Source organism: Lichenostomus cassidix, chromosome 10 (assembly GCF_008360975.1).
Source record: "Lichenostomus cassidix isolate B80296 chromosome 10, HeHo_3.0, whole genome shotgun sequence".
Classification (NCBI taxonomy): Eukaryota; Metazoa; Chordata; class Aves; order Passeriformes; family Meliphagidae; genus Lichenostomus; species Lichenostomus cassidix.
Genome location: NC_139491.1, coordinates 4,341,429 through 4,413,517, shown reverse-complemented (window position 1 = coordinate 4,413,517; position 72,089 = coordinate 4,341,429). Strand labels below are relative to the sequence as shown.

Genomic DNA, 72,089 nt, shown 5'->3' with positions numbered 1-72,089 from the left:
ATTATCAGAGTTCCAGGTAAAAGTACCAAATATTGCTCTCAGGTGGTTCAGAAATGTTGTAGGAAAAGTCAATGCCCTATCAATAAGTAAAAATTGCAATTACTACTTTCAGGAAAAGTTTTTGGTGGAAAATAATTTTCCCCTCCTTTTCTCATGGACAAGTTGCATTCAGTTTGCAGGTGTAGGAATCTGACAAGTAATTTTAGCACCCAGTGGCTTAAAGGAGTTCAAATGACCACTAAAGTCATATTAACTTGTCAAATTGACCAGTATTTTCTGCCACTGAAACAGTAGAATGGATGGCTGGAGACAATAAAATTGTTTCAATTATACTGCATTAAGCATCTTCACGAAGAAGTGAAAATGCAGAAAGCAAATAGGAAAGGATCTAGGAGACGAGCTCAACAATGACAAGAATTTCACTGGGACTCTTGAGTGAATACCCCATTGAAGAGGTATATTGGAAGAAATATCTACTGAAGGTGCAAGCAGCTAATTTGTACTTTGAGCTGTAGAATCATAGATTTGTTTAGGCTGGAAAAGACCTCTAAGATCATCGAGTGCAGCACTAAACCATTCCTTAATGCCATGTCTACACATCTGTTAAATACCTTCAGGGGTGGTGACTCCACCACTGCCCCAGGCAGCCTGTGCCAGTGCTTGACAACTCTTTTGGTGAAGAAATTTTTCCGAATATCTAATCTAAACCTCTCCTGGCACAACTTGTGGTCATTTCCTCTCGTTCTGTCACTTGTTAAGTGGGAGCAGAGCCTGACCCCCACCTGGGCACACCCTCCTTTCAGGGAGTTGTAGGGAATGAAAATATTCTCCCTGACTCTCCTTTTCTCCAGGCTAAGCCCCACCCAGGTGCTCCTCAAAAATACAGAGGCATGAACTTCCTCTTAAATATTAACGCTGGTCTAGAAAAAAAGGTCAATATTCTGAAAGATGCCTTTGGCCTTTAGTATGTGACAAAACAAATCCTTCTGCTGTCTGAGTGTTGCAAGGCTCAGCATTTCCTCAAGTTTCCTACTTGGGAGAGGTGTTTTGCTCCCAATGTGTACAAATAAAAACATCACTGGCCAGAAAATTTGAGAGTCAGTTGTAACTCTCATCTGCATGTAAGGAAAACCCTTATGCTCTCTAAGTGCTTCAGCAAATGAGGTTTTTAGATTTTGTTGTGTGATGTAGAAGTTGTTAGAGTCAATGCTTTCCTGTATGTTCATGTGATGATGAGGGATGAGGAAGACCAACTTCTTGGTTAGCTGAGTAGGGCTGCATTAAATTCACACTGAAAAACACCAGGACTAAAAGTTGTCCAGCTGTAAAGGTGTTGCAGGATGTGATGCAATGCAATTAACAGCACAGCTGATTTAAAAGAAATAAACCAGCTATGGTGCTTCCTTTAAATTAGGAAGAGCTATTGCTGAGGGGTGGGGTGGTTTCAGAGAGTGGGAAGATACAAATAGGGATTAGAACAGACGTCTGGAATAGTTTTGGGGATTTTTTAAAATGAAACTTATGCTAAAGATTTAAGATACAAATAAATAGGTGCAGTGCCTTCCATAATTTCTATGTGCCTATACAAATTGTTCCATGGATTTTGTAGAAAATTTTCTTCAAGGTGGTGAATTTAATCCAAAGCATGAGTAGAAAATATCTAGGATCACATTCTGTCACCCTCCTCACACTGAGGAATAAAAAATAAAAATTTTTATTGTTTGCACCTTATGAGAATAATGTCAACAGGAACAGGCAGGAAGGGTAGAATTGCTGATCACAGAGGTTGTTGAATCTAAGGCTATAAAGGAATGAAGCCACCCTTTATTTTATATTGTGATGGGTGACATTAAAAAACACACACAGGAACTCTGCCTCTTGCAAACTGAATACTCAAAGCCACGGTCCACAGAAAAAATAATATGGAAATCAACTCCTGTACCCAGAAAAACGTTGCTTGAATAAAATCCCCAAATTGGTGTTAGCTCTTGGGTGTTTGTCAGCCCAAAGCTGGAAGTGTTTCCTTTGTGTTGGAGTGCATGTGACTTTTCTTTACTCACTGGAATGCATTAGAAGAACATCCTGGAAAAAAGTTTCAATTGGCAAAAGTGGGAATGAAATATATATTTTTAGAGGATAAAAATGTTACAAGCATCTACAAACAAGTGACAGAGAGTTTGATATAGTAAGAAAATGACCACTGGTGACCTCACTGCAATTCAGTTCGACTTCTCACTTACTTAAAACCACATTTCTTTTTATATGCCAGGTTATATATTTTACTCAGTGAAACGTTTGGTTTATTTAAAAAATATAAAAGTGTAGCCAGTCTCTCCATCCAGTTTTTCTCAGAGCACCCACTCCAGTCAGTGTGCTCCTCTGCAATGAATAAATCCAGCAGTAAAATATGTATGATTCAAACACACACACAGAGATTTATATTTATGCTTACAATGTCAGTATAATTTTACAGTCAAGACACAGTACATATACTCTGCTGTAAGTACTAGCTTGATATAGTAAACTCAAAAGAGCACATTGGGGGTTAGCAGTTAGAGCTGAAAGTGAAAATCAAGAAACAGCAGTAGGACTGCTTTTGTCTTCAGCATGCTCTTCAAGATGTGAGATGCTCCAGTGGGTGGGAGACCTATGCACCACCCCCCCAATTCTGGGGATAACCCCAGCAGATATGCTTTACAATTACCTTTTCTTAAAATGCCAATTAACCCTTTCAGGGTTTTGTGGCATACTGTGAGCAAGCAGGAGAGGGGCACTCATTTATCCCTTATATTGAACATCAAAACCAATTATAAGGGGATTGGGGTGGGAGGAACAGGTCTTATGCTACTGGAGATGTATCTGGAGTGCTTCCTGGGTTTATCCTTGTGGTTTTTTAACACTTAGGAGGGTCTGCAGTTGCAGTTAAAAATACTAAAAGTAAGAAAAAAAAAGACTAGAAAAACCTACAGATAAAGGCACCTCTTCATTAAATGAAATAGAAAAAAGGGTTTAATTCTCTTTGGCAATATTGTTTGTACTTGTTAAATCTTACCAGCTCGCGAGGCAATGACAGTTTTAATTTTATAAAAATGTTCTAGTGTTTATGCTCACAAAAAGTAGCCACCGGTGTAAATTAAGCCTTAACTCTATCAAAGTAATTAATACCAGGCCACTGGGAGATTGAAATTTCGCAATAAAAATAACCCAAAAATATTAAGGTTCTTAGGGGAAATAGAATAGTACTAGGATGAACTAGAATGAAATATTGCTAGAATAAACCTAGAATGGCATTAATTAACCTGAAGATTAACTTAGCCCATTTAAATACGTTTTGCTACTTGGACTCTGATCCTTCAAGTCTCACATGGAGATTGACTTCTCCGTGGGGTCTCATTAGGGTAAGTGTTACTCAGTGGGAGTAAAGGTGAGGGGAAGAGTTGTGTTGGTGAGTAGCTGGACACATGTAGGCAGTGTACACAATGGGGGTTTTTGTGGATGCATTTGGTTTGTAAGTTGTTGGACAACTTTGTGAATTCAAGTTATTTTGTCATCTTCATGAGAATGGTGAGAAGGAAAAGGGGCTAAATTTATAAAGTGAATTTTTGATACACAAATAGGTAATTAATACTTTTAAAATTTCTGGTAGCTCCCATTAAACTGTATCTACAACCTTTCCACATCCCATACCTTCAGGGGTCAGAGGAAAGAGCAAGACCCCAGTGTTTCTGATCACAAAAACTGCTATCTTCTGATTCAGGGCAAAAACACTCCGCAGAAGCTCTGTGATTGCTAATAGCTGAGGTCAGGCTGCCTGTTTGAGTCAGGAAGAGAGGATGCATATGGAACTGGCTGGTTGCAAGCTTCTAAGGAAAAGCTGGACTGTGACAACTTCTGTTGAGCTGGAACAGAAAGAATAAGGGAAGATGTAGACTGTGGGTGTCTACATTGGCAGCCTCACCTCCTGGAAATGATTCCCAGGCTCCCATTAAGACAGGATGAGTATCACCCTTACCAGAGGATGCAGCTGTGCTCTGGTCTGATTTCTCCACACATTCAGCTTGGAGCACAGGGAATTTGGCTGAAGTAGATGAAACTACGCAAGGTATGAATTGGATTTGGACCAGCAAAAGGAAGGTGGCAATTAGGTGAATTTTAAGTAACTTAATTCAGCTCAGTTTCATCCAGAATATTTGTTTGTCTGTGTAGAAGTGCAGTGTTCAGCTTGTCTTTGGTATTGGATCAAGATCTCAAATGAGTTAAGGAAATGTTTTCCTTCCTGTCTTAGAAGACTCAAGGCTGATCAGTACCAAACACATAACATGGAAATAATGCCCTCTTCTACACTGAACATTGTAGCCAGTGTTAAATCTTCAAGACAGATACTTCAATTATTTGTTATGCAAATACAAACTGTTGCTGATGCTCTGAAAGGAGAATTTTCATTATTACATTTTTGCAGTCAGCAATCATCAGGTATTGGACAAAGAATGAGAGCTAACATTTGCTTTGTGAGATGAACATACTGAAAAGGTAAAATACACAAAATACATCAAAAAATAACCATGATGACACCAAAGGCTGTCTTTGTGACACCTGCATTTTAAGAAGTGAGGCACCTACTGAACTGGAGATTTGCAAGAATTTAACCATTTAAAAAAGATTATATGTGTGTCCTTTATGTACAAATACATACCTCTATCTACCTATCTATTTATATCTATGTAGATATATATATATACATATATATGTGGTTGAGCAAGTAGGTTTATATGAACATATATATGTCAATGTTGAACTGCATGTGAGGTTGTTTACCACATACATTAGATATACATCTTTAAAATAAAATATATGTAACCAAGACAAATGTTAAATACCTTTGCTCTATCCAAGTCTCTGCCCTTTACCTGCTGAGCAAGCGAGTGAGGGGAATGATTTCATATGGAATAAAGTGCTGTTAATGTCCTTACAGAAGGAAGGAAGGAGTGTCTCTCCTGTTTTACTGCTTTCTGGATGCCCAGATGTAATGCAGCAGCAGAACTCTGGGTGATCATACACGCTGCCCATGCCGCAGCAGTGAGGTGGAGCAGGATGAAGGAAGTATAGTTTTAGCAGCCCCTGACAGTGTAGGTGGAGAAATAGGGGTCTATTATAATGATTTCCCATGGAGAGAGTGCCAATCAAGAGGGAAAAAAAGAGCCTCTGAAGGTCATCACCAAGGAAAATTACATACTATACTTTTTCTGGCATCCAAGTTTGATCACAATGCTCAAGAAAATAGTAGGAAGATATGTGTACTGGGCACACACACCTATGGGCTTGGGTTTGCTGTGTGCTACATAATAATCCCTGGGGATTTCAGCACCTGGGGTTATAATGGATTCTCTTTGGACAGGCAGAGCAGAGGAAGATGAGATGTTTGGGTCATGTCTTGCAGAGAGAGGGTGAGAGCCTGAAGATGGTGATTCTGCCAGATTGAATAACACAAACATAACTACAGGGTGGGAGGGCTGCTGTAGCACTGTCGAAACATCCCTGATGGGTACTTGCAGGTTAACCAGACAATGAAGAGACTTGGGGAACACATACCATTTTGCCATTAGCAGTGCTACATTGTGTAATTGATACTTTTATATCATTGCTTAGTTTGTGCTTCAAAGTTTTTAGCCAGGTTTCTATCTGCCTTTTTATTTTCTAGTTCCATAAAATACTACTTAATGATACTATGTTTGTATTTTCCACACGATGCTTTGTGCACGGTAGTCAGTCAGTTTCTTTTTTTTTTTAACTTCCAATTTATGTGACTTTTTAATCTGTGTTTGTCTTCATTGCTCTTTAAATGATTGTGCACTGTACAGAGAACTCTGTTTAAAAAAAAGAGCAGGATCATCCTTAACTCCAAAAATATGTAAAGAGCACCAGGCTCTAGCACTCACTATGTCATAAATTCTGTCTCTCTTCAGGCTGTCTATTCTTCCTCTAATGATTCTGATTTATAACCAGTTAGCAAATTACAATTATCTCCTTGTTAAAATAAACAGACTTCAATGGGCTACTGAATTCATACATATTTTAAAAACATAAAATGTGTTAATAAAGGGACTTTAAAGAGAATACATCAACATATTATATAAATTATTTTCTCACTTCTCTGCATCATCTCCCCTCCATCCTGATACAAGTCATAGGTAGCAACTAATCTGGAAAGCAAAGTTGAGGAGAACAGAAGGGAAGGAAAAGGAAAGGTACAGTTTTCCTTCTTGTCTAGAAAAAGCTTTGTACAGTGTTAATGAAAGACAGTTTCTTCTGGGGAAGAAATGCTAATGTGAAATTTTCTCTTTCTCTCAGCACAGTCATACATTAGAGATATTTGTAGCAGTGGAGATGCCGACTGCAATAGGTGGATGGATATTTACCCAAGAAAATTTGAGCCATGCCCTTTCATTTTCAGAGAGCTGCTACCTAATCTCAGTGTAGCATCAAGACAAAGGACACATCATTCCGTTTGCGCCTGCCCTGCAAAAAAAAAAAAAAAAGGGGGGGGGAAGACTTGTGGGGGGAGAAAAAAACCTACAACGCTCTGTGAATGCTATTAGAATAATGGTCTGGGGGAAAAAAAAAAGATAAAGTACAAATTTCACTCCAATCCGGGTTGGATTACTTCCCCATGCCCCTGCCTTTATTGGGCGATTTGGAGTTTCATTAGAATTCAGGATTCCTGCAGAAAGAAAAACCACAGTGGCACGGACTTCTCTTTCAAGGGGATTGCAGGCTGACCCATCAAAATGAAAAGGCTCAATGTTTTGCTGACAGGTCCCTGAGCAGGCCTGAGTGACAGCTTCATTTCAGCACTTCTCAGATGAGATTTGAATTGTGGGGTGGAGGAGGTAGTAGGAGAGAGACTTTGTTCCCTAAAAAGTGTCAGTGTCAAACTCTGCAGTTCAAGTTCTAGTGTCTGAGGTACAAAACCGAGTCAGAAATCATCTTCGACTTGCCTGCTTCCCAATTTATTATTAATGTCTCTCTAATATTAGCACGCATGAAGCTTCATTTAAATCGCGGAGTTCATGTCGAGTGTGCGTTGTTCCTTTTATTGGAAATAAAAAAAGGTAGAAGGAGATGGATTAAAGTACAGTGAACTGTTGTATAATGTCTGCATCAAAGATTACTTAGTGGCATTTTTCTGTTGTGATAATCAAAACATCAGTGAGAGCTTGATCCTACCTCTTGTCTGTGGGAATACCAATTTTTTTTCTTATAAATTTAACTGGGTCTCTCTGCCTGCAAAATAAATTTGGGTAGAAAAATACCTGAAGGCATTCTCAGTTTAAAGTTAAGTAGCAGCTTTGTGTCTACTTCACAATGTTCTAAATGAGCAAGTTTTGATTGTTTATCTCAACAGAAAAAAAAAATGTGAAAAACTTGGCGAACCTATCCTTGCCATCGAGGCAAGGGGAACCAGAGAAGCATCTCAGCCTCTTTGTACAAGGGAAGTAACACTCATTCACTTCCTACTTGTTCCCTTACTAAAGGTTGATTTAATATCTGCAGGGCCATTAACAAATTATTTTTCCTAAAAGTTTAATTAATTTTCCAGGTATCACTTACTGGTGTTCACAGTTTTTATGAATCATCTTCCTTTTCCTCCTGTCTTGTGCATATTGATGTGTACCTGACTGCGAGTACAAAATCCAGTTGGTGGAGTTTGCTTTTAGGAGCCATCCAAAATAAGTTAACCCATCTTTTCAGATAATATTAGAAGATTAGGTTTCAAAATACAGATTTTTCAAAGTAACATTGATCCTTATGCCTTATTCCTATACCTTAGAAGTCATCTCATCAGTAACTGTATCAAAATGAGATATTATTCCATAGCACAACTCTGTTCTTCAGAATCAAACAGAATTTTATGTATTACATTCACTTTGAAAGAAATTCCTCTCTAATTTATATTGATGGAAAGCTGTAGTAACTTCAGCAAAAGTACAGGCTTTACCATCTTGGTAGAAAAAGTTTTGGGCTAAGAGAGAAGCATATTAAGCTTTAGTTCTTATGTGAATATGATGAACAGGGCTGTGTTAGTGTTGTTGGACTGTGTTTCTATTGAATGCAACAGCCAAAAATGGCATCAAATCCATGTAAATGATCAGAATGTATCTTAGGACCATCCCAAGGAAGCTTCATCTTGTAAACTTTTGCTAATTGTTCATGGTTTGCTTTTCTTTAAAGTGTCTGCATTTGGAAAACAGAGAGCAAAGACATTACAATTGCAAAGCCTCCCAAACCAAAATGTAAACATCTTGTCTTGCTTCTATGTTTTAAAAAATCTTGCTATATTTAGGTTCTGTGTTTTATTGAGCATGGAGCAAAAAACTCACTACACTCAAAACAAGCATCTTTTATGGAGAAGGAAATAATACCTCCTTCTGATCTTAGGAAGGTCCTGCATTATATTCCTAATATACTTTCATACTGTATTTTTATAATCAAGTTTTTGTCTCTTGTGAAGCTCACGGGCCAATTTCAGTTCTGAAATCAAAAGGTCTAGCAGCCTCAACACTTCCTTATCCCAGGGAAGAATTTGGTTAAAAGGAGCAACTCAGCAATATCCTAGTTTTGTGATTAAATATGCAATGAAAAAAATGTTCAGCATAGAGGTAAAAATTCTCTTTTTGAAATCAGCATTCAACTGACTTTGTAATAGCAATAGGAGATGGGAATGAAAAAGGGCACTTTAAAAAAATTAAATAAAAATATAAAATTATATATTGCAGTTTGCCAGACTTTAACTTGATACTCCAAGATATTTTTCAAGCACTGGGGGTAGAAACTAAGGCAAATGCATAGAGAAACACAGAGTCAGAAGAGGAATATACAGTCAGAAATTTAAGACAAACAGATCAAATCTGGTTAGGGTAGGGCATGTACTGCTTAATGGAGAAATGTGTTACTTGGATCTTATAAACCCAGAATGGACAAAATATTAGTAAATTGCAGCAGGATAAAATCCTCTGCTGATTGAATTGACCTTCATGTCCTTTGCACAACTTCAGAAAAAGTCTCAATATCACGTCTGAGCAGCCACAGGAACTGCAGTCTGTGCGTGGGGATTTGTCAGCATTCAGCCTCTGGGTCGGTGGCAAGGCTGGGTGAGTTGAACCTGCTGCCAGTTCAGGGTGCTGCCAAAATTGCTGGTTTGTTCGAGCTTTGGACTGAGAAACTTGTGCTCTGGTGACTTTTTCCTGCTGCCTGTGTTGATAAAAGCTGGGAAATGATGCCCGAAGTTGTGTGCTGTGTTTTTTGGAGTACCTGCCTGAGCTATTGAGGGAGGGGAGGGCAGGAGAGGACTTGGCACTGCGTGTCCCACATCTGAACATCCATCCCCCTGTTTCCTTTTCCCCTCTCCCTCCAAATTTGCTCTCCTCTTCACCCGCTCATTGAAACTAGTTTGGGTAAATCTTGTGTGCTAAAGTGGAGTTTGAAGCAGTCAGGTGGGCAAAGTTGAAGGAGAATACCTGCAAGCTGTGCTCCCGACTCATCCTCTTCATTAATGCCAGGTCACAGGGGTGGCTGCAGTGAGACAACAGGTCAGTCCTGTGTTTGAGCTGGGCTGGATGTGTTCTGCTTTATTCCTTTATGTAGCCCCACACCCCCAGGTTCAACAGGGTTGCCCTTCTGAGGAAGGTAAGTCAGAGAGGCTTAAAAATGTGTGTGCTGTAATGCCATTGTACTGTTATTAGCTGGTTTATTTTTAGATCAATCTAGCTGCTCTGTGTTTTTATCAGTGAGACTGTAGATGTGGAATCTGTCAAGGGAAAAGTGGGTCTTTTTTTGGGATTTTTGAGGATTGGAGATACTAAATCAGCTCAGATGTTACAAATATTTCATAAAGAGCTTCCAGAAGAGAGTAGACAGGAGGAGAGAGACTGTTGTAGACGAGTTGCTTAGAGAGAGATACTTTTGTAATTAAGAAAGTTCAAACCAGCAGCATGCTATTAAAAAGCTTGAATAAAAACATTTACCTGGACATTGATTCTTCAAATGAATAAGCTGTGCAGACATTTAGGCCCCAATATCAGCCTGACATATAAGCAGAGGGGTTTCCCTTAAGCATGGGCTTGAGGACTTTGTGAAACACAGCTATTTCCCACAAACCGAACTATTAAAAGTATTGACCTTCGAGTTTCTCCTGATACCATCCTCATCTGCCATCCTGACCCATCTCCTGCTGCCCTGGCAGCACTTTGCAGCAAGGAGCTATCATCTCACATTGGTGTCTCTGGGTGTGACGTAAAGCCAAGAACAAAAATCTCCATCCAGTTTTCCCACGTCATCGATATTGCTGACACTCCATTGTTCATAAAGCACCAAAATGCAACTCTTGCTTTCAAACTCTTTCCCCGAGTTCAACACGATAATGAATGTGAAAGGTTTGCATGGAGGTGGCAAAACTTTTTTTTTTTTATTTTTCTCCCCCCCCCTTTTTTTTTTTTTCTCCAGGTTCACACCAGATAGGCATTTTTTACAGCCTGAAAGGGGATGTTTTCTTTTGTTAATAGCTTACAATCAGATGAAAGGACTCATCACTCTATTTTAGTGCTCCACCACATGGCGTGTATCTTTTATAAATTACAGGCTGGCGTTGTGTGCACTGGGGGAGAGAAAGGTTGGTTTTCTTGCTGTGAGCCATCCTGCCTAATTGTCGTATGCAAATAAAAGCAATTATAAGGCTTTTAGGGTGAAGGGATGACAGCTGAGTTTGGCAGTTGAGGAGGCCTCACCCACCTTGTTGTCATAGCAACAGGGAGGAAAAGGACAAAATGGTGTGTCTACAGTGGAAACATTTATTTTGGTTAAAGAATTAAAAATACATATACCGCTGTTAGCATGCAACATCAATATATGTAATGAATGGGTTTGTTTAAAACATTAGAGAAATTAAACTGTATTTATTCCTTGGCCCTTTAAATGATCCTTGTCATCTAACTACCATTTACAAACCATCACTTGTGATTTTATCTGCTACTTTTAAAGTTATGAACAGATCATAACAATCCAGTCAATAATTAGGAGATTACAAGTTTCTGTGTTTTAGTGCATCTATTTCAATGTTAGCAGACCCAGAGCTGCATGAAGGAGAGGGACATTCAGTGGTGTGTCCGTGAAGGGGAAACAGTGAAAAATAATAACCTATTAGCAGTCCATAAAGTTCAATATAAAATATGTTTGTGCTAAAGTGTTAAACAAGTAGAACAAATAGCGTGCTAGTAGCATACAAAATTAAAACGAGTCACAAATGGATATTTTCTATGGCAATTTATTTCACAATTACTCTTGTGGAAGCTTTCATGAATTAAATATGAGTTCTATCTTGAAATTAGGTGTTATAAGGCTAAATTACAAGAGGCAGCCAGTAATTGAGGTGGCTGAAACACGGGGTCTAGTGAACTAATCTCTTGCTGTGCCACGTGGCTGTCCCCTCGCCAATGGGAAACCTCCCCATGACAAAAACAGAGGCAGCTGAGAAAAATTGATTTCTCATCTGAGCCATATTTGATAGCTTTTGAAATCGAAAATTGAAATTAACTAACCTAAGCCCCATTGTAACAAAAGAGCAAATTAAATATGCAACATGGCTTCCTATTGGCAGCAAGAGGGCCTGCCAAGGTAAATTTGTAAATAGAGTTTAAGATGCAATCCTCCCCCCTCCTCCTTTTCCTTTCTCTCAGTGCAAAAAGTATAAGTCTGCAATAGCTTAATAAATTATTTATAAAAAAAAAATTCATCAGCTGCAAATGGCCACTGTGGTTAAGGTCTTCCATGGAGAAAATCATTGCATTAGAAGAGCTCATTGAATGATGCAGAATTAAAATTATCCACAGTTGTATATGAGCTTGGAATAAACTGTACATGAAGAGAATATGTTTTCTTGTCACGAAAAGTTTTATGAATGGAAGTTTACCAAAAAAAACAAAAAACCCACCCCAAAATCAGACCAGTCATTTGGACTTTACAGATAGCTAGGGCTCAGACACACATTTTTATTCTTTCTTTTCATTAACCCCAAACAATAATGGCATAATGGCTATTTGAGCTTGGTGGAGTATCCACATGCTTGCCTTTTGTCTTGCTTTTACACATCCTAAGACATTACAAAGGATTCTGACAGTGAATGCTAATGATTCAAAAGGTGCTTCTGCAGAGCTGTGGATTTATAGTGGGATTCCCTGAAATGAAGGCAGCCAACAAAATCAGTGATGCCATGCTCTAAATACTGTTTTCTGTCCTTTTCAAAGGAGGAGGGGGGGAGAGAAACAAACACAGCCAAGACATCAGCTCTCAGCATTCCTCTCTTACAGGGTTTCTGCTTTTCTCTGCCCAGATTTGCATGGGAAAACAAATGATTTCATTCCAATACTTGAGCAGAAGCATGTATAAAGATATAGAGCCAGATACCTGTCTGCATAAATCAGGATAGCTTCTTTAACTTCAGAGGATTTATGCTACTCTATATCATCTGAAGATCTATCTCATGAAATTGTTCCACTTTCCTGCCGAGGCTGTTCAGATCTGAACTGTATAAAATCTAGTGACAACTGTAATGGAGGATATTACACTTAGCCTGTCTGTCATCCCAGGGATCTTGTAAAATCATTTTCTGTTCTAATTTATTACTTTTAGTGTCAATCAGCTGCCGACAAGCTGAGTAACATCATTAGGCATTGAGTTCATCTACTCAGCACTTTTTAAATGCAGTTTAAGTAGTTGTCTCATTATGTGTAGTAGGACAGAAAGTCAAGGTTCAAGGAGTTTTCCTTTTTGGCAGAGATATTGTTGAAGCCTCTACTATTATCTTTGAAGGAAAAAAAACCCCACAAGAAAATAGCTCTTTTTTATTTTTAAGGATTTGAAAAAAATGAAAAGAAGGCAGCGAAATGCAGTAAAACTCACTGTAGAAACTTTGGTTCTGATTTCCCACTGCTTTACTTTGTATTTACCTCAGATGCATGTGTTGAAAGGTGTGAGGATGGAGAGAGTCAGTGATGAATCGGGGATTTTGTGTAATGTGGAGCTGATGGCTTCCAGCCATGAACTAATAAGTGGTTGGGGTTCATCTCCTTACTGAGAGCCTGCTATTGCTGTGCCGACAATATAATGGATGGAAATAAACCATGCACCAATCCTGTAATAGAAAACATTGATTTCACCAGCCCCGAGTAGAGCATGATTTTATTAAACACTCTTGCACATCACAGGTATCTCCACAGCACTGACTGTGGCAAGGTAAGAGTGAAACTACTGCAAGTTTGTTCGGAATAATTTTCAGGGCTGTTTTTAAAATCAAATATGAGTATCAAAATGTCAGGGCAGACAGCAAAAGCCCTCTAGCTTCATAGCCTATTAAAAACCTGAGGGTTTGACTCTGGGTTAGAACCCAAAGAGGAGCCTCATGGCAATCCCTCAGAAACTCCCTCATCCCTCAGCTGCTTCCCAGCAGCAGTCCATGTCAGAAGAATGTTCTCATGTCAGTCTCATGTTTCTGCTCCTCTGAATACAGTTCTTCTGACCATGTCCAGATAAGAAACAGTTTGTGTTAAGAAGTCCCAAAGCTGCTGAGATATAGTGATTCAAGGACAGTTAAGAGTGATGGTCCTTTTTGGGAAGCCCCAGTTAATGGGTGTAGCTGTGAAGCTGAAGAGGAGCAATACAGTACTGGGCTGGGTGGTGACCATGTGATTTTTCTCTCTGTAACAGGCAGGACATGGCCATTTTGTGCCTACTTTCGTAGAGTTCTATGTTGTTTGATTTTGGAGACAATAATATTTTTGCAGTGGAATGGAGTTTACAAAAATTTAGGCGAGGCTAAATTCAGCCTGGAACAAGTGGTTAAACTGGTGGAAGGAGGTCAGGAGGGGACAACTTTTCTAGTGTGAATAACTACTTAGGATTCTACTATCTTATTTCCTTACAAGTCAGGGGAAGAAGAGCAAGTTATGTCATGTAGAAATAGAATAGAGAAAGGATGCTGCATGTTTTCTACAAGATGCTGAGAATATGCTGCTTTGATGGAGTAGTGGAAAATTTTTTATAAGTGGTTTATCGTGTTCATGCTGAATTGATGATTTCATCAGGAAAGCTGAGAATTACATTATTGTATCTTAGTGTGGCTGAAGCTTTTTCTAAGTGCATTTTGTTTTATGAATAAAAATAAATTGGAAAGTTTTTTACCAGTCCTATCTAAAACTTCTGGACCACAATCATTCCTAATTAACAATGGTAACAAGTATATGGTATCATGTATTTGTTGTATAATGCTCATGTTAAACAGAAACAAAGAAAGTAATATATGAAACAGCAAATATGTTGATAAGCGTTCCCAGTTCACAGAAAATCATTATTGGTTTAAAGTCCAGGCTCCCTCCCCTTGTTAAACTGCCTTATATGACATTCTGTACATTTTAGATGTAGTTACCAAAGCTAGCAGCTTTCATGGTATCCATCCAACAGGATATTGTAGTCAGAGTGGCAGTAATTCTGGGAAGCATCAAAAAAATGTTTGAGAGGATGTTCAGTCAGAAGAAAATCACAGCAGAGGCAAATATGAACTGTTTGAGCAAAAGGAAAATTTCCTGCTGAACTGTAGAACAAATTCTACAAATAATTGCACCTACTGGACAAGTTAGATAAGGATGCAGAACACATTTTAAAATAGTAATCTTGAAACTGCATATGTAGCTGTGGAGTGCAAATGGGTGCATCTTGCTGTAAGTAGTATATTTGTATTACATGTGAATGGCTGACTTTGAGTTTACCTTTAAAGATAATAAATTTTTAAAATTTTTATTTTATTTGGTCAATCATCAGAATTAGGAGAATATTAATATAGGGCAACAGTTATACTATAGAAGGGTGTCACTTTCTGCATCCAGGAGTGTAATTCTCTCAATAGGCACAAATCCTAGGGGGACCCCAATATTCAGGTTGTATTGTAAACTCCTCAGGTTGTATTGTAAATGTTTGAAGCATTAGGCTTCAAACCAGAATATATTTAAACACACTTAATGTGAATAATTTGGCTTATATGTGTACATCGAGGTAAGCAAACGAGAATGGGGGGGAATCTCGATTTTTCAACTCAGTTGCTTCAAATTGAGTCATAGCTTTGTGCTTTATATAGCAACAAGGCCCTGATTAAGCACTTAAGCATGTGCTTAAGGTTAAGCATGTGATTAAGTGCTTTGCTGACCTAGGGCTTAAGTACCCTGTAAAGCATTGGAAAAATGAATAAATCAAATTTAGGTCAAGTCCAGCCCTGTGCCACACACCTATGGTGAGAGCAGAGCAGGAGGGAGGAAGCTCTGCCTTCAGAGGCTGCAAGCAGCAGGGCAGGATTAGAGGCTGACAGTGCAGGGAGCGCCGGGGAGAAGGAGCAGCCAAGAGTGACATCCCTGGCCCGGGAGGGCTCGGCCAGGTCCCGAGCTGGCTGTCACACACTCGGCTGCAGCCACAGGAGCCCAGGGCCAGCGCTGTGCTTTTCTCAGAGCAGGGTTTATTCGGGTGCTGCAGAGCAGCCGCGTGTCCTGCGCTGACCTGCTGGCTCTGGTCCTGAGAGGATGCTCCATGCTGCTCCTCTCTCCTGCTCTCCTCCTCACCTGACACCCTGTGAAAGAAATGCTGCAGCACTGGGAATTTCCTGCGGGGATAAACAGCAGGGACACCTTGCTTAGGCTCGTGTGGAATTTGGATGTCTGGTTTAGATGTTGGTGCTGGAGGCTCTGCTGTGGGGATCTCTGCCTGTGAGACAATCCCACCTCCCACAAGGATGCACCAACCACCTGTTTGCAAGGCTGATGGTGAGAAATGGAAACAATTTGGGAAACAAGGACTGTATTGATCAGCAATGGACAGGCATTAAAAAAAAGGAAGGGGTTCTCAGTGGATAAACATTCCCAGAAGTGCTGGACGTTGTTCTGATGCTGCCTAGACTTCTCTGATCTGGCATTGAAAATTGTAGCGAAAAAGATATTTTTACTTTGTTATTTTCTTGGTCAAAACAAGCCACTGCAGAATGTGCTTAAAAAAAATTGTGAATTCCCACATAACCTGTTTTGGTAGTTACATCACTCAATGTACTCAAGGAGGGTAAAGCAAAGAGAAATCTATAGAGAGCCTCAAAGATCAGGACAAGGTGAAATTTAAGGGACACAGATCAAGTATGCATCCTTGGAGGAGAAAAAAGAATCTAAACCAATTTATAGTTCCTACTAAGAGTGGTGTTGTGCCACTTAAAATATTTTGATTCACTACTCTTTCTTATCCCTGTCTAAAACCTGCCTTCTCTCTGGAAGGGAAAAATAAAAAAGTCTTTCAAACTCCTTAACTTCCACATAGTGGAAAAGAGGAGCACATCATGTGCTGTCACTGCAGAGTTATCCTCTCCAGTACCACCTACAGTGGAAGTCTAGCTGCAGGCAAGAGTTATACAATATCACAGAGAGAGATTAAGCATTACATTTATTGTGGTTGCTGGAAGGGGATATTATTGCTGTTTCAGTGGAGAGATTTATAGCAATACTTAATGAATGCTACTAGTTTTCTTATCAGTTGGTAACCATACACATGTGCATGTGGAAATATTACATTAAGTCTTTATAGAAACCTTGGAAAAAAGTTGGATATTAGTGTTTGTGGCAAATTTGGCAGCATAATGGAGCTGTGGTAGTATAAAGGTATTGTTGGGTTGGGCATATGATGTTGGATAGAATACAGGCAAAATTAGCCTGATTGGTTTTAGGCATTTTCCAAATGAATAAATTCTTTGTTATTTATCATTGGAAATGTGCAGAGTGTTATAGTTATCAGTCTCAGTCTATTTTTATGAGAATATCATAGGTCAGAAACAGTTCAGAAACTAAATGCAAATTTGAAAAAAACCCAACAAAGATTTTAATGATATTTTCCATTTTAGCTCTATTTAAATCAGAGCTATATGTGAGTCATCAGCAAAATAGCAACTATTAAGATGGATCACAAAGATGTGAAACTTAGGAGTTCCTGGAAAAAAATTATTCAAATTTTATTGTAATCAAGCCAATCTATGGGCACCTATTCCTGTTTTTTATGTAGTAAAGAGCCCTAATAAGAAGCTAAAAAGTAGCAGTGAGTGCAGAGAATTGACTTTTCCCTCTCCAGAACCTTCACTTAGAATCACTAAAGACTGAGCATCCCAGTAAATCTGTGAGAAAAAAAAATCTTATTTAAATTCTTTTAGATATAACATTTATTCTGCCCTCTGACTGGGTGCATTAATATTCTATGATCATGCATAGATAGCTGCATGGTAAATATATATTTGTACATTGAGCTGAAGTGAAGTTTTCATTAAGCTGATCACAGGCAAATTATTAGGCTTAGAAGCAGCTTTTTATGTCTCAGTGCAACATCTCTAAGTTCATGACTGGTATCAAGAGTCATTCACTTGAATGCTTGTAGGTGCAGCTTTTTTTCCTTCAGGAAGAGAGATTTATTACAAGATCCTGCTATTGAAACCTCAGTCAAGATTAGGTGTAAAGACAACACAGAATGGGTAAATAGCATCTCTGGTACTCACCATCAAAGGATGTGATAGAGTATTCTCAGATGGAGCAGACAGGTCTGATATTGCATATTAGTGGAGTTAAAGATATATGAGGTATTGAAAATATTCATGCCTCAGCAGTGATGGAGAGAAGGCAGAAGCTTTTGGCGTGGATGTTTTAGATAATTAAGAGCAACAAAAGATTATGTTGGAAGCAGATTTGCTGCAGATAGATAGTACATTCTTGCTAGAAAAATGGGATATCTCGTATAGTGGTCTGATGGCCCTTTTTCTTCTCTCTTTTAAAAGGAAAGAGCACTTCTATCTTCTAACTGAATTGTAGGATGCATAATCAGACTCATGGCAAGTAATGAAATGACTTTTCCTCCTCTAATAATATTCCTTCCAGAATTTATCAGTATTTTGCAACAGTACTTGCAGTCTGAGATAACTATTACATAGCTATATTCCAAAATTTGGATAAAAGAAATCTACTGTATCATGGAATTATTAAAGAGATTGTGAGTGTATAAATTAATTTGACTAGTGTTGAATAAAAGCACCTCATTTTATTGAACTCCCATCACCTTTTTCTAAATGACAGTGAAGTGGTAATTAAGAAAGGCTAATTATATATTATTGTAAAGTGTACATTTGTTATTAATTTTGTGATGTGCATGCTTTATTTTTTTTCTGCCTGCAGTTTTTTGCATAAACTCTCTGCTCTGACTTACCTTTGGGGATAAAAGGCTGTGACTTGATGCTGGAGGCATCTGCGAATGGGGATTATGAAAACTGCTTCCATAAATTGCAGACTATCCTCTCTCCCTGTGTTATATTCCCTCTCCTGGCAAGTGTTCACAGTTATGTCCCAGAGCAAAGCTTCCTGGCTGTGTTTTGTGGTCCTTTATTGGTCCATGGGGCCACGTTGTGCAGTTGCATCAAGTGTAGAGGTTCCCAGCATCCTGTGGAATAGGAAAAATCCTTTTTTTTTTTTTTTTTTTTTTGCCAAAATCTGCATGGAAAGCTCCAAGAAACGTTGAAGACGGGAAGTTCCCAGTTGGGCAAAACCAACACAAAACAGCGTCAACTCAGAAATGTGTTGACCTTCTGTTTGCTCTAAAAGAAACCAGTGAAATCAAACCAGAATCCCAAGCTAACATCCTGCAGGGTCTCCTGCACCTATAGGTGCAAAGTCTCCTGTGCCAAAGGAGCAAGCAGACTGCTGGAGGAGCAGCTCTCCCAGCTCTGTGCTCAAGGATAGGCTGAGATGTTTCAGAGGTTTGCAGGCAGTCTGAACGATGAAAGTCATGACATTGTTACCTGTTGGTGACTCTCATCCCTCACAGCTGCTTCACCTTGGGCTGTGTTATAGACCTGCCCTTAGAGGAGTTCATGTGAGTGGCCATTGTTGATCTATTAATGCAAGAATTGCCAATGTTTACCTGATGAAATTCTCAGGAAGTGCCATTTCAGACCTAGAATGTACCAAGTAGACAGGAAGATAAGTTAGACACAACTTTTAAGCTGTAGTTAAGAATACACAGCCTAGCTCTTTACATGATTAGTTGTTCAAGCATAGATAGAAAATTTTGACGTAATTTAGAAAGAAATTAGACAATGTACTTTATAACATTTCACACCATCTATACATAGGAAATGCAGACACATCTTTTAGTATTTACTTACTGAAGATGCAAATTGTTTGTCTAAATAATAAAATATTTAAGGTTGGAATTCGTCTTTTTAATTAAAATTTTCCCAAGGCAAGTAAGATTACTGCAGCACGGAGAGATTTGCTGATACTCGTGTAATGTGTTTTTTATAATTCTGATGGTGCCAGACAAAGTCAGTTATGTGCCACTCTTGTTGTCTGTTATTAATATTTTTGTATCAATGATGAGAAGAGCAGCAGTAACGATTGCAGTCGATGAGCCACAATAAATAGCAGCAAATGCATTCTAACCTCTGACTCTGTGACAAACAGCATGGGTACTGTCTGCAGCTCTGGTTTTAATTTCAATGCCATCAAAGGGAAACTCAAGAGCTTCGGAAAATAACTCTGGCACCATGGCTTAGATAAAATAAAATGCTTACCCACAGACATAAATTACCAGGGGAATAAAAAAGACTACACCAAAATGACATAGTTTCATAATGCTCTTAAATCAAGAAATAGAGGACAGTGAGCACAGCTCCCAAATTGCAACAGTCACACTGCTTGATGAGTGGCTTTTTTTTGGCACTAACTAACCTAACAGGTTTCTTCAAGAAGTGGTACTTGATGGCATGCACTCAGATTGTGCGGGGAAATTCAGCAGGATGACACTCCCATTCCATGAGAATTAATTCCCAGCACACATCAGAAAAGGTATTTTCACAGCTCTGACTGCAGCGTTGCTCTGCAGGAACACGTGTTCCTGTGAACAGGATGCTTTGTTGGACTTTCATTGCCACTGAACTCATTGAATTCGAAGCTGCATGTAATTACTTTAAGGCATAGTAAATCCTGCTCACCTTACTAGTGATGGCACTCCAAGAGCTACTCTATTTGCAGTCAAAGCCAAGAGAACATTGCAAAAAGCTGCAAAGTCCTGGGCAAAGCATTTTGCAGGAGGAGGCACAGACATCCCTGTCTGTGTATTGTTGCTGCAGCAGTGATCTTCTTCAGCAAGGCACTAATATTTTCATCTGGAAGTTCCTCATGCCTTATTCTCACCTCACTTCATGGGATTTTTTTTGGTCTAGTCTAGAGGGCTTTACAAGCTGACCTGGGTGCTCCGGGGTTGACAATTTATTGGCATTCAGACCAAGTCCTAATCACCAAGATGGTCCTCACGGTTCAGACCATACTTTCATGTGCATTGAAGAAAAGAGGAAGGAAAACCACTTCTGACTATATTACCCTTTAGAAATCCATAGAAATACGTAATGACTGATGTTAATGAATCTTGTTGGCCTCTAATGGAATCACTTCTTCATTACTGTAGGAGGAATGGGGCCAATTCCACTCTGGCATGGATCCCATTTGTGGTACCTGTAGTGATGGTTCAGTCTGGCTTCCCCTGAGAATCTAAAATTTCAGCGCAGTTCTTTATTATGTTTAAATGCACTGAGACACAAGTAAGCTATTAATATATTGCTGTTGTTACTTGCAAGTCTATTAGTTACCCACTGAAGTTTTCAGCACATCATTTTGTAAACTTCCATGTACAATTCCTCATGTGAAAAAATTTGGAGCCCACTGGTGCCAAAGTCTCAAGTTGATCTCTTCGAGGTTCTAAAAATCCAGTGGCTCAGAAGAGATTTTCATTACTGTAGTGAGAAGTCCCTCGGTATCTCCTATCTCATTTCAGGGGATTTTAAATGTCTGATAGTCATAGCCTACATAGAAATCAGTTTTCTGTCTGAGTCATATAAATAGTGCTGGTTGCCAGACACACTTAAAGGAAGTGATCACTGAACCTGATTTTTCAGTCTTAGGAGGGTTTTTGGCAGGTTTTCAGTGCAGCTTCCAGAGACTCAGTTTTCACGCAGAGGAACAAAAACCTCATGTTTAAGTTCATCTTGTGAACATCTTTCAAGAAGTAAGGGGTTCTGGTACCATTTTTTTTTATCTCAAGGGGGGAAAAAAGTCTTTTGATATTTTTATTCCTTCAAAAAATGAGTTCAAAAGAAGAATAAGAAAGGACAAAAGCAGAAAAAAATAAACCTGGTATTCTTTTCTTCAGTGATAGAGAAGAGTCCTGTTTTGACCACTGTACCTGAAAAAAAGTTCCTCCTCAAAACACTGGGGGAAAAAAGTGGACATTTATTTTGAACTATAGAAAAACTAGTTTTTTTCTAGAAAGTTAAAAGCATTTACCTTTGGAAAAATACTTCTCAAAGTCTGTAGTAGGGAAAAAAAAAAGACAAAAGCCTATATCACTTCAGGTTTTTGACTAGATCCTGAGGTACAGGTGGTTTCTAGAAAGCACAGGTCAGGTGTGGGAGTATAGGAAATCTCACCTTTGCACTCCTGTAATCTTAGTCTCTTGTTCCAAGCTGGAAGATGGCTCTAACTTCTACCAAAATCAAATAGCACCTGGACCATTCTGTCTATGCCTGCTGCTCCCCACAGGCCATCTGTGATCTGCATACCACCCTTTGCAATTATCGATACAGTGAGTAATTACTTCTGATGTTAGATTTAGCTCCAACTTTCCCTTAAAAAGAAGAGACACAGATGAGGTATCCTCTCTGGAATTCTTGGTGCCAGAAGTAGAAGTAACCTGGCAGGTCAAAAGGTGTCCAGGTTGACACATGCTGCATTCAGTCAAGAAACTTGACTTGTCCTCACTTCAGGCTCAGGACACCTTTTGTGAGAGTGCTTTTGATCTAAAAGGCTGATGAAAAGAACCCGAGTGATCCACATCCTCTGGTGCTTGTAACTTCAAGCACAGCTGACTGCTGTGCTAGTCAGCAGAATACAGCCTTCCAACAAACAAGGGAAAATCACAACTTTGTCGCTGAATTCTTATTAATTTTCTCCCACAAACCTGATGCTTGTGTGGAAATGTTTTATGGAAATGTTTTTTATCATATGCTGTTTCCCCTTGATTCTCTATAAGGCTGACTACTTGCTGTATACTGGAACAGGTCTTTAAGCCAATGCTGAGCTTTTCCTTCATTGTGTGAGGCAGTTTAGAGGACCCCAGACAATATATCCTTCTAAATATGTGATCCACAATGTCCAGAGATTTCAAACTTTATGAATAATTTGTTTTAAGAACAAGCTAGTGCCACAGGGGAGAATCACTCCCAAATCCCACTGGGGAAGGTGATGCCCAGAGGCTGCATTTGCAGTGCTCTGCAACACCAACCTGTAGATAAGAGGAAGAAAGGCACATCCATAATTGTTAGTTTTTGGAGTTTCCTCAGAGCTGTTCTGGCTCTTTAGGGCTGCACCAGCAGTTTCCTTCTAATTTGTGTGTCCTGCTACGATGTTATGATCAACAAAACCCACAAGGCCACTGCTGTAAAGTTTCCCAACACAGCCATCCACAAATATATATGGAATTACAGGCACCCAGAAATCCAGCTGGGGTTTCAGGAAGTAAAACCTTGCCTGAAAAAGAAACTAAACATGAGGTGATAGATCATATCCACCTTCCCTTGTGAGGTTCACCAGCTCAGGTTACAGAACATATTGTCAGAAAGACCAAGAGATTCACAGGTCACACAGAACTGAAGTCTGGCAGAAGAAAGCAATTCCCAAGATTCAGACTAGCACAATAATATTTATATCTAAGAAAACAAGGTTGAATCCCGTGGATTCAATATGAACAGCATAACAAACAAACAAGTAAGGCATTTCACGAAGTCCCAACCTAGTGTGGTTTTTAAATGGTTGCAGATTGTAAAGGTTCTAAAAAAATATATGTCTATAGAGCTTCAGATAGAAAAGAAGGTGTTTCTCTTTTGGTCAGGATATTTGCTTAGATTTTAGCATGAAATTCATCTTAAGAAATGACCATATTTATGTTATGATAAATTTTTAAGGAAGGAGAGGCTGGAATTGCTGTTGAGTGTCGCTGGGAGAGGATGGTTTGATGTTTGCTAAATGATTGGGTAAAACAGGCTCTGCTCCAGTAACCTTGGCTCTCCCAAGACCAAACTGGGCCAGTTCCTTAGCACCCAGAACTGTGAGGTGGGAGGGGTTTTCATATAAGTTTGGTTTTTACTCCTTTCATTAGTGATACAATTCATGCTGCAGACTGACCTGGGGGTATTGCATGTAATAAATGAGCACATACAATGGTGATTTAATTACACATAGCCCTTTCTACTCAGCTACACACCTCATTCCTTGGTCTTATGCTGACTCCAAAGGCAGAATTCATTATTTGATTGGTCAAAGTGCTGCTCTGGGCCCATTGCTTACTTAGCAGAATAGATGTGAGTTAAAAGGAGGATGAGGGGCTATTTCTATGTGGGCTGGGTTTTTATTATTTTAAAATTTAAATAAGAGTCTGAATCACCATAATATAAAGAGACCAAAATCAAACAACCGTGGTTCATTCCTGTGCTTTGATTTTTATACCCATGCATGTTTAAAAAAAAAGAAAAAAAAAGAAAACTAAACATGTGTGCTGCCTTTTAATAAAGATCATATTAAAAATTCAATAAATAGCAATATCTCTGATCTCTTAACAAAAGCGTCTGGTGTACAGGAAATTAAATGAAAAAAAAACTTGTTAATCCTTTTTGATTTCTGTACATGGTAGCTGGAAGCAGAATTCTTTAACTCGCAGGATTCTCTTTTTGTCCTCCCTCTTTTACATTTCTTCTCCTTTTTTTTTTTTCCTCTTTTTTTTTTTTTAATCTTCTCCAGCACAAACGTTGTCTGGGTAACCTCAGCGTAAATGCAGTCTGTTTCTCTGATACATTTAAAAAATAAATAATAAAAGAATAATAATAATAGTAAAAAAAAAAAAAAAGAAAAAAAAAAAAGAAAAAGCCGTCGTGTCATTGTCTCATCCCTGTGGCCTTGCTGTGAGGGATCTGTCTCGAACCAGGTGATAACCTGATAGACTTTATCTTGTCTTTTCTGGGCCTCCCTGAAGCCTGCCAACACTTCGGCTGGCTGTTAGGCATTTTAAATATCCCCCATGAGCCCTAACCTTACCCCTTTTCTCTTCTTGTCATCTGGAATGTCTCAGAGCTGTCAGAGGCTTGTTGCTTATTGATGTTTCCGTGTGTTTTATGTCTTTTCTGAGATATGACAGCCCCTGACACAGTGCTGATTTCAATCAGCCGGCTTCTGGAGAGGCCTAAGATTTTGTCCTCGCGCGGTCCCAGCCGCCAGCGCACTTCAGAGGCCTCCATCTAATGAAAATGTTTCAGCAGGCGGAATAAAGGCCCGCTGCTCAACAAACAGCAGCTGATGAATTCACAAGACCAAAAAAAAAAAAAAAGAAATAAAAAAAAAAGAAGAAGAGGAGGAAACCCTCCCCCCCCCCAACCCTCTGCCTTTGTTATAAGAAAAGCAAGAGGAGAGAGTGACCTCCCGAGCCAAAGGTTTTGACACTGAATCAAATCCCTTTAGGCCTGAACTGGCAGGCTGGGCCCGGCGTTGGATTACTTTATCACATCTTAGAGTGACGCTTGTATGTACCTCAGGACACCCTACGTGTAAGGAGTGGATATTTTACCCCCCTTGCTTATTAAGTCAAGTCTCGGTGTCTGGTGGAAAGGGAAGGTCTATCTGACGGAGCACCAGGAAGGGAAGGAAGCACATCCTTGCTGAAAGCAGGGAGGGAGATGATGTACATGGAGAAACCTCTTTGAAAGAAAGCGGGTTGAGGGCTTGGCTCGAAGTCGCTGAGGGGGAACAGATTTTTTTGTTCACAATCAGCTGAAAAAGAGAACAAGCTTTGAGACAATGTAGAGCATTTGCTTTGTGCATTTTGGTCAGGTGTTTTGGGCAGCATGGAGCCACCTGGGCTGCTCCCATCTGCCTCTTGTGCTGCCTTGGGTGCCAAAGCTGCTCCTCATGGCTCCTCTCAGCACCTCTGATGGGAGAGCAGCGAAGCCAACAGCCATCCTCCATCTCCACCTGGAGAAGCCTCTTGTAGGCTTTCCCTGCATCGTCCCAGGCAGCCCCATCCCTCTCGAGGCATTATCTGAAGCCACATGGATTCCCTAATCCCCCGACTTCAGCTGAAATGACGCTCCTGTGAGGCACCATTGTTATCCAGGCTCTGGTGTGTGTGTCAGGAGTCGACTCCTGCCGCGCAAGGTGCTGCACAGGCGTAGCAGGAAAGCACAGCAGCTGCAGTAACACCCTGAATCGCTAATGCCGATGCTGTGGTCATTTCCTTCAGGATGTACAGCCCATGTTATGCACTTTAGCTATGTGATGAAGCCCAGTGATTTTTTTTTTTTTTTTTTTAAAAGAGGGATTTTACCTATCTGAGCCTGGGCTGTGGGATTAAGTTTATCAGCGGGTGAGATGTGTCGAGGTTCATGTTTACTTCCTTATTTACGTGAGTTTGGTTGGGTTTTTTGCTGTTTGTTTTTGCACGGAGGAAAAACAATCTCTCCCTGTTCTCTAACTAACCAAATAAACACAGCCCACCCCACTTTTGAAAAACATCAGTGAAATTCATATCTGCAGTGACTCAGATGGTTTTGTTAATAACAGAGAGAGCTCTCAGTGTAGCCTGATTCTGTCCTTCAGATGGGAGGCTTTAATCCTGGGTCTTATTTTTCACAGCATTCAGCTACTGGTTTTTTGAGCAACAAATTACATCCATGCCTCCAAGCCAAACTAGGAGTGAAAATTTCTATTTAAAAAAAAATGTGGAAATAATACTGTCTATCTACCTACAGTACAATTCCATTTTTAAAGTGCTTTGATATTTTTAACAATATTAATATAATAACAGCAGCATGTGCCTATTGGATTAGTCTGTATTTTATAACTTGGTATCCAATTTCTCCCTTGTTTCCTGCAGGACTGTCACTATTAATTTCTGCTCCCATTTTTTCCGTCAGTGTGAACATTGTCATTGGACTATTGTTTGTAAGTGATAAGCAGCCCCTAGTATTATTATTATTTCACTCCTGCTTGTTGAGCATCAACAAATCTACCAAAAATATTAAAAATTTGGTGGAAGTTTAACCCTCTCTTTGCCAGATGTTCCCCTTTTCTTCAGCTCAAAGGAGCATACTTGCTACTGTATTCTCCAAGAATGAAAAAATAGGAAACTAGTAGAAAGGCAATCTGTCACAGGGAAAAAAAAAATACCTCAGGGGGTAAAGAATGCCTTCACAGTATGGCTTTAAGGTTTTAATTTATATTGGTCCTGACTCATGACACAGCCAGAGCAAGCCCGGGCCTGGGAGTCAGGTCTCCCACTGACCCTTGCATAGACTGGTGGGGAGAGAGATGTCAGCTGAAAACTCCCAGGGATCACAGGGCTGCCAAGCGCTTTGGAAATGACTGCCAATTTGGCCTAGTCTCAGTTGAACACATGCCCAAGAGGGAGGGAATGCCAGTAATAAAGCAGTTTAGAGGGGAAAGATATTTCTTCTGAGCTCCCAAGCCTTTCCAGCCTTTTTCTGTGACAATACGGTTTGCCTACATGCATGCTCTCTTGCACATACCTGCATGCACATGTGTACACTGACTTTCAAAAACAGACACAGTCTGTAAAGTAATCCATGAGGTTAATGTCCTTCCTGCATTCACTATGCAGTCAACCAACCCTTCTTTAATTTGAGAAGATAATAACAGTAAATGTGAATGAATTCCAAAACACATTAAAAAACCCAAACTCAACTCCCTGTAGGCATTTATGGTGCAGAACAGGTGAGTACCAAAGACACCAGCAGGCCCCATCTTCTTAAGATAAAAAACATTCTGATTTTTCAGTGGTGGGAGACAACGTAAAACTGCAAAGATACAACTTTGTTATTAAGTTTTATCTTTGTGGACAATTTTTTCCAAATTCAGGTAATAAGAGTAAGTTAAGATTTCCAGGGTTTTTTCCCCCCATTCTTGCCTATAGGATCTAAAAGTATGAAGCAGATGCTGTGCTCATGTTAATGTGAGCTATTGCAAAAGAAACACAGTTTTAAACTTGGTTGTCCTGAAATCAGTTTTTCTTCTGTTTTATTATGTTCTGTCATGATGTTTCAAGGTTAAGAAAGGAGAAAAAAAGAAGCTCTATTATATTGACTTAAATGTGACTTACTGTGCAGTTGATCCAAGCTTTTTGCTGTTTATTTTATTCAGGTTAGTGCCACTGGAGTAAATGGTTTTGCCCATTTGAGTAAAGGCAAGATGAGGCTCAACCTGATGATGTGTGAAAGAGAATAGGGAGAAGATTGTGAGGGGGGAAAAACACCAGCTGTATTATTCATGTCCCAGAGCAGTGTGTGGAGTGTGCCAGAGGTAAGAACTATTTGGTGCATGTAACATGACAGTTAAGAATACCTAGATGAAAAAAAACAAACCACAACAAACAAAGCACTGCTTGGCAAGCACATTCATCTGCTGCAGCATCTGCCTCCAATATGCTTTATCCTTGCATAGATACGTTTGGGAACTGAAAGGTAACAAGAATTTATCAAAGGATTAGCAAGCACTGATGCTGCCATTCGCAACTGTTACAAATATAAATTGTCATAATCATATTACCCATTCCTCAGTTTAATTTTGGCCAGGATGTCTTTTGTCTGAAATGCCAAAATGTAATCTGGAATTGGATGGATGCTGACACAGCTGAAATATTTTGCATTAGTCACTATGTAAAATGCTTCCAGAAGCATGGGGTGGTTTTTTTGTATATGTGACTGTACTGGAATAGAAACTTAACAAAATGGTATCTCCATCACTTCTTTCATTCCAGTAAAAAGTTAGAGTTTCTCTTTGGAGGTTTTTTCATAAACACTGGTAAGGAGGATGGTGTGGATGGTGCCAGTTTAAGGGACTCACAACCCACACAACAGTCCCACAGTTACAGTTTGTAAATACAGATAGAGCACAGTTTCAAAGGTGTATTCAGACTGGCATAGAGCAGAGAGTGCTGTCCAGTGAGAAACAAATCCGTGCTTCTTTCAGTGACACATGAAAGAAAAAATGCAACTCTGAAAAGACATGGAAATTTTGGGAATGGTATTTAAGACAATGGTTATTGTCTGGTTTGCTTTGTGAGTTTAGCACAACCCTAACCCAATTCTAAAAAAAACCCACAAAAGATAAAACTGATTGATATTTTACTTCCATTAAAGTGAAATACTGTGCTTGAAATCAACACAGCCCCTGATCTGGCATTAGTTTTTCCTCTTTAGCACAGATCAGGACAACAGAAATGTTACACAATTGTGGCTTTTCCATCTCAGGAACACACATAAATTCCTTTATATTCCTTTATTTTGAATACAAAGTTTTCTGAATTATTTAATCTCTTAGGTTTGGGCCTTCATCCAAGAGACTTTGGGTCAAATCTGTCTTTGCTATGGCTTGATTTACTTCATTTTGCATGCACTAGAGAAAGTTTAAACCTCAGGTGGCAAAGTACTAAAGTATGAAACTCTGAAACAGAATCTGGTATGAGGAAAATGAATGGATGTTCTGCTGCCCTTTGCTCACTGGGACTTTCTAGTGGAGGTAAGAAGCCATAGTTTAGCTCAATCTGCATGATGAATTATGTGTGTTTGAAGAACATGCTACTTTTAATTGTATGTCTTACAATGTTAGTAACTTATCTTACACAGCTAGTGCCTGCCAAGTGGAGTTGGTTTCTTGGAAGAAGAACAAAAGACGAGTAAGGAGAAAAGAAAACAAAGTTTACCTGCTTTCTGTTTTCTCAGTAACACTAATGTGCTGGATATTTTCCAAACATAAAGAAAGCACAGTTGTGTCCACATGAGTTCACAACACCCAGACAGTGAGCTGGAGAGAGTGCTACAATAACATTAAAGGAACAGTGTGACAGCCAGAAGACTGAGATGGGGAATTTTAGACATATTAGTGAGCAGGGAAAAGATGTCCATTGAGTGAGCAGTAGTGTTTTATTGTCATAGTAAATAGAAGGAAGAGAAAGGAAAAGGGATATTAAGGGATATAAGCTGATATATATGCTTATATTCTTGCATTTACACATTACTTACATAGTCTGTGTTCAGGTGATACAACAGATAGGGTTCTGAAGTAATGCAGACTTGAACAAAGACTTCAGATAAGGGTATATGAAAAGATGGAAAGCCATAAGGCAGGACCTTATTCTCCAGACCTCATCTGGTGTCTCATTTGCCACTTCTGACACCATTTAAAGACCTCTGGGCACTCTGATGCTGTTATTAATAATAGCTGTATCATGGTTTCTGCTCAGCAGTAACAGCCTTAGGCAGTGCCTGCTCAGTGATCTGTGTGCAGTCACTCTCCACCTCCCGGGATGCCAACAACAGGACGTTCTCAGCTCCTCTTGTAGTATTCTTGTTTCATTTGTTCCCTTGTCCACACCTCTGATCAGTCACTGCAAAGTCTTCTCTTATCCTGATACAGAAGTTCTTGAATTTATTTTCACGCTGTTGCCTTTCTCCCTGGGCTCTTTTCCAGTAGGACCAGTGTATGTTGTGGGCAGACAGCAAACTTCATAAGGAGACATCAAAACTACTCCACAATCTTTGCAGCAGGAAAGACGTGGTTGTGGTTAGGCAAAAATGTGCAGTGGCAGGTCTTGGGCAGGGATGAGATAAATGAACCCCCTGTGTGCCCAGCAAAACCTGTGGCTTGCCCTGTGACTCAGAGGACTCATTTCTAGTGAAAAATTAAGTTTTCAGAAACAGAATTTCTTTGTATAGTGTAACGTGCAATGTTATGAATAAAACAAGAAAGACAAAGACTTTGAAAAAATAATCTGTAGGAATTTACAGAAACTTCTCCTAACTGCTGCAGTGATTTATTTTATTGAAGAGGAATGTGAACTTTTGCATGATCAAAGCTAACTTTCAACAATACCAAACAAGGATGGAAAGGTGGGTATCAGTCAGTAATTACTAGCAACATTTACTGGTTTCCTGAGAAAAATTCAGTGTTTTTCTTCAGTGTTTGGTTGTTAGGTGGTGCATCGATGAGCAGTGGAATGAAGCACTTCTCATTGCCTTTTTGTCAGTTAGGTACAGCAGCTGCAGAAGAGAATATTCACTTCTTTTACCATATTCATCACCTTAGTATCCAAGTACCCTCCAGTAGTACATTAAGCATGACTAACATCTGTTCTGTGTTTGTTTTCTCACCTCCTCTCCAAGGGGAATGTATATAAAGTGAACTGTTCTGGTTTGTTTTGATATATATGTTACACTGCTAAATGTTTATGTCAGAAGACTGAGTCAAAGAAATCCTTTCTGAACTTAGAGCACTGGCTCTCTATAAAGCTACCTCTAAGTCATGGAGACCTGGTGGTTTTTTTCTGTTCTCTATGCACTCAGAGTGGCCAAAGGAACTTATACTGGCTATTCAGTTGGATTTTTTACAGAGGAAAGAGCGGTAAAGAGAAAATATTTTTCTTATTTCAAAAATACAGTGTGATAGCTTGATCAAAACCACATTTTGCACCACTGACATCATGTCTTTGCATCTTAAATGATATAGGTCAGCAGTGACCCAAATGATCTATTAAAATGATGTACCTAAGAAAGATATTTGAAAGCCAAATGTATCAGTGGCAATGTGCAACCAATCTGTCAGTGCAGTGGTGATGTAACTTGGCATTATCCCCTATCAATGAGCTGCAGAAACATATCTGGTACTTGAGTCTTTGGGGAAAGATCAATATGGTCAGCCCACATATCAGCCAGGAACATTTAGAAGAAGCAATAAAGAGAGTAATAGAAAGATATTTTGTGCATATGATGAGAAAGGTGGTGCCATTTATCCCTTGGAGAGTGTAAAAATGGTCATTGTAGAAATGAGATGCTGAATCAGCCCAAAAGAGCTATCACTTACATTAATATTGAGTTGTTTTAGGATGGGAGTTTTGAATAGTAGTAAAAGGACAGGACACTTGAATGTTTGTCTTTCAGCAGAAGACGTTGATCAATTAGTAGGATCAATTGTTAGACTTGTTTGACAATTGTATTTATTTGTTCAAGATTTGTGACAGTTTTTCATTGCAGACTGGGTGCAGACAGTGTGAGTATGGCTTCATTTCTCCAGTTATCCTTCCCAAATTTATCTAGCATCAAGCAGCTCCCAAAGCAACCAGAGCATTGCCTATGGTCCCTCACTGTCCTGCTTCCATAGTTAAAATTTCCTAAAAAGGTTTTCAGTGTTCCTTGTTCTCAGCACGTATCTTTGCCTACGTTGTACAGCAGTTTTGTTGTGTCAGATTCTAGCTGACTACCCACACTAAATCTTGGAGTTAGTAATTTTTGTACCATTGGTGGTTCTGTGTCTCTGTAATTCTAGAGAACAACCTTTTCAGTACGAAGAATGTAAACTTATTGAACACGAACACCTCTGTGTTCAGTCTTCAGCTTGGCAGAGCAGTAAATATTGATCAGCACAGCCACATGTCAGCCAGTGCAGAAATGTCCATCCAGCCTCTACAGATTTGGACAGACCTGTCAGTTCCTACCTACAGACCATGGATTGGCAGCATCTTAGCTGTAAAGCACACAGTGGGAATCAACATTTGGAAAAGTGCTCACCTTCTTTGCGTGACAGTAAAAATTTTGCAACCTAGCATTCACACTTAATAAAAGATAATCTCTTCCAACACGACATAGTAGGAGGAATGCAAATCCTCTCTGGTGTCATATAGCTACAAGGAGCAGAGTTTCCCCAGGACTCAGAGAGAAGCCTGACATATCAATGTCTGCCTAGCAACTGAAAGGTGACACGTGGAGCCTCCTTTTCAACTCATTTCCTCTTGATGAGAGGAAGGGATCCTCCTGCGAGTTATTACCTGAAATAATACCATATGGTAAAATGTAAACAACATCTGCATATTCATGTAATAATTTCATCTGTTTAATTAGTTCCAGCAAAGCAGTTTACCCTCTGAGGCCCTTGCTGTCAGCTCCACGCTCATACATCCATGCCCTGCTGTCGAGCCTGACAGCCATCTATTGTTCATTCACTGCTTCCACCTCGCCACTTAATGTAAGTGAATCTTCTGAGGGGTGGAAAGCCTGTCCCCATTGATCCAGATGTAAGGGCTGGGGGGAGGAGAGTAAATATCTGTCAGCCTGGAATATGGATACTAAGAGCAAACTTGACAGATCAGGTGGCTTTGTGGGTTTTTTGGGGGGAGAGGGAGGGCGGATTGGCTCTTGGTTTAAGTGCTCATCTGGACTGCAGACTTTGTAGAGTTATCCAGCCTTTGCTCTCAGGACAAGGCACCTCCAAACGTGGTGAATTCAGCAGTGGAATAGCAGCTTTTACAGTCAGCTGTGTTTCAGTGCCAAAGCAATGACAGCATGCCTACTGGTGCAGCAAAACACAGGGCCCTAGAGGGCTGTATGGATTGGCCAAACAGGTTTTCGGAAATGCACATCAACAAACACTGCTCAGGACAAACTGAGAATGTAAAAGTGTTAAGTCTGACTGGAAAGGTCCCTGGAATGTATTTCTAGAGTCTCCTGGCTCATGTAAATAAATTATATTGTGGGTCACATGTAACAATAAGCTGTTCAACTCACCTTCAAAAGGAAACATTTACATTATGGGAATATAAACACTTCATGGTAATATTACGCCTGAGTAGAGGAAAGTGCTGCAGTTTGATGTGGTAAAGTCAATATCATAATAAGGTACTAATAATAATACTTGCTACTTATATGGCCTTTTACAGATTTGAGCAAACATTAACTGATTAGTCCTCTGAACACCCCGAGGGAAATAGGTAACTAAGAATTATTGCCTTGTTGTAAAAATAATCCGTGTCTTATCAGATGTCCATCACCATGGTATCTACACAAACAACTGTCTGGCAGACAGCATTCTTTCCATTGCCTTGTGATGCACAGAGGTGAGATTGCAAGGTGTAAACTCACCTAGAGAGATTTATCTTCTGCTTTGCTGAATGACAATTGCATCTATATTAATAACATTATCTTTTATGGAAGATTTCCAGTGCTTGTGGCCAGTGATCAGGAAGGAGAAGTGTCCCACTGCATTTGTGATCTTTCCTCCTAAAAATGGCCCTGTCTGCATGTCAGGGAAGGGAGAGGTTTCTCAAATATTCAGGGTCCAAATACTAAAAAGCAGAGAAAAATTGCAGTGTACCTGGACATATACACTGCACTGGAATAGTTTATCTTCCTTGTCCTGTGCTCATAAGGGATTCTGCATGTGCATCTTGGTTCTTTGGATTTCTTTTATAGAATGCAGTGAACACATTTAGGCATTTGGGTTAATTAAGAGGTACTAATATGTTCATCTGTATTATACTGTTACCTGAAAGAGGCAAAGAGGTCTTTTCCTTCTTACAAAAGAAAACTGGAAACACCAGAAACCATCTGCATGCTGTCTGTTGGAGTGCTTCAGGCTTCCCTCTCAGCTCAGAACAGTGTTAGAATTATTCTTTTAATGCTTTTAATCTAACCCATAAAATAACAGTTTGCAACAGGCAGAAAAACAAGCCATCTACAGGTAAATTTTGTTGCCAAAATCTCCATGACCAGACAATGTCAGAAAAGCATCATAAACAACCCCCATGCATAATTATCCATAAGATAATTCTAACTTTTACATCACATTACCTTTGTTGTGGGCACACAGTACAGAAACTGTAGTTTCCTCCTTATGACTATTTTGTGCAGTCAGAGCAATAAAATGAAATAACCTTCAGATCACGGAAGTTAGAGCAGAATACCTTTCTGAGGCTAATGAGTAACTGTTCTAATTGTTACCTTGCACACAGTTTTAGAATGTTTTCATACACACTGCGGTATAAAAAATTAATCTCTGGAAGCTCTTTGAAAAGCTAATTTTTCATAAATTAAAATAATAGTAATTTAATAACAACAATAAAATGACACTGAATTAATAATGAACTTTAGAAAATAATATTGAATACAAGAAGAAATTAATAATGTGTTCATGATAGGTTCATCAGTCTAATAAAACCTCTAAATAAGGATCTTTTTCCCAGGAAAGAATGGATGCCTGTTATCCAGGAAATGGGTACATTGTGCTTCCCCATCAATACGAATCCAAATCTATATGAAAAAACTTTCAGGTTTGAGAGGTTCTTCTTGTGTAGGTGTTCATTTTATAACGCTGTGTGCTGAAACAGACAGGAATTATGCAATGGGAAGTGGATATGATATCACTTTAATTTGGGCAGTGTTGACAAGCATTGGACTATTCACAGTGTTTCAAATGCCATTATTTATCAGTTTATAAGAAAATAATTTTAAATTATAAGAAACAAAGTAATCTGAGTTTGAGTTTTAGACTTGCAGATTTTCCTGTGTGACATTATTTAAGTCAATTGTTCTGGATTTTTTTTGTTCTCCGAGTAATGTTTTTTCTTTATCTCATTGTCACACTGAAATTATATCTATTCTAGGCAAGTCTATAAAGGAATAAAGACCTGTACTGAATTTGAAATGATGATCTATAAGTAATATATTTCTTAATGTAAAGTACTATATAGTCCAGTCATGTATGGGTATTACCTATGGTATTATAAGAGTTCAATTACAATGGGACTCTAACATTATCCTACACACCTCAAAGATAGTTGTATTACTTCAGTACTAATCTAATGGTCTCTCAGCCAAAATTATAGCACAGGTTGTATATTCTTGCACATTTCAGCAAAGCTATGTTTCATTAATATTCTGGAAAGAAACACTAAAACTAATGGATTCCTTCCTCCTTTCTGCTCTTTTAAGTGCAATAAAATTGTTCTTTGCCATTTTTTCTCCATTAAATAACTTACATGAAGCAATTTCAGGCGGGCCTTGAAATGCTTCCTAAATTAGATGAAAGAAAAGTCCATTATATTTTAAGTCCATAATTGTTATGGTGTTTTTATGCACAGATCCAGAACAGTTTCTAATGGACGTTTTAGGGTAGGAAAGATAATGGTGTTTTAGTTAGGTAATACTGCTGGCCACAGCAGGGTTAATTTATCAAAATAATTTTAAATGTAGTTGCTTAAAGAGTGTAACTTCACAAATTTTGCCTAGCCAGAAGTTTTTTTAACAGTTTCATGGCAAAACTAAGTGCATCCAGAACGCTTTGGTATTTTAATTTTTAATACGGAAGTTAAGATATCTGGGTTATGTTCCCAAACCAGAAGCCTTAATGACCTTTATTCTATATTTCTTTCCATAGATTATTGCGATAAGGAAACCCTCGTGTCGCGACCCACTGGCGTCTGGCTAATCCGATGGTATTCGTCGCCGCATTGTCCGTGATCAATAACTAATTATCAAAGTGGCATTTCTTTTCAAGAGCTCCTTGTTAAAAAATGGCTTTTGGCTGAGAGTGAAGGAAAAAGGTCGCCACTTTGACATCGTTGCGAGTCTTTCAAAATCCAGTGGGCCGTCCGATTGAATTACTGTCCCAAACTAATTGATATAAATTTGAACAGAAGAATGCTTGTTACTACAGAATGTCATAATGATATCCTTGGCAAGAGCATGTCAGTGGGAAAAAAAGGAGAAAAGACCAGCACTAGTCACAAAGCATCTAGACAAGTTGCAGCACAAGACTATTAACAAAATTAACAGGAACAAAATTGTACACCAGTTCCTTCTTCCCAGCCAGTCTGGTCCGACATCCAAGAAAGAAAAGCATTAACATTTCCTTTTGAACCTCATCCTTTATTTGAAAACTGGCTTTAAAAAAATCTACTGGGAAAAATGTTTGCATTGTACAAAGGACTGGAACTTCATGATGAGTTGCAGCAGTGCCATTGGCTCTACGGGGACCATGAGTGAGTATACACTGGAATTCAGCTTTAGTCAGAAAGCAGAATTTGGTAGATAGTTTCCTTCAGAAAAGCTTCTAAGCACTCCTTTAAAATGTGGTAGCCTTCTCTAGAGAAAGTTGGATTGTATGAGCCATGTGCCTTTGAACTGGGAAAAAATCTCCAAACATTTAGGATACAGTAGGAGAAATCCTAAAAAATGTGGTGAGAATGGGAAAATGTTCTTGTACTATTCATGTCTGAAATTGAATGCATTTTCTTGAATGTTATTTGGAGACTGTCTGCTGTGGAAAGCTGAGGAACCTAAGTTTTCATTACAAGGCAACTGGACTTGTGGAAGTTCTGGCTTTTGGGGTTTCTTTTCAGATCTGACTTCTGTTCCATGTCCTACATTCTTTCCTGAGCTGGGAATTGCTAGGGAGTGCAGGAAAATGTTACCCTTTGAAAGGTATAGCATGTTCTAGAACAGGGGTGTTGTCAAAGCCTTTTTGGGGGTATAACTGGGGTTAACTCATGACAGAAATTGACAAACTGAATCTGTTAATTATGTGATCAGAAATATTGAAAGGCTCCAGCTGGACCTAGTGGTGAATATCTTTCCCGCAAACTTAGTGTTTTACATTTCCTAATGATAAAGCAAAGATGACTAATGAATCGACACAAGGACTTTCATCTCTGGGTAGATTTGGAGATTCCTTTCAGACTGTTTTGATCACTGAACTAAAGTTTGTGATATCTCATGATATCTCATGATGTCTGTAGCAGTGGTGGTGTGAAATGATGAGTCTCCACACAAGCCTTATGGTCAAACCCCAGTGCCACCCCTGTGCAGTATTTTTGGCACAGATTCAGCATAGAGACTCAGGAACAAATTAGTTGGAGACACCAAACAAATTTTGCTGGTGGAAGTCTTCTCATTGGGAGTTGGTTGTGGCAGATAACTGTTTTGAAACCAGGCTGGTAACGCCTAACTCAGATTTCATAAAGGCCTGACAGGTTGTTGCTTGAGATGGACTTATTGTTTGGATAAGACAACCATCAAGCCACATTTTCCTGGTATGTCAAAGCCACAGAACAAAGTGGGAAACCACAGGGGTCTGGAGATTCAGATTCACTTGGTTCTGGTTACAAAGAGGGAAGTCTACTTTTGCTGACAAAGGATCTAAGGTAGCAGGGTTCACCACGTTCAGTTCCCACTCTGCCTTCCATATATGACTTTATGACTGTCCTCTTATGCCTGGGGCAGGAAATGCCTTGTGATGGCAAATAGCTGAGCCATCTCTGACAGACTTACATCATCACAGAGTCACTGGGGAACCGTCTACTTGTCTTCCATGGCTGCTTTAAAGACACTTTGTGAGGCTTTCTTCTTTAGCAGACCAGAGAATTCAGTCTGAAAGCCTGTTGGGCGGGTCAACCACTGTCTAGGTCAACCAGTCTTGCCCCTTAATTATTCCCTCTGGCACTACATTCACAGGGTGATGGAAGTAGAGGCTAAATATAGGCCCTCTATATATAGGCTCTCTATATGCTTGGCATATCTAAAACCATGTCTCTACTGTTATTATTGGAATATACGTTTGCATCGTTGAGTAATCTGGAGGAGGAGTTGCAATGTGTGTGATAGAACTGAAAAAAGACTCTATAATTTGGGAACTAGTTTCAGGTTCAACTGAAAACATTACACTATCAGAATTGACTTATTATGTCATTAAAGAGTTTAGAATTTTTACCAAAAGTAATTGCTCTGAAAGAATTAAAATTTGTGAGTGATTTGATGCTGAATTGCTTCCTTACAAAAATTGGCATAGTACAAAAATAAATGTAGTCCCTACCAATCAGATTTCAAATTGGGTAACAGTTCTAAAAAATCTGTGTCTAAATGAGATTCTTGGATGTAAAAGAAAGGGAACACTGAAAAAGGGTAAGGTCACTTAAAAACCAAAACACAATGAAAACATTTAAGAGGATTCTGAGAAGAGAGACATAAATTATTTGAGATCTTGAAAATACTTCTCCTGTTGAGAAACTTGGAGAGTTTACTTAACTTTTCTGACACAAGCCTAGAAGCTTATTCACTCCTGGTCTGCAAGACATTTCAAACAGCTGACAGAAAGGTTTTCCTGTAGCTTAAACCCCAACATGATTAGAGCTAATAGGAGTTAAAACAGAAAAAATCAAATTTGAAATAAGGTGATACTTTCAATATTTCATTACTTACTGCAATATTATTAAAAGAAATGTGGAAAATATTCATACAACATTTGAAATTTCCTCTATCCCTAGATGGGAATCAGAGATCTGACCTTCACTCTTCCTAACATCACTGGTAATGTCCTTGGTAGGTGACTGACATTCTTTATTCATTTTGTAATCTCTTCCACAAAAGTAAAAACTTACCTGAATTTTCACTATATAGTAAACCATATAACTTCAAATCCGACTAATTGTCCCGAAGTAGTGAATATATAAATAGCTCTGAATATCTCACATTTACTGCTTCCATTTAACACTTACTTCCTGTGTTTCTCCTTTTGCTGTTTTGACACAGAACCAGAGCAAAGGGCCATATGTAGCTAGATCAAAGCAGGAGTCTGTCCAGAAAGGAGTTGTGACTCATGAATCATAACTAATCCCTTGATTACCCTCAGATGTACATTTTATTTCCTTTCTTGTATCTGGCCAGCTGTTGCTCCTACTGCTGATCCTGCTGGTGTTTTACTGCTTTTATTGGCACTGCTGATGTCTTTCGGTAGTCGTGTAAGAATTGAAATAGGGATCCAGGAGAGCAGTTGTGCTCCACCCAGAGCATTCACAGCTGAGAAGCTGCAGTGGAATTGGCAGGAGAGTCTCCTCTCTTCCTCTAACAACACTTAAATAGGTCTTGAAGTTTTATTGTGGCAGTTATCACCTTAATATCTGAACAGCTCCCAGGTTAGCTGAGGGATGAGCAGGAATCTTATGGTTCCTGGATGTTGGCTCCTCTGTTAGGAATCTCTGCTGGTAAATGTAGAGGGGAAAAAGCTCAGAAGTCCTTGTCTTCATTAGCATTATGATGGGAAAGACTTCACAGTGCTTCCAAATTAATGTTCACATTTGCTTAAAATTATTTACAAACAATTAATTTGTCTGTGTACATGTTTACTACTTATTTGCAGCAGTAATTTTCCTTTCATTTGCAATCCGTTGCTGCAGTATCATGAGTAGTAAGCCTGGCTTAAATTTTTAATTTGAAGTTTTAATGCAGCATTTGAAGGAAAAACTGGCAACAAAACAGACCTAGCAAAATAGTTTAAAATAGTTATACATGCAGACACACAGCTATAGTTGTCTGAATCTGAAAATCTGTGAGAAAAGCAACTATGAAAGTTGCTAATCTTATGCACTCAAAAAAAAGAATAGAGCTAACTAACCAACTCTGTAAAACATGGAACAATAATCTTGCAGCTATTTCTGTACTACCCACAGGCACAAGCACCTAGGTAGGTTTTCCATTTTATTTTTTCTTCTTAGCAAGCAGCAAATCAGCTAAGAAAACCCAGCACTTCATTTATGGACATTATTGATCTAAAACTTGTTTTTCCACCTAAGCCAAAGTGACAAAAACTTCTCTAAAGTGAAACAAGTTCAAGCACTCTCAGCCTGGTTCCCATTAAACATCACAAGAACATTGCGGTTTGACATTTATCTGGCAGCCTTAAATGTGAAAGACCAGTGTAGCTGGTACACAGAGAATGGAAAGGCCTCTTTGGCATCACTGGGGATGCTTTTACCAGGTTAGGGTCAGGTGGGATGACAGCAGAGTGGAAGGAGGTAGTCTCACTTCCCTGCAGAACTGAACTATGTTTGACCTGCAGGGTACCAGTGACTTACTTGGAAATCGCAGGAACGCAGAGCTGCCCTTTATAGAATTATAATTCCTTGCCATTCAAACAAAAAAAAAAGCTAATTAAGTATCCCTTATCTGATGTAACCCTCATCCAAACAGAACCAGGGATCATCCTGTTGCCGTTCCAGGAAAATGTAACTGTCGGAAACAATGGTGTTGGTGGCTGCAATTTGAATGTAGACCTTAAAGAATCATGATTCCAAACTTCTTGGTGCCCTTTCCCTATCAATCAAAAAGAATAGTATGAAATAATTATTAGGCTACATAATTATTTTACAAAATAGAAGGTGTTTTTACTGCACAGTTCCATTTTAGTACCAATCATTACTTCCCTGAATACTAATAACAGCGTTAAGCATTAATAGCATGTTTTAAGGTAAAGGGTCAATAGTCTAAGACCTATGAAAGAACTCTGAGCATTTGCAATGTAAAAGAAACCTTTCACAGAAAAGTGTTAAATAATAAATGTATTTCTGGGGGAAATATTATATTGTGATCCATTTGGAGAGAAATGACAATTTATAGGACATCACTCAGCTGCCTCAGTATAAAATATCTTTAATAATGATGTGGCTTCACACTTAATACCGAGGTTCACAGAAAGCTTCCAGCTCTCTGCAGAGGTCAGTAGTACTATACTCAATGAGGGGACACTGAGGCACATAATCACTCTGTGCACCAGTAAAAGGAAAGGGATCTGAACTGGTGACTCAGTCCTCTGAGTGCAAGAGAATGGTGCCTTTTCTTTATTTCCAACTAGTAAGCCATCTTCTAATAGTTCTTTTACAAGTATAATACGCACACAGGGGATGGTGAACTTATTCAGAAAAGGTAAAGGTATTTGAAAATTATTTTTTCAAGCTGGTTTAAGCTGCACAATTTGAGGAAGGGTGGGGAGGAACAGGTAGAAATATGGCATATCAGTTTGAAATTCTTTTTTCTGCCTTCATATGTGTATTGACAGAAGGACCAGAGGAACTGAAGCCCCAAGAAAGGCAGCTCAAGTCCAAAATTTCCTTGTCCTGTTGAAGTCAAGGAACTGACTCTTCATCAAGAAATCATCTTCTTTCCATGGCCTTATAAGTGCCCCAGTTTATTCCTTTTCAGGTTTACTCCAACTGTTTTTAAGGACTAAATGGGATATGAATATTTAAGATTCCAATAAGGTAACATTTTTCTGCATTAAACTTTTCTCTCCTCATCCTGTAGACATTTCTATCTTCTCAAACCTGTGGCCACTTTGAATTCATAGTCCTGAGCCATTTTTTAAACCTAAATACACTTGCAAACACCAGTAAGGATTCACTCATATGCACACGCTGGAGAAAGAACCACAGCTTCTTTTTTATTATTATTAATATTATCATTAACATTCTTATTTATTCTTATATTATTCTTATTCTTATTTACTGATATGTGAATATTTGCTGAGGAAAAGGGTGATGTGAGTTGAGTTGTAGTGGGTCCAGGTGAGTCAGAGAGGTAATTACAGAGGTGGTTGTCATCTGCCTATCCAATACTTAAGACATTCCCTCCAAAAAGGGAAAATATCTTCAGCTTATATTCCACTTGAAAAAATGATTTTTTATTTGATGAAAGCTTTATGTAAAATGTAGCCTATCTAAATCTCCTTTAATCTGTTCCGAAATCTGAGTTTCCAAGTTTTTATTTCTTTTTAATGCCTAACCAATCACAACATATGCTTGCAGAACACATGAAACCAATGAATTACCATTCCAGCGGAGCAGATTCTTTTCCCAGAACCCACAATGAATCAACAGGTTTCAAGTGAGACTGAGACTACTTGGGATTTTTTCTGATTCAGGTCAGTCCTACAGGTCTGCTCATGTTTCCTTGAGCACCACAACTCCCACATGAGTCAAATATTCCCCTTCACCAGCTGTCAGCAGATTGCTGGAAGATACTCTCTCTCACTGTGGAAGGGAGTGGAGTTTCTTTCTTTCTGGGAGGAAGTTCCAAGAGCAAATACAACACAGAGCCTGAGTGGAAGGTTGTCTCCATCAGAGTTGTTCCATGTTCCCCTGTCATGGAGCTTTTCTGTGCATCCATAACAAGAAACAGTGTTAGCAAGACAATAGAGCTTGTGCCTGCTCTTCTGGTCATTAACAATTATTTTCTAATGCTATAGAATACATATCTGACTGTTAAAGAGTTAAAGAAAAAAATGAATCCTGTAAAAAATCAGGCCATCGTATAATGCCTCCTCATTGCTATAATGATATCAGTTGCAACAAGTCCAATGGCTGACCTCATTACAAGGGTTTAATTGCATTGTTACACAGTTTCACTTCTTCTCTCTGGCCTCTTTCTCTTTATGACAGCTTTAGAAAGGAATTTCAGCTTGAGGTCAAAGGAAATTAATTACTGCTTTCTTAATCTGTGCTCATCTACATTTAGAAAACTTGGGGCTTTTCACTAACATATTTGTGTCTCATTTCTGTGTAGACCCAAAGTTATAAGACTTTTGTCCTTTGTGAAAGTGCATAAATAGCCTTTTTCATATCTGAGACCAGATTTTTTTCATGTCATTTACAGTTGTGCATATATGGATGGATGCCAATGGAACCAATGGAATGTTTTTGGATACACATTCAGTGTGGCTGAGGTAAAGAACTTGCAATGTATCTCTGATTCAGACTAAAGATTCATGGCAGATGCCAGGTGTTAAAACCCCTAGTAACAACACAACCAACCCAAGAATAAAGGAAAACTCAACCCAACGAGAAGTTAGACTTAGGAGAAAAGTCAGAAAGAGGATCTTCAGAATTAAGTAGCTACTTCTGTAGTGAGAAGGGTGAAAAAATGTGTCTTGATGACAGCAGATTTTGCCTGCAATCTACCTTGTGTTTTTACTAAATACCTCTTTGCTTACTTAAGGAATATCCAATCTATGTCTCAAAGAACTTGTCATCCAAATAACGCATGTTGCAGTGTGTCAGAAAGGGACAAAGATAGAGACACCATAACAATGGTCCTTGGTTGGAAAGCAAAGACGTGCAAAATGTGGGTAAGTGCTGTTGTAGCATGGAATATAAAAATAAGAACTCACATACTTGGGCCCCAATTATATCCTATAATTAGGTCATTTGAATTGATCTTTGCCTCTTCCGTGAACTCTGACTGGTTTTGAGAATAACTGAACTTCTACCAAAGAAGAAAACAATGTTGTTAGTTTGCTTCTTGAGGGAAAAACTTTGGGAGAGAAATTACAATCGGAAATGTCTCTGGGATGATTTGACAGATGAATATGAGAGGATGTGCTATGCACTGAAGATAATCTGAACAACTATTACCACCCTGCAAGCATGATCTGGTGTTTAAATGTGTGAAAAATTGTTCTGTAGGATGCATGTGTAAAACTATAAGACAAGAAATACAGTTGTCTGCAGAACATAAGTATTTTTTACATGTACCTTGTGGTTCTGATTAAGTCATGGAAATGTTGACAAAGATGAAAAATTGGTAAGTTTTGAGTCCTTTGACATAGCACATTTAAAGTTTCACAAATCTATTCACTATCTTTTGATCAGCTTTGCCACCCACTGAAATTCCTGCTGCCAGAGCTGTGTACTCTTTTTAGTTTATTAGTTACTGCCTCATTCTTCCCTTTCAAGTAGTAAGATTGGCAATAATAAAACTGCAGCTGCAAAGCAAAGTAAACTCACTGAATATTTTACTCTTCATCTACCTTGACTTAAATTCAACCAGGTAAAAATGCATGCACAAGGACCAAGGTTTCAGCTAAATCACTGGTAAACCTTAACAGGAGACTTACTTGCATTAGAGTTTCATTCTTGTGATTTCCCAGTTTGTGAAACAGTCTGTGGATACCTTTTTCTTAATAGGTGTGCTTATAAGGCAAGCTCAGATTTAAGCATAAGTTCTGTCCTAAACAGAAGAATCCATCTAGAGACAAAAAGTTCACCTAGACCTGGAATCCATAGTGAAAAGAGGTCTTGAACTTTTCTGCAGCCTTGAAGAGGTGTGATACTACAGGTGGATATTTCTGAATTAAATCAAGTGCCTTGGATAACAACACTAGTGGAGGAACAGCTGCATGAACTCCAATATGCAATTGTCACTCAGGTGAGCAGCCAAAGTTTCATTGGCCCATAGTCAGTTGAGAATGCACTGGGACTGATACTTAAGGAACTTAGATCAAAGTTAGCTCCAATCATGCTCTAATCACACTTTTAATTTTGTGAGAGATATCCCCTTGGAGGGCCTGGACCAAGTCACTCCTCAGCAGCAGTCTCTGAACTATTTCACTCATTGGCACTAAGAGTTTTAGTGGATTGATTGTCTAAGATGAATCATAGAACTGTTTAGATTGGAAAAGAGCTTTAAAATCATCGAGTCCAACTGTTGACACAACACTGGCAAGTCCATTACATCTTCATGCCCACTGGAACCTCCCCAGTGAGCCAGGACTGCTGGGAAATGATGGAAAGCGGCCCAGTGACCACTTGCACCACCTTCCTTGGTACCCTTGGGTGGATCCCACCCAGGCTTCAGTGTGTCTAAGAGGTGCAGCAGGTCACTGATCATTTCTCCTTGGGTTATGAGTGCTTCATTTTGCTCCCTGTCCTCCAGCTCAAGAGATTGGGCACCTACAGAAAACTGGTTTTACTATTAAAGAATAAGGCAAAGAAATACTTCAGTCTTTTCCTAATCCTTTGCCACTTTGTTTTTCCCCCTTCATCCACTAAAGGATGGGGATTCTCTTTAGTCCTCCTTTTGTTGCCAGTATATTTATAGAAACATTTTTTATTGTCTTTTACAGCAGCAGCGAGATTAATTCAGCATTGGGCTTTGGCCCTTCTAATTTTCTCCCTGCATAACCTCCCAACATCCTTGTGTGTCACACTGAGGTGTGAAGGGATTAAGTTGAAAGGCCTGGTTAACACAGACATGGCACTGGTGACAGAATTAGGTGCTAATGATATATAACAAAATACTATTACATGAAATAGGATCTTTTTCACCCAGTTTTTCGATTCTGTCTGATGGAACTAGTAGAAGAAAATGAAAAACTATCCATCAATCAGAGGTCTGGCTGGGTCAGACACTTTGGTCAAGGAATGTGAGCAATTCCACCTACCTGCACTATAATTTATTGCAAAATTAATGCTGTGACATGCAAAGCCATTGTTTGATAAAGGTAATGCTTAACCTCAGGGAAAAAAAAGCAAAATTTGGTTTTTTATCTACCTTTTTTTAATTTTTGGGTTATCCTGACAAGATGAAACCTTTATAATAATTGGGGGTTTGAGGATGAGGCACCTCTAATGATTGAAAAAAGGACCTCGAGCATGGTTTGATAGACTTTCTCAATCATTGATAAACCAGGATACACTAAGAAGGGGAGCAAGAAAGAGAACAAGGTATTAATTTTTGTTAAGTTTGCCTGCTTCATGGCAGCAGAATGAAATCAAATGTTACTGGGAAGAAAGTTTTGGTATACACTACTTTCTGTGAGAGTTTTCAGGACAGCTTATTCTTAACCAGGATAAAATACAATAATTCACCAATTCACAGTCTTAATTGCACTGTTACAAGGTAGGGATACTAATGGCATACTCTTATTTTTAAAATGTTTAAAATTATAGTTTGTTATAAAACAGGTCACTTATGTCTGGTGTTTGATTGGCCTTGATTGCTTCGGAAAATTAAATTGTTACATTAGCTGTGAAGTAATTTGTAGTTTCTAAGGGTGTTCTAAGGTTTTCATTAAGTATCATACAGACCTACAGCTTCATCAGGAACTGAGTGGAAATTTAAAAATTACCCAATGTGTCTAGATCTCATAGCAAACCCTCACAACACTCTCCATTCTTCAGTGGGAGAAGCTGAGGTGCGCAGAAAGAATCTTTCTTTTCCTAGAGACTTGTAGCTATTCCTCCAGCTGCACCTTTTATTTATTCCTTGCTCTGCTGTTCTGATGCATGGTGTGTTCTGCTGTGCAACGTGAAGAGGAGCAAAATCTCATAAAACTCTAGGGAGCAAGAAAAGGAAAGAGCATCTCTCACCTATCCATTGCTCTTTCTCTTGGTGTGCCTCATGAATAGTTTGAAAGATGTTGAAACAGATGAGATTATTTACCTGCTCTCTATTCCACCACTTCATTCCTCCATCTCTTTTCATATATATAGTGAAACTGATACCAGCAGTTGAAGGTGGGATAACAGGGGGAGGTAGAGTTGTTCCTTGCAGAGGATTTACCCATGTTGTGTGCTGTTTCTTTGGGATTGCCTGAATGAGAATAGATTTAGGAGATGGAGGCTCTGACTGGAATGAATCTGAATAGGAAACAAAGGAATAGAGAGCAAGTGCTGCAACTGTAAAGCAGCTCCAGATGGGTTGCTGCAATACAAGATTTCAGATTTTTTTCCTTATGGAATTCCCTTATTTCTATTTACTCTGCAAGGTATTCAAACACTGTGGTGAAATGGAACTCTTATTTAAATTTTGTCATTTATGTAAACTGATTTTAGGAGAAAAAGAGGTACACTGAAGACCAGGAGCTAAATCAGGAACGTTACTGTAATTGCCAGATGACTTTCCAGGATAAAAGGCCAAAAATACAGATAACAACATTCAACTAATCAATTAGAAAACAATTTGTGATAGTTTTGCATTTTAATGCAGGTGAGGCAACCATATACAGGAGTAATGTGGTTTATATTTCAAATAATAGCTCAAAAAATAAAATGGATAAAAATATGGCAAAGATATTGTCATCAGCAAGCCTTTCTTTCCTGTATTGTTTCTTTTGAAACTTACACTCAGGGGTTGCAGACTGCAATATCTGGTGACCTGCATAAACTTGTATAGCAGCTACTGTAATGGTGTGATTCTATTATCCAGACTTCACAACTTACCTGCTGGGAACTTCCAAGAAATGATGTTATAGCACAAGTAATCCAGTTTTGCTTTTTGTTTTGGCTTTCCTATAAATATTATTGTAGGGACCTTCAAGCATGCAATCTCCACCTGTGCGTGTGCATACATGGAATTGCACCTGAAATTGGTTACCTGCAAACACCTGCAGAACTAAGAATAGTTTTTATTTTCTCTAACTAAGCCTTTCTGTCATCTAACATCCACATGCTGGCTGCCCTAAAAGTTTGCTGCTGCAAAACTCGTCTGGAACTGCTTAAGAAGACATGAGCACAAGATTTTGATTTGCATTCCTAAACTGTGCAGAGTCTGGACAGAACTTTCAGCAACTGTATCTTAATAGCCTCCCATGGTTATTACATTTCAGTGATTTGAAGGGCACGTGTGGCTCTCACCAATTTTTTGTTAGTCTAATATCTTGGTCAAGACCTGCATTTTTTTTGGATAGCATCATGGTGCAGGTATTGTGCAGTTACCAAGTGAAGTACCAGTTGAAAGTCCTTCCCAAAATTCCCTGGGTAGTTTAGGAAAGGTGGGAAATACACCCAGCAGGCAGGTATAACTACAGGCTTTGGAAACCCCTCTTAGAGGTGCCACACTGCCATTTTCAGGGCTCAAAAGAAGTTTTGTCTTTCACAAGAGCTTTCACCCACGCAGTCCCCATTGCAGAGTAAGCTTCTTGCTTTTAGGTAATGCCTATTTCATCTGCTGTAAAGGCACACATGAAAAAAGAGCTGGCATTAGCCACATATCCATAAAAGCCTAGCAACCAAGAGTATTATCTTTATTCAGAAGAAGTATAGCACTTTTAAGGTTCAGAAACATATATAAAAATTGGGTTCTGAAATGGTCATTTTTCCCCTGTGCTATGCCATTATAGCGATCAGCCAAGCTTCTGCAAGGTAAATACTTTTGGAAAATAAGTGGAAATTTGCTGCAAATCAGTCCCTTTTGTGCATGGCCACAGGAGCATGTTGAAATGTTTGGACACTAATACCCATTCATTTTCTTGGCTCCATAAATAAAAGCCGCCAGCTATGTGGCGGCCGTGAAATGGTATTCTTCAGGACCCAGCAGGAAGCCCCATCCTTATTACCACTGCAGGGGGCAGGACAGGCCCAAAATAGCAAGACAACTAAATCAAGACATTTTCAATGTCTAACAAAATGACTGTGGTTTAGAGAGAAGCAAAAGGTTGGAAAAAATTGGACAGCTTTTATACTTAGCATAATACCTTTGTTAAAAGAGTTCAGATAAGAAAATCAGATCTCCAGGAGGAAAAAAAAAAAAGCAGAAAAAAAGCATAAATATATTTCTGAATGTCGTTTAAAATATGCAAAGACCTGATGGAACCAGAGACGGAGCACAGTGCTATCTGAAAGGACATCTTGCTCAAGTCATATTTTCCAAATGGTAGCCCATGGTTCTTGGTAGATAATGTCTTATGGCAATTTTGTCGGTTTTTTTGGGTTTTGATGGAGCCAAAAGGTTTGAAAAGAGACATTGGAAATCTGTCAGTAAAATTTGAAATTTTTTTTGGTCCACAAATATTACAAAAAAACCCCAATACTTACAAGGAGGAAAGGTTCTGGACTAAATCCTTCAATTTTTCTACAGGTTTACATAATTTTTATGGGTTTCCTACACCAGGCAATGTGATCCTAGACTTTGGCATAAAAACACACTGAAGGGCTTCAGTCAAAATAAATATGCTGGTGTAACTTGCTGTTTTACACAGCTGAACTGTGCTGATTTGGGAAAATATTAAATAGTTTTAAAAACTGGGCTTCACGTAAATTGGGTATTATAAGTGTACAGAAGATCAGTTCAGGGGAAATCTTGTGTAAGACAATAAAAGATTAGCCTGTTGAGGTTTTAATGAATTTACAGTGCATTCCTGTACTCCAAAACCAGTGTGTCATTCTCTACAACCACACCACTAAAATAGATACGGGAGAGATGTTATTTTTATTTTAATTTTATTCAGTTGTGGTTCTGATTATAAATTTCCTTAAACAAAGTTGAAGGAAGGATATGCCTGACACATTCACATTTCAGTGAGATATATATGTGTATATACCTATAAACTTATATTTATACATACAAGTTTCCACACATTTTGGGGAATTAAAACAGTTACTTGGAATGTCTCATTATAGAAGGAAATATTCAGCTTTAGTTCAAGAGAAAATAACCATTTTACCTGAACATTAAATTTACTTGCATGGCAGAGGAGAAATTACTAGGATACACAATGTCAGAGAAAAAATAATTCAGTGTATTACTGAGTATTGTCTTGTAGACTAACAAGGGTTTTTGATAATAAAAATAAAGCCTGGAAATGGGACTTGAGACTTCCATCAGGCTGAAACTCTCTGACCATTCCAACTTTTTAATGTTGTCTTTCCTAGCTCCACTTTGGAGTAAGCCAGATTGTCCAGGGAAGTTTGTAGACATGAAAGGAGTGGCTCATATTAAATTTTTTCCTTACAGACATAAGAGAGAGAACTGATTGGCTCCATTTGGCTCAAGAAACTCCAGGCTGAAGAGTAAAGCCATGATCCACGGAAAGAAAAGCCAAAAAACCCTTCATGGTCATGTGCAAGGGATTCAGACCACATATCCTTGTGGTTAGACACATATGTCCTGAGGTGGCTTGTAAATTCAGAACTCTGTTACAAGAAAGGACCCCAGAAATTAGGGAAAATGAAATTTCTTTGTCATTTGTCTTTTCTAGATAAATCAAAAGAAGCATTAAGGGGACAATCCTGGTGGTAGCTGGTAAAACACAAAGAGGCTCCAAAGGTGTCATTATGTGTCTGGAACCCTCTGTGCTCCACCTCCATCCTGTAAGATCTCAGCATCATTTGGTTTCACCTCCTGCCTGAGTGGCACAGATCTTACAGAAAGGGCAAACTGTGCATCCAGAGTGGTGGTGACCATAAATTCAATCCTCATGCCCAGGTGGCCTTGGCTTCCTGTCACACCAATGACTCCAGGCACACCTTTGGGGCACTGAAGTGACCCAGATACAGAAGGCTGCTGGCTGCCCAGCTGTACCGCTCACCTTCCTGACCTCCCAGGCTGAAAAAGCAAAGGATCAACCAGTCTACAAAAGAAACTGCAGCAAAGGATACACTGGTGTCAGGACTATCATTATCATAATTGACACTACTGAAATAATTCGGACATTAAGCCTGTAATCGCTGCCGCTGTTTGTCTCTGCTTCATTTAAAAGTTACAAGGCCAAAATTCATTGAAACCAGTGGAGGTAAGGGCTAGGAAGGGGAAAACCACCCTCTTTATTTTCTCTTATTTCCATTTTGGCCTGCTGAGTGCCTGAAAAAACCTTGCCAAATTCTTTGAAAGCTTGCATTTGTAAAATGAATTCCAAAATAATTAACATTGGAAGTACAATTTAACAAACTTACATTTGGTACGCGGTAGGAATAATACCTGAAACATCTTTCTTATGCTCAGCCTTTTGTGACTCAGACTTTAATGATCCCAATAAACATTAGCTTACCTAATAAAAACTCTAGTATTTTGGAGCTGGTGCACAGTATGTTAACTGCATCTGGTGTCAACTGGAGCTAATTAATATTTTTATAGGTGTCTTCCCTCCACTGTAGTTTAAACGGAAATATTGTGGGGTGCTTACATCAAAGCTGGAGGCAATTGAGAGCTGTGCTCGCTTCCCAGGCTGAGCTGATAGCAAGTAGACCAATTTTTATAGGATTGTAAAAGCTGACTGTGGCTGGGGTTCATGCAGAGAAGCACTTTTCCCTGGAGCTCTCACAATTCAGCATTAATGCTCGTGGCTTGTTTGCAGCGAGGTGGCTGGTGAGATGGATGGAGGGACAGCGGACAGATAAACTGGCAAATAGTTCTGCCTAGACTTAGACAAAGCACACAGTGACCCAGACAAACCACACTCTTTTTCCTCCCCCTCCTTCTAAAGGCTTTAAAAATGTGCTCTATCAAGCATTTACTTGTGGCGCAGATAAGATTTATCTAACAAGACTGGGCTAAAATTAAAAAGAAAGATGAAATAGCACAAGCGGTGCTAATATGTGTTTTGAAGCGTACCAATCGGCCAGTGCAATGTCACAGCCCTGGGCTACATTTGCAAGTGGTCGAGCATCTCCTTTTTAAAAGGTTAACCTACAAAGAGCACACAAGCCCCTCTCTATGAATATGGGCAAACACCCAGGGAGCTCCACAACAATAAGAAAATAATGACATCAACCTGACCATGCTTAAGTACATAACATGCTGAAGGTTCACGGTTGTGTGGCCTGGAACAATAAAGGAAAAATAAAGAAGCCTGCTTGGTAGGCCCCAGCTGTTATTAGCCATGCTGTGAGATCAAGGGAAGGTATGATATGGGCTGCCATTTCAATTGAGACCAGGTTAATCTCTCAATTTGTGGAAAAGAAAAACTAAAAAAAAAAAAGAAAAAAACCAGGCAGGGAGAGAAAGCAGTCTTCACTCCACAGTGCTACATATGGGAGAAATAACAATATCCCTATTTACATAATCTGTCTTTAACCCTTTCCTAATAGAGACTTAATTTCCTAAGAGTCACAAACTGCAGATTTAATTTTCCTGCCCCCCAAAATGAAATATCAAACCTTTGTTAATCATTTCCCATTGGTGCTGCCATCGTTTGTGGCTGACATCCAATGCTGCTGAGGCTTACCCAGGGGGGACCTCTGGTTGCTGCTGGAGGATCAGAAATGGGTGTAAAGACCTATGGATGCCACTGGTTTTCTGTCACTAATCTGTCTCTAGCACTGGATAAGCAATTTAAAATTTGCCCTATCATTTACAGGCATGAAATATGGCAAATCATACCAAGCTCTTTCACCAACGCTCTCAAATAATACCATGCAGTTTTCAAGGGAAGTGCTCTGTAGGTTCAGAATAGCCCTTTTTGTGTGGCAGGGGTGTGTGGAGGCAATGGGTGGCCTTGCTTTTATCGATGGTATTTTTGTGTAAGAGCCTGGACTGAAGGAAGCAGTGAGGAGAGCCCAGACTCCTTCTCCAAAGTCACCCTTCAGCCTCCCTTGGGATCCAGGTCAAGGCAGGGTTCCCTTGAGGAAAGCTGCTGTCCTGCAGACTTGGAAAACTGACATGGGATTGCTTTCAGATTATAATTTATGAAATAACATCCCAGAGATAGTGCACATTATTATTTGCAGTTTATGATGGCTAAGCCAGCATGTGTGCACAGCCCATGAGGTTGCTTTAGATAGATGTTTAACTTCTCCTGACTGCTGTCCTCTCCACCAGCCCTCTGGAGCCAGGGGAGGTTGCTCCTTCCTCCAGAGCATCTGAGCATCATCACCGCAGACGAGTTAGGGGAAAAGAGACCCTGGAGTGAGGGCTGAGGCCACGGTGCTGCTGGAGCCAGGGAGCAGGCAGGGCTCTGGCTGGGAATGCCCAGTGCTTCTGATGGAGCCAGGGGACTGTGCACAGCTTGTCAACGTTTAGAAAGTCACTGAGCTGCTGATCCAAGAGCAAGCCTGAGGGAAAGGACCCACTTTGTTAGGACACAAGGGAATTTTGCCCAGTTTTTCATTCCGTTTTCTGTGTTTAATTTTTCTGAGTTGGTTTTCTTTTGAAAGAGTTCGTTGGTCTTGTGCCTGGTTTAAGCAAAACTCTCCCTGGCATTTAAAAAGAAAGCAGTGGGTTCTTGGGTTCTTTGAAGAAAAAGATGCAGCAGAGTCATCTGAAAGCCCTGCTGACTCAGCAGGCTCAGTACTAAGACTGATCAAAAACTGATGCTTTCTTTTCCAGGTATCCCAAGGACTTGAATGAGCTGCAATAGCTGAATAAATCTGAACAAGGGCAGGGGGCAAATAGAAAGGAATTGGCAAGACAGAAAAGATGTCCCTAAAAATCCAGGTGAGCAGAATAGCTACTATGCAGTCACTTTTCAGTGAGTTACTATATTGTCTACCATCCTCAAAAGGTTGATGCAGCTGCAGTAGCTGTGTTTATTATTTTCCCTCAGATGTGCATGTCTCAGGTTCTTATGACTTTGCATTACAACATTTCACTGCTAATTCATTACTTAATCACACTTTTAACTGTTTAAACAAAAAATATTTTGCATGAGGATCCAAATTACACTAATTTCGTTTAAAAGCCCTAATAAAGGAAGGAATATTAAAATTTGTTCCTTAAAGATACTTGGATGGGGTTAGTTTTATTTTGTTAGTGTAACTATCATATTTGATTGTTTCTATTTTGAAGACTATGTCTTTAAAAAAAATCCTATTGGTGTTATAAAATATAAATGATTGCAGAGAAGGATCTATATTGAAAGACTTGTAAAGTTATCTGCATTTTCTAACTGCCATAATACATATTTCTTTTTATGAATGGTCTTCTGTTACAAAGTGGAGATGGGCAGCACTTGCTTAAAATATTAGTGGTGACCAATGCCTCTGCATTAAAGTTTTTGGTGGAGATTCTTTAGCATTTTCATTTTGCCTGAGATCAGGGGCTATGTTAGAACCTAAAAAGCTATGTATTCATAGAGAAGTTCCCCTTTGTGTATTTTTTCTGCCATATTAATTTTTTTCTTGTCACTAAATACTGAAGTTCAAAGGACTTGAGACCACCTCTTTGCTTCCATTTCTTTTTCAGTATTAGATTAATTCATTAAAAATATATTCCTGAAATTGTAAGGCCAAAGTGCTCAAAGAGTGGTTAAAACCAAAATCCTCTCCTTAAGCTCCTGTGTACTTATTTTTCAGAACTATTCAGCCTGTGTTTTAGATATTCCTTCTCCAGTAAATATTCTTCCCTTCCCTATGGGTTCAGTAGCTCACTTTTTACTGAATTGACAGAGCCAACTTCATCTTTGGCAGATTTATGCAGCACCTTGAGGAAAGGCTGTGCTTAAATCCATTGAGCTCTATGTGGGCTGTGGCTACATCCTCTCCAGTGCCCATTGTGTCTGTTCCTCAGTACTTTAAATTCAACACTTTCAGATTATAATGAAAAACTTCCAGATGTAGAGTTTGAATTTCCATTGCCTATGTTATCAGCAGGGAACATCACAGAGTTCTGGTGCCTGAATGAGTTCTGTGTGTTACCTGTAATGTAAAAAACCTCAGCAGTAGCAGGGATATCACATCCTAATTAACCATGATATCCTTGCACAGATAAAAATAAATCTATAACCCGCTTCTTTCCTACTGACAAACTCTTGCAGCAAGTAGAGGATGTGGTCCCAAACACTGTGCCTGGATGTGGAACCATTTGGCATGGCTTCTTTCACCTTTGTAATGTAAAGAGTTGCTTCTGGGTCTCTGTTACAAATTTATGTGCAGAGAATCATTAGGAAACATTTCTTCTGTTTTGTTGGCAGAGAGTTGCTAGCACGCACTAAATCATATTTTATTCACACTGCACTTCACAGCAGTGCAGCCAGGTGTTAAATAATAATAGAGTTACATCAAATGGCTGGGCAGTTCAATTGGGAGAAGCATCCAAAAGTTCCAGATACTTATCTGGAACCTTCCCAAAGAATGTTGGTCTGGAAACTGAGCTTAAAAAATATCATTAAAAAAGCTGGTTTGTAGAGCAGTCATCTTTTTGTGTTTTGTAAAGTACCTTAATATATAGAGGTTTGAGTACCTCAAAATAACTACATAATCTTTAATCAAAGGTACATGTAAAGCCAAGGATTCCGGAGTTTCTGACTTTTAATATTAAGTTGCTTTGTGTTTCTTTTTCCCATTACAGAATTAATCAGCAATCAGAAGTACTGAGGGGCAAATCATCAGTAAAGTAGCCTTTAAACAGACATATGAGAAACAAGTCATCTTGTTTCTTTTAAACAGTTTATGAAATTTGTTCCAACATTAACACATAATTTACAATTTTATGATTCTGAGCTTCTCATGTATGCACATACATGATTTGAAAGGACAGGAAACTGAAAGGAGAAGAAAATAAATCAAATTTTGGCAAGCACAGTGTTTTACTGACAGCAGCAAACAGGCTTTTATCCATCATTTCTGTACTTATGAGACTTTTGGCTGCATTCAAAGTCAAAAGTTCTGTCTTCTCTGGACTTAGGAAAATTGAGGTTCAGTTAGCAGAACACCCCAAATAAGTCCTTGCTTTTGAAATCCATCTCAATTTTCCAGTAGGTGAGTTCAGAACAGAACCCAGATTTACTGAGTATTTTTGGAGGTCTCCAGCCTAAATTTTCGTTTCATAAAGTTTTGTTCATGAGCAACAGGGCTACCACCTTAAAATCTTCAGCCTATGGCTTTTAGGGGCAATTTTTTCTGGTGAGAGATTTTAGTCTAAAACACCCTGTTTATATATGTAATATCTTTGATAATGCTCCCAGAATAAATGATATATTTCACATTTCCCTGTGGGAAAGATGTTTACTGTAGTGGTGAAAACAGGGTGATTGTTCCCTGCTCTCCCTTCCCACATTTTCTCTTTGGGCTTCATGTAAAAATAAGATACCATTGGTGCTGTGTACAAGTGTGAGACCACCAGCTAATTTTGCATAGCCCACTGAACAGTTAGATGGGAATTGCTCTTCAGGGTGTTCTCTTTGACAATAAACAGAAGCCTCAAGTCTGTGTTTGGCTGCAGTTCAAAAAAATTACTAAGGAATCATACACACTTATGTATATGAATACAAGCAATTGCACATTCCCATACAGTAAGCTTTGCAAGCACAGTTATTAACATTTTAAAATGAGTAAATGCAAATAAAATGACTGAGTAATACATGTTATGTTAAGATCAGCTATATGAAAAGCAAAAGGATTAAAAGTTAATTTCATCTTTTTTAATTCAAGGGACATATAAATGGCATTCTGGGTAGAGTCAACTCCTCTTTTATCAATCCTTTGATGCTGCTTTCTCACTGATTCAGTTGTTCAAATGCTACCTACATAATAAAATCCTGAGTTAATTTACCAAGATTTTACACCAGTGCAAATGAAAGAAGGGAAAGTGCTAAACAAGGCAATTAGCACTCTGTTTAGTGCACTCCCAAAATAAATGTAGGCAATTTACAATTTGGCAAATGGTACTCTATCCGGATCCAAGTCATTTCAGCCTAAGGGGCTGGGGAAGTTCATTAGGGGTGAAGGGAAGGGTCTTTGTTTTGCTTTGCTTTTTAACTATATGGATATATGTACACACATACAAATACACATGTTGCTGTTAAGGTTCCCCCCATTTCACCATGCAGCAACAGATGTGACCCCTCCTGGGGTTAGGAGGATTGCTGGTAAAAAAAATGTCAAGCTCTGTGCTCACACTGTCCACATAAATTACCTCATTTATGGTGATAATGCTCTTTCCAAAGTGAGGGATTCCAAAATTGGCAACTCACTGATAACCTCCTTTGTGGCTTTCTTGCCGTGATGGTTTTTTGTGTACTTACATGTTTATTATCACTGGAGCTGTTCAGATCAGATCTGTGAACCTGGGAATGTCCTGAGTGAAATGATAAGATAAAGCACTCTGCAACTACAACTGACTCTCTTTTTAATTGACAGGAAGGCTGCACTATGACTTCCATGTTTATTCTTGTAAGCTCCTTATTAATGCAAAAATAATAGCTGTTATTAATGCAGGATCACAGCCAGCATTAATATTTAAGATGTAAGAATGAAGGAGGTTAAATACGTGTTTATATTAGTTTTAAACAAAGAGCTTTGCAAAACAGTTAAGGCGAGTAATGATGACCAAATTCACAGCAAGTGTGTGCAGTGTGAAATAACTGCTACATTCTGGGGTTTAAATACATATTCTTGGTGGGACAAAGGTCTTTGATGACTCTCCTGCCTTGTCATGCCATTGTCTCTCTGAATTGCTACTGCTTCTTGCAAAAGAGAATAGAGATGAAGATCCTAAACAAAACGTGTAATATGCTATGATATTAGCACTGATTTATTTTTTTTTGTTTATTCTGTCTGTAGAGCTCTTTTATATGATAGATCATAAGGTAAAAGCATTCTTTTGTGCCCTCTAGCTGCTGGTTGCACAAATGAAAGGAAAAGGGAGAAAACAACCCTGTGATTATTAAATTCTCCTCATCTTTAGGGTTAAGTACCCTGGCTAATAAAGATCTCTCATGAGGATAAAGTTTCTTTCTTGGCAATGTCACATCCATTTAAGTAAAAATCATCTGGATGCTTTCAGGGATTCAAGCTGTTACCTTTACATAAAGCATCTACACCAATTCTTTGTATTGTTTTTATCCTCTGAGAAAGCCTGACATTGCATTTCTTGGTTAAGCAAACCTCCCACTGAGGGCAAGCTGTGGGATTGGGCCCTTTTGTGCTATAGAAATCTGTTTCACAATAAGCAAAAGAATTGTTTATGTGTTCTTGTAAAAATTTAATATCATTAAGCACACTATTTCAGACAGTGACAATTCAGCCTCATCTTGTACTGAGCTATCTTTATGACCTTTGATTTTAGACTTGTTTATTTTAGCATCACATTTGCTGCTGATCTTTGCACCCTCATATCCCAAACTGTTTCGTTCTCTTTGGCAGGTTGTTCTAATAATATCTTTATTAAGACAAACAGATAAAGTTTCTGCATTGTTACAGCTTATAAAAGAATAGCTGTATTTTTAAAAAATTGTTCTCTGAACAAACTCATCACCCAATACCTTTTGTGTATGCTTAAGGTGTTTGAAAAACATTCTGGGCCAAAACAGCACTGATCTTTTCTCTGCATTCCATTTGGGTAGGTGCAAATTTGGGTTTATGCAGGCTTACTTCCTAGCAAAAAGGATCTGCTTTAGACAGTCACAAGAACTCGATAACTTGTTAAGCACTGGCCTGGATCACCAAGGGAGGAGTCAAGCCTCTGCTGCTGCAGCTTTTCAACAAGAGGTCGGACAGATGTGTCAGGAGGAGTTCAGGTGTCTGCTCCTGCCTTGAGGCAGGTGTGCAGGTCGGGTGAGCTCTCTGCATGCTTCCCAGCTGGGTGTTTTTATGATTCAGTGCTGCTGCACTTGGCAGGTGAAGCTGTGTGAGTGTTTGGATTGCAGCGCCATGGGCAGAGCTGCTCCTTCCCCTAAAGGCTGTGCCTGCTCTGGAGGCAGTGAGCGATGCTGATGCCCATCCCCTCCGGCTCTGGGGAAGAGGAGGAGGCTGATCAGCCTCCAGGCAGTCTGACAGCAGGCTGTCCTCTTAATCCACAAGTTTGGTGTGCCTTTTCACCCTTGCTCATGATCTATTTAGGTGAGCATTTTCCTTCTCAGAGCTGGACCTTACATAATGCAGAGTGCAGCAGCACTGAAAACACATCTGAATCTTATTCACATTTCAGAAATGAAAAGGGAAAAGCCCTTTCTCTTGGCATCAAATATTAGATCCTATTTTTTGTTACAGCCTTGCAGTTTCATCAAAGTTGGGATTGCAGAGGAATACCTGTGATCTCTCTTTGTCCCTGCGATACATATGCATTTTTTTTGTTCCTTCCTGCAGACTAAATAACACTAAAAAAGAACCATGCAAGATAAAAAGGAGGAGCATAACTTCTGAAGAAACTCTGCTTCAGATTTTTCCAATATTGTCAATTCTTTGTTTTGAATCCATTTTTTCACTGTTAAGGGAAGAAGAAATATACCCCAGCCAGTCTTGTGTTCCAACTTCTTTACCTTTGTCTGCCTAACTCAGCTGGTATTTAATTGGTCAGCAATAGGAGGGAAGTTTCCTTTGAGGTAATGAATATTGACTGTTTATGTTGAAATGTCACTGTGAAAAGAAAGCCCAGCACCAAAGAGGCGGAACTCAGTGTGAGAGTTTCAGACACAAAGGAGACACCAGCAAAGCACAGGCATTGAAAAGCAAAGCAGCTGAAATTCAAAGAAAAGATGAAACAGAAATGGGCTACATGTGTGGGAATTTTAAGCTGTCAGTTGACAGGTGAAAAAGTCATTATTCCACCTGTTAGAACTAAGTGTAATTGCTTGTTTTTCCTAAAATAACACAGAGGCCGTGACTCATAATTTTTTTTAATTGAAAATTTGTTTAAACTTATTTGCAAATACTTCACTTTTTCTTTTGAGGTAAGTGGATTAAACTCATTAGCCAATTTTTCTACCTCAGACATGCGAGAGGGAAAGTACCACATTTTCCTTGTTGTGTTGGGTATTAGATAATCAAATCTTGCATTCAGCCACTCACTTTCTGTCGTAAAGCAGCTTGAATAGCAACTTTAGAGTTCGACATGCAAGTTTATCATCCATTCTATAGCACTCATTGATTTGGGATGAATAAAGGCTGTTCTCCAGCATCAACCCACTGCATGATGTATGGCCTGAAAGTTTTTGCTGCTGCATAAAAGCTGTTCTTTGTTCCCAGTTGCGTAATAAGGAATTGGATGAGGTTCTGATGTATTTTAAGCCATTCCTTATCTCGATGGCATGGCCATAGCAGCAGATTTCTGGGCTCCATAATTGAGTTTTGATTGTTGAACCCACTGTTCTTTCTCCTCTGTCATACTCCTTTGTGGTGACCTTTAGAGAACTCTGCTGAATAGTTTTTGCAAAGTTGACCCACTGCTATGGAGTATAACCTCCAGTTGTTCCATTTTGTTCATCTGAGTCATTTAGTATTAAGCTTTGATACACAATGAATTTTTTATTTTTAATGTAAACACTGACTTCGTTGTTTTGGGTAAAATTTACTGTGATATAGTTTAATTTATGTACATTCTTCTGGCTAAGGATCTTCATGGATATCAGTCAGGGGCTGAGCTCACAACATTTAGTCATAGATATTGTTTCTACAAACAATCAGTCTTCTTTTTACATCCCCTCTCATTTGATTTTATATTTCACAGTAGGATATTCCATTAAATGTCTTTGGGAAAGTAAGAGTAAATGAGGAAAAGCTCTTTTAAGTCAGTGTCTCTTAAACAAAATATATTGCAAACACATTCTGTTTTTTTCTGGGAAAAGCGTGCTAAAAAAATTTAATCAGATCATTTAAAATATACCTTCATATTAAAACCAGTATTTTTTATTCCAAGTAGACAGGAAGATTGAATTAATGGTGCAAATATTCCTTCAAAAATCAGAGCCTTTATTTTCAAATCTCCAGTTTAGTTTTGGCACTTGAAATATTCATGTGGTGTTTTTAAAATGTTCCCTGAATCAGACAAGTGTTTGAATCCAGTAGGCTTTTGTTTTTTATTTTCTCTTGGTGAATCATTGAACAATTTCTGCTTTAGCTTCAATCTGGGCCCATTCACACAATGTGTCCATCTGAAATATCCTGCAATCCTGCAAACAGTGGGCTCCTTTAAATAGAAAAGTATCACCAGGATCTGGACTGTAAACAAAACATTAAATGAATTAAACATGTAGGAAATATCTGCAAAGAAGGGAGCTAAATTTTGCTGCCTCTACCATTTCTCTACAGTCAGCAAAAGCTTTGAAAGTTAATGCTTTCTGCAGCCAGTCAGAATTCCCAATGGGAGGGCTGTGATCTCCCACAAAAGTTGGGATGAGCAGGCAGTGTGGGGAGGCAAAGTCAGCAAAGGTGATCTCTGCGTGTTTGGCTCTTGCCTGTGGTTGGGGGTTTGATTTTTTTTTCCCCCAGAAGCTTCCAAAGGCTTTAAGGAACTTTCTGAATGCCCAAAGGACAAGCTGCTTTCCCCTTGGATGGAAAAATAGCCCAGGCATTACCTGAATCTCCTAATTTGCTCTGCTGTGCATTAAAAAAATATATATGTCATACAAGCTAGCTAGAAATGAATCTGTTTTTACCATCTGAATTGCTGAAGCTAAACATACAAATCCAATAGTTTTGCATTAATTTTCCAGCTTGGAGAAAGGAATGGGCTGCATTAGCCTCCAATACCTCCCTTTGCTGTTTATTCCTTCACTTTAAAAAAACCCCCAGGCACATATTCTTACATTTTTATTGTCTTATTTTTAAAAATACCTGAGCTCTTCACGAGTGAGGTCCTCAAAATGCTGATCTCTCCAGCAAAGAATCATTTCATATCTCACGGTGTCATTCCAAAATACTTAGACTTACACTTGCATTACTTTGTTTTGATTTTGTGCGTCTACACAAATGGGAGATAACATCTTTAGTCACAATTCTGTGTTATGCCTGAACTCTAACCTGTGACATTCACCTAGCTCGATCTAACAAGCTTTGTGCTCCCTGTCCAGATGAAGAGTGATACTTCTTCATTAGCAAGATCAGTTTCACCTTTAAAAACCCTTTGCTTCCCGTTTGCATTAAGCCAGATTGAGATGTCTTGGGTCATGATGACATTTCAGGAGTATTCAGAAGCAAAAGAGGAAGTCATTACATCTGCAGTTCACCTGCAAAGAAGATGTCATTAAAAGAGGAAGCAAAATGAACCCCTGTCAACTTGTTAGGGCCCAAAAGGTAATTCTGCCATCATATATGGAGCAGGAGAGGATACAGAATCCTATTATTGCTGACACCAGATAACTTGCTGGTGTAAAAGGTTCTCTTTTCCAGAAAAGTTCAGGTGATACTAAATTTATTAATGTGTCAGTCTGGGGAGACGTGATGTCATTTCTGTTGTCTGCAGGGATGAAAACTGGAGTGTCCTTGCTCCTGTCAACACACTATCATCTTAATTTCTTCCACTGTGCACCTCGTTGCCATCTGTGGAGGGGAGAGCAAGGGATGAGCGTGAAGTGTCAGGGGAGATGCCTTTTTCAAAAGAACTACTAGTATTTGACATTTATCATTTTAACCTGCCTTTTTCCAAAACACAAATTTATTACATCAACATTTCGGGTGAATTGTTGGCCTGATCCTGCCAGGATCCAGTTCCTGTGAGGTGGAGCATTACCTGATGGTGTAGCTTTACAGAATCAGGATTTTGTTCTTCTCTAATAATCATCAATGCAGAAAATAGAAATATTATTGTGTTTTCTACCTGATGCAAAATCTAGCAATGACATTCTACTCCAGTGTAATTGGAAAAACAGTTGGCTTTTCAGACTGTAAAAGTACTTGATACAGTTCTGCAGAAATACTGATAGAATCATAGCTCATGTTAATGATTTAGAGTGGGTAAAAGTCTGAATCATGTACATTATTTCAAATAATATGGCTTTGTTTTTTTTTTTTTTCTAAACTAAAACTGCTATCTTCTTGAAAGATCCTGGTTGTAGAAATAAGGCCAAATCTTTGTTTTTAAGACATAGATGAATCATTTTTCAGCTATGCTGCATAAAAATACTTTCATCTTGAAGCGTTTTCTCCACCTTCTGTAGCTGGAGATACAGAATAGCTGAAGCAACTAAGCTGAACCCTTTTAATGAAGATGCTGTTCCTAAAAGGGAACATTTTCCAGGTGCAAAACATTTTATCTTGGCCTCTGAATGCAATCTAGAGTTTTTGTATGAACATTGTAGTAACAGGAAATATTTTCTTTCAGTTCCAAGGTGTCACATGCTGATTCTGTGCAACACATTTCAATATGGGTATTATAACAACTCGTCTGATACTGATCTTAATGGATTTTTGAACTGCTAATATTTCAGATTTGAACTGCTTGTACTTCAATTGATGATCTGAGCATTCCACAAATACCAGAACTAGCATGTTTACTGCCCTGCTGTTGATTGATATCTCCTAATGAAAAAAGCACCTGCAAAAATGATAAAGGAAAGTTACTAATTGGTTTAACTTAGGCCAGCCACTTCATATTTTATAAATGAGGAAACTTTTAAGGAATTGCTGCTGGAAGCCATCTGCTAACTAAATAAAAATGAATGATAATCATCAGGTTCCACATGCCACTTTGAGAAAGTGTCATCAGAAAAAAAAAAATACAGCTGCTTACTTCGAGGTAAAAACAATGCAGGAACTCAAATTCAAAGCCCCTAATAATCATATTTTATATTCTCAAGTGTTGATCAGTTTGGCATACACAAACCTGTCAGCAGGTCTGGACCCCTTCTCTAAATATCAGAGAGAATACTTGTGGTCATTTTTAAGAGCTGCCAGTAGAATTTACAATAGCAAATTACGATTTATTATTCCTTCCAGGACATCTCATGTTTCTGTTCCCAGTTCTGCTTCCCTCCTCATCATCCTTTTTTCAGCTAAAACTGTGTCAGGCTGGGAAATGTTCAGGATGTGTGTTTTCCACTTGTATTGTGCATAATTTTGCAAGTCATTAAACCTTTGTTTCTTGTCTTTTCTAACCTTCTCAGTAACCTATCTAAACAACTCTCAAAGGAAAATGAGTCAATCAGGAAAGAAACAGCCCTAATGCCAAAGCAGAAAAAAAAACCCCAAACCAAACAGAAATAGAAATAAAAAGGGAAAAGCTTTCACTTAAAGAATGCAAGTACAACCAACTTTGGGCTCCTTTAAAGACATGGACTATGTTTTAATTTATTTCTACTGCCTGTGAAGTTCTGTTGAATCTGAAAGGTTACTCATGTGTGTAAAATTAAGAACACTGAAGAATGTGGGAACACTTCAAGCTACATTTTCATATGAAGGATTCTACATAAGCACAAAATATGAGATTCTTCTTATAAATTCAGAATACAGACCTGCAGAGTATGCTGTTTTGTACAAGTAAATGCCAGAAACTACATCATTCCATAACAAGGGCCAATCCTGTTTATCATACTGGCATGGCAGTCCTGAGAAAATTAAATTTCCTTCATTATAAAGGCATATTTTCTTCCCCATGCTCTCAGTACTTTGGTTGTGTTATGTGCAGCAGGACCGTTTAGAACAACTGGGTTTCAGCAGTGCTGGGTGTTTTGTCAGGGTGACAAAAGGGAATTACATTGCACCCATATATGGCACACAATGCTTGGACAACATGTCATATTCTCTGTGGGTAAAGTTCACTTCTGGGCAGAAAGCCAACAAAAGGCTCATGCACCACTTAAGTCCCACTTAAACCCTATTTTGAAGGCTTAATAGTACACAGGCCATGTGCTGGCCTCTTGCCCAGGAGTGAATTTTACCATGTTGGCATCTCCTCTCTCTGCATGCAAGGGGGGCAAAAGGGCAAAAAGCCTTTGTGCTGGGCAGGGAACTGATTTCTGGAAGAAAACACCAATCTGCTCTCCTCAAAGAAAGCAGCAAATCCATGGAACAACATCTCTCCTGGTTTATGCCTAATCCACCTTCCCTGATGCAGTGAGAGGTCATGTGGAGCCAATAGTTGTGTCCTGCAAAACCAGGAATCCACCTAATGACTCCCACGTGGACATTTCCCTCCTGAGCTCTTCAAGATCTTCAGCTTTCCTTTCCCGAGCCTGGATTAATTTAACCTCTGTGGTGACCATTAGGAAAATGTTGTCTCTGTCATTTCAAAGATTTCTGAGCTCACTGTGCTGCTGCAGGCTGAAATCTAGAGGGGAATTGATAATTCTTTTTTGAACAATGTCTGCAAAGGTGTTTTCCATTTTAAGAGCTTGTGATATGCACCAGTGTCCAAATGACTGTTCTACCATCACTGAACAGGATGAGATGATCTATTGCAGCAACATCCTGCATGAATAATTTTATCTGTTTTCACTGTTATTTCACATTTAAATGTGTGGTGTTACAGTAATAAAAACGGTATTAAACTATTCCTAGAAAATAATTATGCCCAATTATAATTAGCTTAGAGTACTTAGTATTTTGACCTGACCTACTGTAGAGTTCTCTGCAAGGTTGGGGGCTAAAGGTACTATTTACTTGCAGGCAGTCATAAAAACAACACTCAAAGTGCAAGATTTCATATTAAAGATGAACATCATCAGTCTGTCTTATAGCTTAGACTTTCTGTATGTTATTCGTATTTTAATTAATGAAAACTCAACAAGCAGAAGTATTTTGAGATACAGCTTTCTGTGAATGGATTCCAATCCATACTGATTAAGTAGATTGGAAATATTGTTTCCCGATCAGATATTTTTGAAAGTGTATTTCCTTCCTAATTGGCAAGCAGAATACAGATCACAGTAAGTATACTGTTCACTTTAATAATTATTTTAACTTTATTTTTCAAGCAGAATAATGATGTACTTAGAATATCTTCGAGAGATCATTTAAAAGACAGAAGCTTATGCCCATTAAAGCACAACTCCTCTCTGAAAACTGACTTTGTGTCACCAAAATACTCACGAGGTTCAAAAAATATTTTGACACATTTTACTTCTCAATCGTTATAAAAGGATTTTTCCCCTTACATATTCTTATTGTGTCTTCATTTCCAGAATTGTTTTTTAATTAAAAAAAGACTGTTTTGTTACAATGGATGATTTCAACCCACAAAATATCCTATTGTGCTTGCTATCAAAACAAACAGGTGCACCCAGCAGCATGCACGGTATGCAGTGCAATTGAGCAAACAGTTTGTGCAAAGATTTGAGCTCATCTGAACAATGTGAGTTCAAGTGATATGAATTGAAGCCAAGTATTCTGCATGGAGGGCTCAGATCTGAGGGAATCTGGATGGAGCCCAGAACCTGTTGATCTTTGTGGGAATTGTGGGGACTTTATTCTGTATAAGGGATGACAGTCTCTGTTAGGGTTGGTTTCTCAGTGGGAAATACAGACACATTTTTTTCAATAGCAGAGCTATTTTTCTGTTGAAACTCCATGCTCCATCCTGCCCACATATGAAGAAACTCTCTGTTAAGATGTTTGCAGAGATTTCATAAGATGGGAAGACATGGAAACTGTCCATAGAAAATTTCCTAAAAGTCAAAGAAAAGATGACTGGTAGTTAAATCAAGTTATCTGTGAAGTTTCAGAATGTCTCAATTTCCTGTGTGGTTGGATTCTATGGGTTATGGCTTCTATAATTTAATTCCTGGAAAGCCAAAGTGCCCAGCATGGCATTTTCGTGGAGAAAGCACACTTTACAGCAGTTGGATGCCTTTCCTTCCTACAGCCTCTGAGTTGTGAGTGTAGGGAACACAAGAGGACAGTGGTTTACTAAAATTCTCTTTACTGCAAGGCAAAGCAACCTGTCCTTTGCTGCCAGAGTGTTGTGTGGCCGTCTATGAATATTTCATTACTGCTGGGCTGGGGCCACTGATTCAGTTCAGACTCCCAATTAGCACTCTGCACCTAACTGTCTGTTGTTATCTCTTTTACTCTGCTGTGATGTCTTCATTTATCTCTAGTGGATGGTTCCTTTATGTCTCACCCTTCCTACCCTTCTGCTCCCTTTTGTGGTACTTCAAGACCTTCAGGTTCCTGTATCCTCCTGCAATGGAAGGAGCTGCTTGCCAGGAGTCCCCAGGAACTCTCTGGAATGGAGTTCAGCATCTCATTGTCCCATCCTAATCCTAATAACAGGGAGTGAACATTTTCCTAACCTAGCCTGTTATGTTACTTCTTTTCCAGGCCAAATTCCCTGATTTCTCAAATGCCTGAGTGACCCCTGCATCAGCCATCCCTTCCTATCTCCTCTCAGTGAACAGTCACTACACTCTTCTGGCTCTGATCTAGATTGTAATCTCTGCTAGATAAACCAGGACCTTTATTTTTTCTGAAGAACACTGTGCACATCTGTAGGACAGTTTTGATTAATAATATAAATTCATTCTGGTCGCATGCAGTCCAGAAGATCCCAGATATGGCAAAAGATGACTCTCCCAGAGTCTTGAGATTCCCCAAAATGAATTGTGGTGTATGGTGATACTAAGGTGCTTCACATATTCTTGATGTGAAATTGCTTGAAAAACTCTGATCTAGGCTGAATTATTTTATTCTAAGATGTTAAAAATGTTTGAATCCCAGTAACTAGGATTAATGCAGCAAGTACAAACTCCTCCAGCTTGCAGTGCAGTTGGCAAGTGGAAGGAAAGAACTACTTTCTGAGGTGAAAGTCTTAAACAGACTATCATTTTTCCTGGTTGGCAGTTACAGTTTGGTGATCCCAGACTTCTACACGCAAAAATACTTGACTGTCAAAACACAGTTATTGACTAAAAAAAGGAGAAAAAATTCCTGCTTCTGATAGTGGGGGGTGACTACTCACTGTTTGTCAGCCTCTAGTTCTGGATGTTCATTATAAAATTTTGACTGCACATACATGGACAGGTTTTTGGCAAGAGGAGATGGTTCAGCTTTCTTTCTACTTTCATTAATTTTACTTCAGTTTCCAGAGAAAATGTTATCTTGTAAAATATGTGTTTGTTTAGAATCACATCCATGTACGATGTGTGTGCAGGGTCTTTATTTATTTATTTATAATTTGATACAGAATTTAATGAACCTCTACAAAGGAGGAAGGGAAGTTTTTTCCCCTTGGAGAGCTGCATTAAGAGTTGTAGCTTTATTAGATAAATTTAATCTCACAGACGTTTTGTGAATAATTCTCCACGGACTGGTTCCTTCTGGGTCCTTGCTTTTATTTCCAGTAGTCAAAGTATTAATAGGGTTAAAGGTGCTGGCGTGGTGAATTTATGGGCGACATCTCGCAGTCCTTTAAAGCAGGAGCACTAATGGGTGACCTTGAGGTTCGACCATCCCAGACTCAGGAAGATCAAGTCTCAGACCCCTCCTGCAAGTGCTCTGACCTCTCCATTCTTCCCCTCCATGGCCTAACCTTTCCCTCACTGATCTTTGACCAAATTATTAAGCAAACACCTGCTTAGGTCTCTGACCAAAGGCTGTAGACCAGGAGAGCTGCCGTAATTCCCTGTGAATTAGCTTTAATAATAACAATACTGGCCTAAGGAGAAAATCAGGGGGTAGGTTTACAGTAAATAATCATGCTGCTACAGAGCACATCCAGAAAGGACCCTTCAGCAGCTCTCACCTACAGTAAATCAATGCTAATCTATTTGACTGTGATAATAACGGCTTGTCAGCAGATACAGTTTCTTTATTTGACTTGACTAGGACAATGACTAGGTAAAATTTATTTCCTATTACTAAAACAAGACAAAGACTAAGATTAATCCTTTGATGCCAGGGATTTCCCATTGGTAATAATGTAGAAACTGCATTAGTGTTCAACACTGTTGCTAAGAGTAACTGGAACAGGAAAAAAAAAAGGCTGAAAAATATCTGATGATGTCAAATGTTAAGCCTGTGTAATGTTATCTGATTTACAAATTGAAAGGAGGGTCTGAAATTCCCCACATTTCCTTGGATTGCCTGTTCCATTTTTGGCTCTTGTGGTGTGATTTTATAAACCTGCATCATCTGAGATTAACTCAAACCTAAATGGCTCCAGTGTATGGATTCTCCCTAAATAGACTGTGAATATTGTTTAAAGATCTTACTCACAAAAAGTGGTTGAATCTGAATTATTACACAATAATAAATAGGATAAAATCTAGCTAACAGTATTGCAAATTAAATTAAAGGCAACTCAGTATACACCCATCTCCTGCCTGCAAACCAATATTAATTGTTTGTTTGATCAATGCACATCTTTCCCTGTGTACAGGGTTATTCAGATTGACTGTGCAAGTTTAAACTGATTTACATGGATACTTTTCATTCCTTGACTAGATTAGTTGTAAGATTAAACCTGGAACAACTGGATAGATGTCATGGACTACATGTACACATATATTTGAAAATGTGTAATATGTTATATATAAGTATTCACATTCAGAGAGGCTTTATAGTAGACCTAGAAAAATATTAGTCAGATATCTGGGAGTCTGTTGCATAAAATCTGCCCTGGACCATGTCCTTGAGCAAAACTGGTGGTTTCTTTTCTGGAGAAAAGAAATGGAATTACTTATGATGAGGTATTGGTTTGAGAGAGGAGGTAAGTTAAAAGATAATCAATATTCAGTGAAAGTTACAAGGCAACCACTGTAAAGAGTAAATGGATTTTAAAATGATGTTTATTTGAATTCTTTTGCTTTACACAGTCATTCATTAGTGAAACACAAGACCAGATGATTACAGCACAGCAGAGATGTTCAGTTCAATGCATTACCAACTTTTCTGATGTGCCAGTGTACAAGGTCAAATTTTGCCCAGATTTACACAAATGCAGCATCACTGGAGCAATTTTCTGCCCTCAGTCATACCAGGGAATGGCACAGATGATGATGATGTTTTTCATTGTGTATTAAAAAATACACATAGTCAAGGGCTTGATGGAAAGCCTAGTAGAATAAGGGGAAGTCTTTCTTTTGACTGCAGTGAGCTTGGAATCAAACCTTCCTTACATGGTTGTGAAATATCCATAACATACTTGGCCACACTTCAATCTGTACCATGATATGCTCTATATTTGTGTGTTATTACCACAAAACTGATTCACATATTTGCATTTATCAGAAAATTATGTTAGTGCTTCAGATGGATCAGATTTGGGTCACAGGTCTGTTGGAAGTTACACAAATATGAGCAAAATAGTAACCCATAAAATTTTTGGTTATTTTATCGTATAATCATAGAACAATTTTAATATATTTCCCATCAATGATAGAAACCTCTGTTTACATAGAAATAAAAGAGAGAATTTATCAATATGAAAATTAAAGAAGTAATGTTGATATATGTGTTTATTACTCATTTTTAATGTAGATGTGGGCAACTTTTACTGATAAGTACTTTCAGTTCTTTGTTCCTTAGATCATTATGATACATAAAGTAGTTAATTTATTTATAAAAGCAGAAAATGTGTGTCTGTGTGTGTGTTGTGGGATGTGTTAAAGAAAGATTTTCTTGCAATAAGAAATGAAAATAAAAATGGTTTTGCCTTTTCTTGTACCTGCTGCTGGTGGTTAAAGGTTGCATTCTTTTACCCATAAAACCAGAAAACATTTGAATTATAGCCTTATAAACTGAGGATGTATTACATGATTTTATTTGAAGAACAAACTGATTTTGTGCTTATTGATAATTCAAGCAGAGAATTGTTTTAAAATATCACTGCAGGTAATGCCAAAAGGAAAGTAGGTTCTCTGGCATATGTAAGATGGAAAAAAGAGGGTATTCCTGAAAGAGGAATGCACATCAGTCAAAGGCATCAATAAATAAAGCTCTTTTTCATATGTAAATGGGAATTTCTAAAGTAAAAAAGGTATTGTTTTATAAACAGCGAGATAATATTCTTGAAAAAGGTTACCAGTGATTACATAAGTTATCTCTTCCATAAAGAAATTTAGAGCTCATAGTTGCTCTTTTCATTAAAAAGGCTTTTCATCTACTCTCACACAGAAAGCCAAGCTCTGCATTTTAATTAGAGATAATAAATAATTATATTAGGGAACTGAAACTATTAAAGTCTTTTTGTGATGCTGTATAGCTCTATTTCTGTCTAAACATATGAGTATATACATCCAACTTTTGATGCACAGATCACGTTAAAGGAGATAATACTTATATAAATATGATCAATATTCAGGGTCTTTTGACAAGGGCAAAATACCTTTATATGCTTGAAGCAGAACAAAGCACCTTAAAATCTATACAGCCTGTCCAGATATTAAGTGGCCTCAATATAAATGGAAATAAAAACAGTAACATCACCCCAAAAAATATTGTTAATCCAAGGAAATATGAGGTGACAGGATTTTTCTGGGGAGTGTGTTGCCCTTGATGCCAGCAAACTTTGGAGGAAGCTCTGGGGGAGCAAGAGTCTGGTGTTGGGTTTAGTGCAGCTGCATCAGCTCTGAAGGAAATACTGGGAATGTCCATCTTGTTTGCAAATTTACCTCGAAGGGTAAATTTCTTTTTTTTTTTTTATTATTATCATCACACACAGGGGCATCTTCTCTGTGTGAAATTAGTGCTCCAGAGTCAAGGGCAGAAAAAACCCGCCGAGCCAGCCTTGCCCAAGTTCTCCCCCCTCCAGGGAGCAGCTGACGTTGGGAAAGCAGAGAAGGAGCCATTAGAGTGGGCTTTGGGATTGACACTGACCTAGGGCTGCCATCCAGCATTGTCCTGCCATCTGCACAGACGTGAACTTTGCCTCCAAAATTTGGCTTCTCAATTAACATGTCCAGCTGGGGGGAGAATTCCGTCATTTGCCTAATATCATTATTGCCGCTGCTCTGACATATTAATATTAAAAATATATGTGAACAGATCAAGGATTTGCCTAAGCACTTCTCTTTTTATTTCACATAATAGGCAGGAGGTGAAAGAAGACACAATGTAATTTGAAAAGCATAACCCTGATTAGGCAGTGATTGGTACACAGCTAGAGCTTACATTTAAAAACATTTTCATTATTAGCAGTGTCTGTCAAATATAATGTTTTTTATTTTTTTTTTCTAGCTGTTGTGCAAGTAGATGCAAGGTCATATGATGTTTTGAGGTTTCAGTAAACAGAAAATTGTTTGTATCCCACCAAGGTTTTTGCAGAATAGACATCTTAAGGTGATATTTTTGCCAGTGGATATTCTTTTTCAAATGGTGATTCAGTTGTGTTGTTGTGGTGTGGTGGAATCAGTGACTTCTCTGGATTAGGCCTTGAATGCTCCAAGCTTGGTTTTACAGCATTTGCAGCTCTTTTTTCCCTCCAAACAGTGACAAACTAATAGGATAATGAGAGATAGAGATGGGGAGATTGGAGATAGAGTATAATTGTAAAGCTTGGCATGATGCAGCTCCTCCTAAGCTCAAAGATATTTTAAATGGATAACTAACAGCAACATTATATTTATTTCCAGTCCCCTCTGGAGAAAATAGCACATTTTCCATACCCTTGCCAGCATTGTACTGTGTGCAACATTGTTCTGCTTTACAAAAATACTTCTGAAGTGAGGAAGTCACCTTGAAAATATTCATATTCCTCCTGTCTCTGAGTCCTGGGTTGTTCTCAGTCTTGAGCCTATTCATGTGTGTGTCCTGCTTACTTTTTATGCCTCAGAATAATCACATTGAACTCTCAGCAACTTGTGAGTAAATCTAAATCTACCAATAGCTGAACATGTCTCTGTAAAAGCCACAAGCTCCTCTGAAAATTGCTCCTGTAATGTATTGGTAAAAGGTGGGAACTTTCAAAAAACCTCTCAGTTGCTCAGACTCACAAATATGAGTGGATTTATTAAGTCCCCATGCTGTGTAACTCACACAGGTACTTCTGAAAAAGCCTCAAACTATTCCTACAGAGTGGAATTTCTAACAGGTGTTTCCTCATAACTTTTAAAGTCAAGGGTCATTCAGTTCTCTGTTACAATGAGTCTTTTTGGAGTGAGATGAAATGGTGCAAATTTTCACATACATTGTGTTGAATTTAATTTTTCCTGGTCTTGTCTTCAATCAGTATCAGTGCAACACGCAGACGAGAACTGATA

The 72,089-nt window shown here is 38.8% G+C and overlaps 3 long non-coding RNA genes across 5 annotated transcripts; all 3 read left to right on the top strand.

Annotated features, from left to right (window-relative positions):
- The first annotated feature begins 24,242 nt into the window (after nucleotides 1-24,242).
- On the top strand, nucleotides 24,243-28,730 carry LOC146432603 (uncharacterized). The gene is made up of 3 exons (XR_014854176.1): nucleotides 24,243-24,751; nucleotides 27,360-27,518; nucleotides 28,539-28,730. It is a non-coding gene; the product is annotated as an uncharacterized LOC146432603 (long non-coding RNA).
- A 6,692-nt stretch (nucleotides 28,731-35,422) lies between these two features.
- LOC146432602 (uncharacterized) lies at nucleotides 35,423-52,911 on the top strand. Of its 3 annotated transcripts, none has more exons than XR_014854175.1 (6): nucleotides 35,423-36,024; nucleotides 38,305-38,359; nucleotides 41,617-41,732; nucleotides 42,464-42,533; nucleotides 43,901-44,014; nucleotides 52,631-52,911. It is a non-coding gene; the product is annotated as an uncharacterized LOC146432602 (long non-coding RNA). The 3 variants fall into 3 exon arrangements; XR_014854173.1 differs by having other exon boundaries at nucleotides 42,464-43,268; XR_014854174.1 differs by lacking the exon at nucleotides 38,305-38,359 and having other exon boundaries at nucleotides 42,464-43,268.
- An 8,079-nt stretch (nucleotides 52,912-60,990) lies between these two features.
- LOC146432601 (uncharacterized) lies at nucleotides 60,991-63,108 on the top strand. The gene is made up of 3 exons (XR_014854172.1): nucleotides 60,991-61,251; nucleotides 62,115-62,194; nucleotides 62,279-63,108. It is a non-coding gene; the product is annotated as an uncharacterized LOC146432601 (long non-coding RNA).
- The last annotated feature ends 8,981 nt before the right edge of the window (nucleotides 63,109-72,089 follow it).